Below are 52,414 nucleotides of genomic sequence, written 5' to 3'. Positions count from 1 at the left end.
ATTGGACCTCTCAAATTTACATTCTTGCAATCATACACAACAAACATCCTACAAAATTTTATTTATTGTCTTCTACTTAATGAATCTTATACTTGAGAATTCAATTGTTCCTTGTGAGTTCGAAATACGTCCTTAGGACAAATTATTACTTCTGACACGGTACATTTGTTGTAAAATAGTCATCATCACTATACAAGATACATTGTATACTAAACCTTTGCTCCTATCCAAGCAATTACCTTGCTTGCTAATTCTCAATAACTTCTTTTATTCAAGAAATCACATCTAACACATAAATTAAAAGATTTTCAATTAAATATATAATTAAAATTTCACATAAAATTTAATAAAAAATAATAACAATAGTAAATCACTCTTTCAAAAGCAAAAATCAAAATTGAAGTTTTTTAGCTTGAGAGAAAATGGATCTCGTCTTAGCGAAGATCTTGTCGCTTGAGCAAAAATGAACCCAAAAGCATCCCAAAATTTCACCTCATCTTCACTTGAGCGAGAACCCTCTCGCTTGAACGAAAATCCCTTAATTGAGCGAAAGATGCATAACAAAAAGTAATCAAAACTGATTTCTTTAAGATTTCACCAAAAAGTAATCAAAACTGATTTCTTTAAGATTTCACCAAAAATTTATATTCAAACTTCAATTTTTAAAAACCTATCATACCAAAATAATATCACTTTGCTTGAAGTTGTACATGTACTCTTATTTAACTCCTATGTCAACTTATATATATAAGTATTTATGATTTCTAAACCAAATTCATTCAGATTCAACATCTAGATTCAAACAACCAATATTCATCAATCTTTACATTCAAATTATTCATAATACAATTCAAAAATATTTAATGGCTTGTTCATATCACAATTAACATATAATTGACCAAATTCACAAAATATATACTTTCAAATTCAATCTAAAACACATGATAATTTACTTGAAACAATCATGTAATAAAAATTGAAATTGGTCACATCTTATAATTTAAGATTCAATTAAAAATAAAACTAACTTCCCATAGGAGAATGTTGTAATATTCATTAAAAAAAAAAAAAAAACCTTCGTGACCTCTCCTGCTGTCTCTAATATTATCTTTAATTAAACATACGTTTTGTGTTTGAAAGAATGAAATAAAAGTTCATGATCATAACAGTAAAAAGGTTGTTTGTTTTCAATCTGGTTCCAACATCATTTTCTCTCTCTAAAAACAACAAATTTAGAAAGAAATAAAGTTTGCAAGGGAAAGTTCGACAATAGATAAAAAGGTGACTCTTCTAATTATACATAGTATAATATTAACTTATAAAATGTACATTTGTATATTTCAGTTTTTTTTCTTTTGTCTGAATATATTGAATTTACAGACATTTTTTTTTCTGTGTTCATATTTTTTTAATCTTATTTTAATTAATTAGAATTTAATTTTTCTATTAATTTTAATTTGTATATTACTTAAATAAATTATATGTATTATCTTTTATACTTGATGTATATAATTTATAGTTTGAAAAAATAATATAAATTAATGATTTACGTGAAAAAAAATTACTACAATATAAACTAGTAAAAAAAAATAGTAATAAGTGCAAATTTGTTTTTAAAAGAAGAGTGGTTTATGTGTACAATTTTGTTATTGTTACATACTTAATAAAAATAATTATAAATATAGAATGTTGTAATTTTAAAATATAATTAAAAATAAAATAAAACACATAAAATGGGCACATGGTAAATAAAAATGATGAAAACACAAAATAATGATACAGTTTCATAGTTATTGCGGGTAGTTACAATCATTGGTAAGCTGTGGTTCAATGATATTCCAAAATAATAATTTATTTATTTTTGTGTCATAAAGGGTACTTTCCATGTCAACAAAATGGGAATTGGTGTTTTTTTTTTACTATTTTGGAATCACTAATAATGATATTTAGCTATTAACAAATAGAAATATTTTACTGATTATGTAAAACTACCAAAAATTTGTGTAAACACGTGTAAGCAATCACTTCAACGAATTCTTGGAAGATCTCGAAATCATCCTCTATAGTAAGAGTTGAATCCCTGTTTATCTTTCTCAACTGTATACCACTAGTAAGTTGCACGGGATTATTTAAAAAAAATATAAATTACAATATTAAAAAAAAGAATTATATTCATTACGATTTAGAAAATATTATATTCGTTAAACTGGTGAAGCTCACTCACACATCAATGATTGCAAAAGATAATTTTTTTTTCGATTAATAAAAATTAGAAATAGATACAATTAGAAAAAAAAAAGCTAATTTCAAAATGCGAATTATATAAATTATGCCGATGACATTAATATACAAATTATAGTAAAAATAAATAAACATTTAAAATTAAATTTTTTCTGCGTATTAAATAAATATCCTCCAAATATTATTATAAAAAAGTAATTTAAAAAACATTAAAATATTTATTGAAGTTCTAATGCAAATATAAATGTTGATCAAATATATAATATTGATTCATATAAATGTGGGTTTGAACCGAAACAACTATTTGGTGTTGAGCATATCAGATACTTTTGCAATAAATAATAAAATAATAAAAATATCATTCCTATTAAGGTGCTTAAAACGTAACGACAATTAAACAATATGAAAGTGCTAATAACTCATATAAATATGCACTAAAAAGGCATTTCGTATTTAGCATATAGAAAAAAAATGGCAATATCTTATTAATAAAGCAAGAAATGAATATAAACAAAAAGAAAAAAAAAAATCATGAATATGATGAGTACATTACGATATATTTAAAATTATCAACATACGAAGATGTGTACTTCTAAAATGCATCCCACAAAGTATGTGAAAAAACATGAACAATTTAAATGTTTGATAAGTAAGTTTTTTTTTTATGTAATTTTATGTACTGAAAGGTATACAGTATTGACCAAATAAAATTATGCCAGCACAATACCAAGAAGTAAGAAAATGAATGGAGAAAAGCATAACAAAAATATTATGCAGATAAAAAGCACACTATCAAAAAGATTTGGTTATGACTCTACAATCTAAAAAACATAAAAAGTAAATCAAAAATTTTAGTGACAATAAATAATTAGTTGCTATAGTGACTAAATTAGATACAATTTTATAGACTAAAAAATTTATGATTTTTAAATTAGTTTCTATTATTGTTAAATGGTTTTTAAATTGATATCTAATTAATAACTAAAGTTTTTGCTACCAAATTTAGGAACTAAATAATTGAAACCAATTTTTTTAATGTCTAAAATGGTCTCTAATTTAGTTATTATAACAACTAATCATTTTTTTTATCTAAAATTGGTTTCTATTTCATGTTTTTTATTAGAGTTAAGTGCTCCTTTTATATTACAAAATTACATTCAACGTTTCCGTGGTACTTACAAATCAAGTTATAATTCTTGGAAGTAATAAGAATAAGAATTAATAAAAAAAAAAAAATTTGTAAATATCCATTATGGAAATTACTATGATCTGTTTCGATTCAACCTTATAAAGTTCCTCATTGCACATGTTTATGAGTATATATATATAGATAGAGAGAGAATTTTTATATGTTTATCGATCCCTCTTCAAATTAGAAATAAATATTTAGCATTCCAAACTTGGTACACATGAGCAAGAGGTTTAATGTAGATATCTTGAGCTTGAAAAACAAAAGCTATAAGAAGAAGCTTGATAAGATTTTCATTTATTTTCTCTTGAATGATGTCAGTTTATCTCAATATGTCTAGTTATTTTGCAAAAGACTTGGTTGACAGTGATTTAAATGACAAATCAATTATCACACTACAAAAGAGTTTGTTGAAAAAAATCGTAAAAAAAATAAGTGAACTATTGTATTTCACATGTATTATAACAAGAACTCATTCAACTTGGAATGTATTTTTTGAATATAATTTATTATTTTTTAGAGTTTTAATATATTATAGAATGAACATAGATAAGAAAACCAATAAGAGATGTTATGTTGCTCTGAGAGGAGGAGATGTATGGGATCTTGATTAATTTATCCATGGAGGTGAAAATGAAATATGTGTAGAGATGAGGAAAGAGGAAAATTGGAGGGAAGGGAAAAGGAAGGTTAATTTTAGAGTTTTGTTGATCTAGCATAATGAATGGATTTAAAAGTTAAGGTGAACCCAAGTGTAATTCCATGTTTGCCTGCATAAGTTTGGACGAACATACATAAATATAGAAAGAGTGTGAGAGGATAGTGGACCCAGCACGAAAGCAAAGCATTTGTGGTGGTTGAGAAAATATTAACATGGCGAATGATGATGCACGCCACAACTTTACTTTATATCTATCCATCTTATATGTCTTATACTACTTCTCATCTCCCACTCCTATCGTGGCTAACCATCACCCATCATTCCATTTCCATAACACTCCAACCTCACTACAAAAATAATACCATATTTCCAAAGGACGCTAATGATGCGACGCTGAATATAATCATAAGAAGATCTTCACAAAATATTCAATGCAAGATTTTAGTTCTAGATTCCTAAGCATTTTAAAGGAGCATCCAATGTTTATATATATCATGCAAACTTCACTCCATTCTGCACATTTTCTTTTTCCCAAAAGGTTACCTTAAGCCTACCTACCTACCTACACTTCCACTGCACCTGCTCCTTCTGTTCTCTCTGCTTGCTTGCGTGCGTCCCTGCACTGTGCTTATCACTACCACATTCTTATTTCATTTTATTTATCTAATCAAAACTCCAATCCATCGCTTTTTTTTTTCTTTTACCAAAATTATAAACTTTATACACGTTATTACAAGTCATTCGTTTAGGACATGTTATAATACATTAATAAATATAAATTTTATCTTAAAAACCTTACAGAATAATACTATTTTTTAATATTAAAAACCCATACAGATTAGATGAATAACGAGGGTAAATTTGAAAATAATACCTGCTGATGTAGTTTTTCCTTTACATGATAATATTTACTATTCACAGGTATATCCTCTCCTTCTTTTTTCTCCAAAATCCTGAATCTAAACCATTAATGTCCTCTCACTTTTTTTCATTCTAAACCATAAAAACAAACAGAGTTTATCTTAATAAACAATTATTAATTTTATCAACTCATTCATTATCCAACCATCCATAAATATAATTTCAAATACAACTTTAAAGATCCATATAATTAATAAAATATTGAAATATGTAGAAGATTCCAAAATTGTAAGCAATAGGAGAAATTATTTTACCAAAAGATTGAAATGGTGATAGGAAAAACTCTGGTATAAGCAATAAAACTCACACCGACAGAGAGTGGAAGGTGAGTTGGAGAATGGGTTGAATCGAAAGTAAAAAATACAAGTGAGAAAAGATATAGTAGTTGTTTATGAGAAAAGTACAAAAGATAGAAGGAGTGAAAGATCTTAAATTTTGCAGAAGGATACAAGATAAGAGAAAGCGCATGGAATAGAATATAAAATAAAATGGATTTGATTTATGCAAGTTGAAGAAGAAGATGTTGCAAATTGCAGTGGGGAGGCTTTAATAGTTGACTATGGTCGGCCATGTTACTGATTTTTGTTCTTAAAATAAGAGCCCTTCATATCAGAAACCAGGTATGTATGTGTGAACCCAATTCCCACTTCATCTTTTCATCAAAAAAAGCTTCTTCCTCTGTTCCTTCTATACTTTTCTGCACTATTTTATGAATATGACATCCAATTTTACTGCTACCAACGAAGAGCCTTTAAGAAATTCTTACTCAGGGACAATCAAAAAATATATTTAAATTAGTGATGGAAGATGTTTTAACTGTCTTTTTCTTTATTATATTATTTGACCTCACTTCCCGAGTAAAATTGTCGATCAAAAAATCTGATTGGAAAAAATATTTTACTGAAAATTATTATTTATGATTTTTTTTTATAGAAATGACAGAGCATATTAGTTTTATCCCTTGTTAGATTTCTAAAGATGCGTCTCGTCAAGCTGTATCGTCACTTCAAAAATAGATTTAATATCTCGGCTCCTTTTCTTAACTAGAGAGACAAAGTTCGTGGGTCACCGAACACCATGTTAAAACAAAAAAACAAATCTCATTTTTCTTTTATAAAATTAATTTAAATAGATAAATTTGTGTTATGTTAGAATCTAGAAAATAACTCTAGATTAAAAATGGTATAATTTAAATGTTACTTAAATATTTTATTGTTAAAATAAAAAAATTATAAATACAAAATTCAGTTATTCAGTTTTCATTTTTAAAAAATTAATATTTTTCTAAAAACTTCTATTTTCTTTTTCTTTTTCTTTTCTCTAAGATTCAAACCTCCTCTTTCGTCAGTTTGACGATCAAAGTTCATTATTAGATTCATGACAGTAAATACTACAATACTGTTCGATTAGAATATTTGATAAAGTAAGTTTATGTTTGATCTTCTTTTTGAGTCAAATTCTAAAATTGTTAGGTTTGTAGCTATCTAGACTTTGCATGCGAATCTTTTAGCTTCGTGGTTAATCTCTGGTATCTCAAGGTTCTAGTGATATAGTTATATTTTTTATCAGGACTCTATGGTGTATGCAAGCTATCCTTGAGCTTTTGGATAGATTGGGAGCTCTTAGTTTTAAATTTCAGGTAAGGGAATGTAGTTTTAAATTTCCAATAGAACCCTAGCTAGAAGATCTAGATGTGGGAGTAACATGGTCACCAATCTCAAAATTTCCTTGCAGGACTGCTTGTTTTTTAGTGTATTAGAATTTGATTGAGATTAGAATGTGAAATTGTAGATATGGTAGATGTTATAAAATTATAATGTTTTTTATTTGAATGGGTAAATAGATGTATTTAACTAAATTGATGAATCACTTAAAGGATAATGTTGTTCAATATGGTTGTTTTGATGTTGATTTAGAGTAATTATCCAACTCTACCAGAGAATTTGTTACTTTGGTTGAGTATATTTGATAAAATAACAATTTGAATAAAAATATGAGGTACTCTCGGGTCCATTTTCACTCAAACGAGATGGGATCTCGTTCAAGCAAAAATGGGATAATTTTTTAGAAACTTTCTTGTCCATTTTTGCTTAAAAGAGATGGGATTTCATTTAAGCGAAAATGGGAAAATTCTAGGTGCACGCTGGTTCATTTTCGCTCAAACAATTTTATTTTTTTTGCTCAAGCCATTTTTTTAAAAGCCTAGTTTATTATTGCTTATTGTTGTTAAGTGAATTTTGAGATATATTTGGATTGTTTAGAAATTTTAAAATATAATGTGATTGAATGGTGTATTGATGTGTTAAATGAAGTATGCATTGAGGTGAAACTGTGATCAAGACAATATTTTCAGAAAAGGAAATACCGCGTTGAGATTTTATTAGGGTGTATTGATTTATGAGTATCTTGTGAATGAGACGATCTGACTCTACTGATATAATTAAATCATATAAATGAAGTTAATCAGTTGGTGAAAATCAAAGGAGGTTCATTTGATTGAGTTTGAGGTTTAAAATAATTGATCAAAGCAGATCATGTGAATTTACCTTGTCATATGAGATGATGAGATAATGAGATATTGAGAGGATTATGCGCATGACTGTGTGGATTCGTAATGAGTAGTATGGCAGGTGCAAGTATCTAGATGCTAATTTCAATACACGAGTCTTCCGAAAGTAAAGTCAAGTGTTTGAGTATGTGAGTTAGTAGAAATTTGGCAAGAGTAATGTGGAAGATGAATGTGATAGACACTTGATGATTTTGTGCAAATTATGAGAATTTGGTGGATTATGCTTGTTATTGAAAGTCAAATTTATATTAGACTTCTTAAAAATAGCTAGCTTACCTTATGTTTTGTTTTTGTATTTGTTTTCTTTAATATGTGATGATCGCGTTAATTTACACGGGATCAGAGGACGAGGTTTCAAGTGATAGGGCTTCTCAGTGAGCAACCAGAGGAACAAATGTTTTTGTTTAAATGTTTTGTTTTTAATCCGTTGTGTATATATTAAAATCCCTATGAAGAGGGATATATTTTGAGATATAATATGAAATAATTGTATATGTTTATATGTTAATTGTATATTGCTTGCATATTATTTATTAAATATGGATAAAAATAGGAATGTTACATGTTCAAAATTAAAATATACTAATAATTATATATTTGCACTTATCGTACTGTCTCAGTGTGAAATCCATACAACTATTCACATAGTAATCTCAATATCATATAATAGGTCAAGTTAGTTATCTTTCAAGGAACTGACCCATTCATATGAATCTCTTTCAACTATCACCAATTGAACGTAACTTTATTTATATGATTCCATTATTTCATTGGAGTCACGATACCTCCTTCTAGACGAATCCCTAGTCAATGCACATCCTAAACAATCTTAACACGAAAGATTTTCTTTCCTGAAAATACTATGTCTTAGATTAAGATTCATATTCCTTATCTCACAATATCCAAAATCACACTATTAAACCATACCAGAGCTTAGAATTTCAAAACACACAAAAATTCATCCAAGAATCACATAGAAATCTAATTAAAATATTTTTCAATTAAATATACAAAATTACATAAGTTATAATTAAAAACTATAATACCAAAATACCTTTTAAAAAAAATAAAAATAGTTTCTAGTCCGAAAGCACCAAAAAATTCACCCCATTTTCGCTTGAGCGAGATTCCCTATCGCTTGAGCAAAAATGGGTATGAAACCCATTGTCTCAGGCTATCTTGAGCGAGAATATTTTGTCCTAACAAAAATACCTCTTTTGAGCGAGATATGGAGATTAAAACTGCATAAAACTCTTAATTGAAGTTTTTCAACAAATTCTTTTCATATTGAAACATATTAAACTAAAAACAATGACAATTCACTGCTCAAAGTTGGATAATAATTCTAATATCAAAGTCATTCAGACTCAAAGAACTAATACTTACAAATTCTTACATTTCAATTATATCATAATACAATTAAACTCATTTAAAAACTTCCAATTGCAATCAAAACACATTCAATAACTTATCCATATCAAATTCAATATATACTATACAAAATTATCAAAATCAACCATTTCACGTTTGATTTCACTGAATACACTACTTTACTCAAAAGCAAACAGTTCTACAAGGAGATTTTGAAACTAGTGACCACGTCACCCCCACATTCAGATCTTCTAACATAAGGTTCTAATGAAAATTAAAATTAGATTTCCTTACCTGAGTTTGAGCAGGTGCTCACTAAGAGTTCCAAACCTACCAAAAGCTCAAGGGTAACTTAACCTGCACCACATAGTCTTGATAAAAAAAATTCCAACTACATCATTAGAACCTTGAGCTAACAAGGAATAATCCTGAAGCTAAAAACCTCACATGTAACAATATCTACGAGACAGACTTAACATTTCAAAAACTGACTCAAAGGAAAAAGGAACAAAAATAAACTTTCTCTGTCTAAAACTCTAATCGGAAAATCTTGTAGTATTCGATGTCAGAAATCCAATGGCGGACTTCAATCATTATAATGACAGAGATGTTAAAAAAGTTAGAGAGAAGGCAAATGAAAATAAAAAGGTTTAGAAAGATGATAATTCTTTTAAAATGAAATTTGAATGACTTATTTTTCTATTTATATACTCATTTTACTTTAATAAATTTAAAATATATTACTTAAAATCTAAATTTATTTTTTTGGGTCTCACAATTGTAGCATCCCTAATTTTTTTCCCATATTGGTTAATATATTATGCATGCAATATCTAATTAACATGTAAACATATATTAGGTTATCATATTTGTATCTCAAAAAGATATCCCTCTTCATAAGGAGTTAATATATACATCAAAAGTAAAAAAAAAACAAAGCATTCAAAGGTAAATCTATCCAATACTCCAGTTGCTCACTGAGGAGCTCTATTACCTGCAATCTCATCTGCTCCCGTGTAAAACACGATCATCACAGATAAAGAAACAAACACAAACAAATAACAGGGTAAGCTAGCTATATAAAAATTTCTATATAATTTCATGTCAAATTAATCAACATAATTCATCAAGTCTCATACAATTTCTCAAATCATCAAGTGTCTATTAAATTTCATAATTCATCTTTTCACATGTCAGACTTCTACTGACTCATAACACATAGACACTTGACTCTACTTCCGGAAGACTCGTGCGTTGACTTAGACTCAGAGATCTGCACCTGTCATACTACATCACTGTGAAATCCACACAGCTATGCGCATAATTAATCTCAATATCATCTCTCTCCTAGTATGACAGGGTTAATTCATATAACAGGTCAAGTTAATTATCTTTCAAACAACTTACCCATTCATATGAACCTCCTTCGACTCTCACCACCTAAATAACTTCATCTATATGATTCCATTATCTCAGGAGAGTCAGGATATCTCCTTCTAGACGAATCACTAGTCAATGCACATCCTAAACAATCTTAACACGGTATTTTCTTTCCTGAAAATACTATGTCTCGATTAGAATTCATATTTTGAACCTCATAATATCCACCATCAAACAATCAAATCATGCCAATGTTTAGAATATCCAAAATACACAACAATTCATTGACTAATCATATAAATGTCTAATTAAAGAGATTTTCAATTAACTATACATGAATACATACTTTATAAGAAAAATTATATAGGAATAAATAAATCAATCTTTTAAAAGCAAATAAAAATTAGTTTAATATTTTTATTGATTATTTTATTTTTATTTTACTTTAGCTTGAGCTAGAATTCGCTAGCTTGAGCTAAAATCCACCAGAGAGCACCCAGAAGTTTAGCTTGAGCTAAAATCCTCCAGAGAGCACCCAAATTTTTTAGCTTGGGCTAAAATTCGCTAGCTTGGGCTAAAATCTTCCAGAGAGCACCCAAAATTTTTAGCTTGAGCTAGCACTTGCTATCTTGAGCGAAATATGCAGAAAATTCTGCATAACTTAATATACCTATTAGATTATAAATCAATATCTCATTCAATTCATAAATTATAAATCTACACATTACATTGACAGCTGTTCAACATGATACAATCACTCTCATTGAATCATTGAGTTATTATGTCCATTTATACATATATATGATTTCTAATTCCAAAACCATTTAAATCAAACAACCAATTCTTAATCACAACACTTTCAATTTCAATCAAACTACAATCTACTCATAACAAGAAATCTTGTAACAAAATCTGAAATTGGTGACCCCGTCACACTCACATTCAAATCTTCTAACCTAGGGTTCTATTGAAGATTTTAAACTAGCTTCCCTTACCTTTACTTGAGCATATGCTCACGAAGAGCTCCAAACCTACCAAAATCTTCAAAAGTAGCTTAACCTGCACCACAGAGTCCTGATAAAAAATCTGAACTATATCTCTAAGACTCTGATCTACTGAAGACTAATCCTAAAACTAAAAGAGACACATGCATACACTTAGATTGAGATAGACCTACAAGTTCAAAATTTGACTCAGAGAAGGGTAAAAATTGAACTTACTCTATCAGAGATTCTGATCGGGCAATCTTATGACAGACTCTGATCGCCAAACTGATAAGCAAGGAGATCAAAATCTTAGAGAGAAGGGAGAGAAAAAGAAAAAGAGGAACAAAATTGAACTTACCCTCTGATCGGGCAGTCTTGTAGTCTTCGCTGCTAGGAGTCCAATGGCAAACTCCGATCGCCAAACTGATAAGCGAGGAGATCATAATCTTAGAGAGAAGGGAGAGAAAGGACAAAGGGAAACTTTTAGAGAGATGATGGTTCTTTTAAAATGAAACCTGAATAACTGAATAACTGTCATTTTCATTTTAATAATAAAATATTCAGATGTCATTTAAAATATATCACTTCTACTCTAAGGTTATTTTCTAGACCTTTACAACAATTACTCTTATATTTTCATAAGATTATTAATCAATAATAATTTTATTAAATAGTACATCATGCTACCAAAAAAAGTATTTTGTATTTACTTAATTTGTAAAGAGGATAAAAATAGATAATTTATGGTTATACAAAAAAAATATTTATTTTTTTAAAAATTATATATTATTTAGAAATTAATATATTTTAAAAATTTAAGTTAACGTGGAATAATATAAATAGTAACAAAGTTAAACATTTTATAGTTTAAATGAATAAAAATAATTATTATTCCGGTGTTTTGATATCTTTAAATAGTTTAAGGTTAAAAATAATTTAAATACAATTTTTTTTCTCTAATATATCTTTTAAAAACAAAATGAATCCCACAAAGTGGAGAATACCTAAATCCTCAACGACTTATGATGAGAATAAGAATTACGTTAAGAGATACTTAAATTACTATAATCCAATTAAAAAAATTGAAAAAATGTTTTTTATGTCATCACTCGATCAATCCTCCCTTTTGAACAAACTTCAAGCTGTTAAGATTTTATACTCTTCTTTTTTAAAATATATTATATAAATACTATGCTTATATGAGTGTGTGTGTTTATTTATTGTTGATTTGAAGATGTGTGTGTTTATCACACTGTTCTCACTTCCACGAATTTAAATGTTTGAGCCACTCACTCCACTACTACTAGTTCAAACAAAGAAGTAGGTATCCCAATAGAAAGTGAAATTAAATATAATGTTAAGTGCTATTGAAATAAATAATTTTATATTTAAAGCTTAAATTGAAGTTAAATAATAAACTATTTTTATAAAAAAAATAGAACAAAATACTACCTTAATAATAATAAACAGGGTTACTTATAAATAGTACATTTAAAACAGATATCATGGAGTTTAAGACCAACTTATATTTACACTATATAGCACATGTTGATGAAAATGTTTTAATTTCTGAAAAAGGATATTAATAAAAGTTGTAATGTAAAAATTAGTTAGAATTATAAATGCTAAGTGTTATGTCAAGTTACTCACTAAATTGAGAATATATTTAAGAGTTTTCAAATAAATTGTTGGATGTTTTAGTCTTTCTCTTTTTACTGTTTTGTTTTCTTTATTTACAATTGATTTTATTTCTTGACATTTATTGTACTACTGGGTAGATAGTAAAGAAGATCGACATGATCAAATGGTGATTAAGGTCATAATTAACTATAATTAAGTCAGTTTAGTTGTAAATGGTGATTAAGGCACGATTGGGTCTTCCTTTAAACTCACAAGCAGACTCATGACAACTGGGGCTCATCCAAAAGGTAAAAATACCAGAAGAGACCAGCACTGAGGTAATTCTTTCTCTCTCAACTCACCTCACATTGTACTCAGACTAACTTGATCGTCAGAGTGCCTTTGTAGGTCCCCCCCCAACATCAACAAGACCTTGGGAATGGCCTCTCAGCGAAGTCCCTTCGTGGAATCTATCTTGGAGGTGCTCTTGTGATGGCATTTTCATGAAGGTCTTCTTGAATCATGTAAGAAAGTGGTGCGGAAGCTATGAAGGTGTGTGTGCAAGATCCTCCTAAGAGTGGTGTTGATCTTGAAGGTGCATGATAGGTATGATTATAGGGAGGTTCGGCCAGCCCAAGGAGATGTGAAGGAAGTGAAGTTTAGAGCCTAGAATTCTAGGATAAGCAAAGCTTGGCACAAAATGACAGCATAACTTTACTCACAATAAACTTGAAAATACAAGGTGTGGGCTCCTCCTTTTATAGGCTAAGGAGGACCATAATGCAACCCTAATGCTAGCCAAATGAAATGTAAATGTGAAGCACATGGGTGCACATGGCACATGGGTGCACAAATGAGCACATGGGGAGGGGTGTGTCTAGTTTTTATGCTCACCCCCTCCATGGGCTTTCTAGACCGGCCTTGGTAAATTTAGAGATTTTTTTAGAAACTCTAAGTTTACCTAGGTTGGTGTTTTAGGTGCCAAAATTAATTCTAAGAAAATTACAAATAAAGTTCCTATGCTAATTTTGACAAGAAATTAAAGTCTACTCTACACTAGAGTTTATGGCATTTGAACATGTAAAAGAACGTCTTCTTGGATCCTCTTGGCCATAACTCTATGGTTGGCCCAAATCTACCCTTTGGTGGGCTTGCATGTGGGCTTGTGCTTGGGCCTCTTCCATCATCTTGCTGAGTACTTGGAAAAACCCAACGCTTGAAAAGTATGATGACACTATCGACCTGGTGATGACATTTTACGGCATGTGCACCGCGTTGTCAGAAGTAATAATGCCCATAGAAAATTCATTTATATCGATCCCTCGCATATAAAATCCTTAAGAATGTTTCCTAAATATCGATCCCTCACATATTTATAAAAACAACTTAGAATGACACTCAGACGTTAATGACAATTAACATTTCAAGTCTATCTCTAACACTCAAATATGTTAAGTATTGTTGTTTAGGTATGAAACCTAAAATTACCTCCTGGTCAGATTTAAGATTCTCAATTTGTCACGGAAAGTTAAAAGTAAAACAACTATACCAATAATCAATCAAGAACTGAATATTAATATATAAGATATCACCTTAATACATAAGAGTTTGAGCATATTATTTCCAATCCCAAATGGTAGAATTAGCCACACATACTTCTAGCACCTTCCATTCTCCTAATTGGGTTACAATTCACTCTATGGTGTTTTCCTCTCAATCTGGCACACTAGGGTTGAGCCTCTAGCCCCTTATTTAACCTAATTTTCTAGGGTTAGGTTGCTTCATGTGTCGCGCTAATGGGCTAAGTGATAAAACATAAAAAATGCATAATCTATCTAACGCATTCTCGCTTGAGCGAGAATATCACGCTTGAGCGAGAATATCACGCTTGAGCGAGAATATCACGCTTGAGCGAGAATATCACGCTTGAGCGAGAATGTTGTGTTGCAAAATTGGCTTTTTTGGCACTTTTCTCCATTATAGACTCTTTTTAGCTCAAATCATTCCTCTTTAATCCAAATCTCCAATCTTCCCTATAAATTTGCAATTAACACCAAATTTGGGAATAAAACACTCTTATTCAAATAAAGATCATAAAAAATGTAAAAAGGTATAAATTCATAAATTAGGGATTATTTTATATGTAAATTAACAATAAATCCTCATAAGTGCCTATATTTTAATATGAAATATTATTTAAATTAGACATTTATCACCCGAATGAACATGTGGACGCATACATAACGCAAGTCAATTTGTACACTATGGAGGATGCATTGTTGTGCCGAGTATTCCTCACATCTCTCAGAGGAGCAGCTTTAAGTTGGTTTACTCGCCTACCAACACACTTTATTGATTGTTTTGACACATTGGTGACAAAGTTTGGAGCTTAGTTTGCTACAAGACCTCCACACCATCTCACATCCATCACTTTGGTAAACATTCGGCAAGAGAAAACAAAATCCTTACGGACCTTTATGGAAAGCTTTGGCAAAGTGGCTCTGAATATACGCAACCCAAGTCCTGAGGTAGCCATGCATCACATGGTAGCTACGCTCAAGCCTGGTTCTTTGTCGGACAGTCTATGCAAGAAACCAACAATGAATTTAGATGAGCTGCGTCAGAGAGCTGCCAAATTCATGCAGCTGGAAGAGTTGAAAGAATTTCGTGCCAAAACTCGGGCACCTGAAGAGGTCGAGAGGAAGGTATACAAGGGCAGACATGTGTAGTTCGGAAGGCCGAGAGATTTTCCTAAGCCACCACAATTCAATTGTTATACCTCTCTGACTGCCGACAGGTTGAGAATCTCCGAGGAGGCCCTTTACGACGACCTCATGACGGCACCAAAGGGAATGGTCACTCTGCCAAATGTGGATTAGACGAAGCACTATCGCTATCACCACAATTTTTACCATACAACAAAGGACTGTTGGTTCTTAAAAAATAGATCGAGGAGTTGGTGCAAGTTGGCCACCTTCGTCGCTTTGTTTAAAGTAGTCAAGAGGAGGACAGAAAGCCGAGAATCGATGAAGGGAGAACACGGGACCACACTTAGGAGAGGAGTAGAAGGGATGGCCGAGAGAAAAGGGAAGGATTTTAATTCCGAGATGCCGGATCTATGCGTGGCTGATAAGTGCCTAATTTCAGTAATATTTCATATTAAAATATAGGCAATTATGGGGATTTATTGCTAATTTACATATAAAATAATCCCTAATTTATGAATTTATACCTTTATATATTTTTTATGATCTTTATTTGAATAAGAGTATTTTATTCCCAAATTTGGTGTTAATTGCAGATTTCTAAGGAAGATTGGAAATTTGGATTTAAGAGGAATGATTTGAGCTAAAAAGATAACGATAGAAGGTCCTAGAATGGAAAAAGATGAAAAGAAAGATTGGACCTTTTTATGTTTTATCATTTAGCCCATTAGCGCGACATAGGAAGCAACCTAACCCTAGAAAACTAGGATAAATAGAGGGCTAGAGGCTCAATTGTAGTGTGCCAGATTGAGAGGAAAACACCATAGAGTGAATTGTAACCCAATTGGGAGAATGGAAGGTGATAGAAGTATGCGTGGCTAATTCTACCATTTGGGATTAGGAGTAATCTGCTCAAACTCTTATGTATTGAGGTGATATCTTATATATTAATATTCAGTTCTTGATTGATTATTGGTATTGTTGTTTTACTTTTAATTTTCCGTGACAAATTGAGAATCTTAAATCTGACCGGGAGGTATTTTTAGGGTTTGGACCTAAACACCAATACTTAACATATTTGAGTGCTAGGAATAGACTTGAAATGTTAATTGCTATTAACGTCTGAGCTTCATTCTAAGTTGTTCTTATAATTATGCGAGGGATCGATAGTTAGGGAACATTCTTAAGGATTTTATATGCGAGGAATCGATATAAATGATTTTTATACGGGCATCAATTGCAATTAAAGAACTTAATATTGACATGCTAATCAAAATACATGAGAGTGAGAGAGATGAAACCTAATCCCTATTTTTCCAATTGAAACAACTAATTTTTTGTCTGTTTTCTTATTGATCATCGCCAACCCAACCACTTTCAATACACTTTTAATTGTTTTATTTTATATTTAGCGATTATTGTACTTGATAATTCATTGTTCCTTGTGGGATCGATATTCGTCCTTAGGGACAATTATTACTTCTGACACACGCGGTGCACTTGCCGTAAAAGGTCATCAGTGGCGTGATAAACACCATCACAGGTGGCTTTACCGGAGGAGAGATGACTTCCTCATCTCGGAAGAGACATCTTCGAGCTATCAGCTCGGTATACTCCATTCATAGTAGGGAAAGAAGAAGTATGCCGCCTATCACCTTCACTGATGCCAACTTTAGAAGTATCGATCCAAAGCATGATGATCTGATGGTGGTAACCATTGAAGTGTCCAATTTTGTGGTCATGAAAACACTGATGGATAAAGGAAGCTTTATCGACATTCTTTACTGGAAAACATTCAGGAAAATGGGTTTATCTCAAGACATTCGAGGATACATTGACTTTGACATTAAGTTTGGCGAGGGAAATGAATGTTGTAAAAAATCAAGATCAGATACCTGCTGATGGATGAGGAGACATCAGACAACATCCTTCTAGGGAGGCCATCTCTCAACAAGCTGGGAGCCACAGTCTCGAATCCTCATCTTACCGTGAAATTCCCCGCCCAAAGCAGAAGTCGAGGCAGGGGTGTCGTGACCCTTCATGTGGATCAGAAGAGTACGACGGAATGTTATGTTGCAAGTTTGAGAATTCCCCCGCCAACACCAAGTCGAAGGCCTGAAGTTCACCAGGTTACAATTATGAATGATCTGGACTCAAGGTCGAATGATGAGCCTCGCGTATCTCATGACAAATAAGCCAACCAGGACAAAGTACTTGTCTAGGTTCGACCTTGAAGGACAAAGAGAAGGATGTAACCACCACCATATTGCTAAAAACTCTGATATGTTTGCTTGGATGACAGTCGATATGCCAGGTATAGATCCTCGAATTATTTCCCACAAACTCTCAGTCTGCAAGGAGGCAAAACTGATAGCCTAAAAGAAGAGAAGAATAACGAAAGAGAAGAGATTGATCGCGGAGGTACATTACACTACCGAATAGCCGAGAAGGTGGACATGGTTGAATGGCCGTGAGGATTGAATGGTGATTAAGAACACAATTAACCATAATTAAGCCAGTTTAATTGTAAATGGTGATTAAGGCACACTTGGATCTTCCTTTAGATCCACGAGCAGACCATGACAACTAAGGCCCATCCAAAAGGTATAAATACTACAGGAGACCTAATGCCAGAGGTAATTTTTTCTATCTCAACTCACCTGCACATTGTACTCGGACTAATTTGATCGTCGGAGTGCCTTTATAGGCCCTCCTGTAAAATCAAAAGCATACAGTAATAATGCACGTCATCATCTTAATACAAACTATGATTCTCACACATAATATTCAATTATAATAGAGATAGACACTTACCTTGACAAAACCCTATTTTTATTCTTTCCCAATCTCCATCTGTATCAACCAGTCCTCGGGCGTCGTTGACCACTAGTGGTGTTGTGGCCACGTAAGTGGGGTCTCACGAGCAGTGTGGGTCAGCGTCTCGCGAGGCACGTGCGCTAAGGAACCGAAGAGTGTTCAGACATCGATCACCAGGATGTACCGACGTGCCACTGAGCAGTGTGGAGAGGTCGGACATCGGGATTCAAACAACAGAGCTTGGCCACGAAAGGTGGATCCCAGACTACATACCAGTTATCAGTAAGGGAAAAGCCTAGGTCACGAGAGTCCATGCATGTAGAGTGGATGACGCATTCAAGCGTAACACAAGTATAGAGCCACTGGAAAGATACGACCTGTGAGGGTCAGGTTTCAGGGGTGAGCTGCATGCATGACACGTGAACAATCAGGACGCTCCCAAGGCGGGTGACCCCAGAGATCATGATGGCATTCTCAAGGAGCTCTTCTTGGATGTATGGTTAAAAATGGTGCGGAAGCTTATGTATGTAATGGGCAAGGTCCTCCTAGGAGTTGTGGTGACCTTGAAGGTGCATGAAGAGTATGGAAGAAGGGAGGTTCGACCAGCCCTTTGATAGATGGTGAAGGAAGATTAAAACCTAGAAACTAGGTAAGGAGCAAGTATGGCACAAAATGGGAAGCATAACATTACTCAATTTAATCTTGAAAATACAAGTGATGAGCTTCTCCTTTTATAGGCTAAGGAGGCCGTAAATGTTAAGCTAAGAGAAGATGAAATGCTAGCCAAATGAAATGTATATGTGAGGCACATGGGCACATGGAGCACATGGGTGCACATGGCTTCACAAAACCATCTCTAGATTAGTGAAGGCTTATAGAAACCTTTAGCTAATCAAGGTTAACTCCTCCTTAATTCTAATGTGCATAAAAATAAACATTTGTCCACATGGCTATGCTATTTACACCCCAATTAAAGCTACACTACACTTGATGGGCCTTCACGGAATATGTGCTAGTATGGCTTTGATCCAAGTCTTCTTGTCCTAGACGCTCCTAGCTTGTCCTAGACGCTCCTAGCTTGGCTTTCTTGTCCTAGACGCTCCTAGCTTGGTCTTAGACGCTCCTAGCTTGATCTTAGACGCTCTTGACTTGGCTCTTGCCTTTCATGAAAGGTTGTGCTTGGCCCTCTTCCATCAGATCAGGTGCACAAGGAGGCGTCCAGGTGGTCATCCCATCAGAAGTTGCACTCCAGTGAGGGAACCCCACACGCTAGGTTATCCTAAGAGTGGGTAACGGCAACGCTGGGCCCACTCCCTCAGAAAGCCTATTTCGGGTAAAGTGGAAACCCTAGGCTATATAAAGGGAAGTAACAAACTCAGTAAGGTACGCTATTCATTTGCGTCGCTTACACACACAATCTTACACTAAACCGTTTTGGTGTTTCCTAGCCCTAAGATTGATTTGAGCGTTGGAGTGCAAACAGTCTCAAGGGCGCCCTTTGTCTTTGTGTTTTCAGGCATTCAAACAGAGGGAAAGCACGTGCAAGTGCAGGGATTCTGGACGAGAGGGTGACGTAGACGCACGAACACGTTTTTGGTCAACCGGTAGGAACACCATCAAATTAACTTTTCATTAGGTATCATAATAAATATATATATATATATATATATATATATATATATATATATATAACTTCTCACGTTAATCAATGACCCTTTTATTTTATTATTATTAAATCACATTCAGGTGCAAAACCCAAAATTTATTTCATGAGTCACATTATAGAAATTAATTTACATAATTTCTAACACCCACCCTCATCTCGATGAAAGAAATAGCCAATTAGAGACCACCGCGTCTAAAGACCGTGAAGACCACTATAAGAAGAACCCAACCTTGTAAGAACACTTGTTATATAAAATTTTAATCTCTTTTGTAGGTGTTATTATACTACGTTACTCTTAAAACTTTTTTTACAACTCTTACTTCAATATAAATAGCAGTAATACTTTAGAAAAAAAATCTTATTAAGAAATGGTGTTGAATAAGTAATCCTATAAAATTTATATTTTTGTCAAATAAATAATCCTAAAGAATTTAGATTTTCGTTAAGGACAATAAGAGCTTGAGGTTATGTAACTATTACTTGATTAATATTAAAGTTAACATGAGATTACAAGACTAATTAAAATGAACTTAACATATAATCTTTAGTGTAGCACAAACAAAAATAGTAATATGATATATTATACAACCCTTAAGTATCATAAAACCAGATTGAGTAATTAACATGTAGTTATGTAAATAAGTGAACCTTACAAGTACAAATGCTAAAGAGGAAAACGATGTTGCTAAGTGTGAAGAAAGAAGAACTCTCACCACCTAACCTCGTACCTTTTGTTTTATGTTTTGTCCTTTCTTTTTTTTGTTAATTTCAACAAATAAATATTAAGTCTCAATTTGGGTCACTTTAAGATTGGAGCCCAAGAGAGACTAAAAAGAGTAAATTTAACTAGTTAGGGCCAATGGCCCAGTTCCACTGTTCAGAAAGTACACAAGCCAAATTCCCAAACTTCGTAACAAAACAGAACACCCATTCAGCTTTGTGGGAGTTACCTCTTCAGTTTTTTTCATCAAATTAATTAAACCTGTGACCATATTTTAATCGTGTCATTATAATTAAAATCGAATTCCTGCATTTAAAACGTTTTGAAAAAATCTTCAACAAAGTTGTGTATAAACCATTCCATTACGTAGTTAAGGGGACTCCAATTTGACATTTCAGGATAGGAAAACTATCTCTGAAAACTATTTTTACTATTTTACTTTGATATTAAAATGTTATACTTATGTTAGTTAGTAAACAAGCAAATCAATACAAAAGTTATTTAAAATTTAAATTAGTTATATTACGATTATATAAGATAAATGAGATATATAAGATTGTAAAAATATCGGAACTCGAACTTCAAAGTTCAACATGTAAAAATCAATAACTAATTATCTTGTTATACTTTAAAAAAATAGAAAAAAATTTAAACAAAGATTTGAAGGCAGCGTTATAAATACTTTTTTTTAAAGTTTATAGTACGTTATGTATTAGTTAGAAACAAATTGTCACAAATTACTGCTTTGGACAGATTATATTTTAAAAAATGTTTAAATGTTCCAGCTAATTGTTCAGGCGCTTTTGATAATTCATTTAAATGTTTTTTAATTTATATTTCTCCAATTTAAAAACATTTGTCCAACTAAGCTCTATATAAACACAATTCCATTAGGTTATAAGAATATTCTTCACTGGTACTTTTAATGAAATTCTTAACTTAAAAGAAACTAATTTTTGAAAAGGATTATCACTATAGAAATGCAATCTGACATACCAAAAATAATTCTAAAAAATGTTTAACTATTTGCATTCAGGATTTTATGTGGAATAGATTTAGAGGAGATACTTGTTAACAATAAATATTCCCTTTCCTTATTTTTGAATATACTTTCATTTATTTTATTTTTTATTTTTCATTATTACAAATTTTTTTAATATTAAAAATAGTATTTTTTATTTATATAAGATTGAATTTATTTTCTAATTTTCTAATATATATTTAATATTTTAAAAATTTATTTATATTTTTTATTTAATTAATTGTTGTGTTTATATTAATATATTTTTATATATAATTATTATGCTTATGATTTATTTAATTATATATTTTTTTGAAATTCTTTTTTATTGTTAATTACGTTATATTCTTTTGTATTATTTTTTAGTTTTCATTATTACAAGATTTTTAATATTAAAAAATAATATTTTTATTTATTTATATAATATCTGATTTATTTTTAAATTTTATAATAATGTTTAACATTTTAAGAAATTATGTGAAGTTCTATTTTTATATAATTTATTTAATACATATTTATTTAATTATAATTTTTAAATTATATCTATTTATATTTAATATATATTTATATATTAATTATAATTTTTAAATTTATGAATATGTCAAAATTATTTATTTTTTAAAAAATTCATTTTATTATTAAACTTTTTTAATAAATAAAAATAAATTTATAAAGTAACGTTTTACGTCTCTTAAAAAAAAAATTAAAATTTCCTTACAATCATTACATAAATCATAAACTTTCGTAAACTTTTTTCAAACTTTCTTTTTAACATACCTTAACCAAATCTCATCACTTTCTTAGTATTTTCCTCTTAAATATTGTACATGAACTTTCTCATACCTCCGCAGATTTGCTTATTAATCCAAACACAAGCTTAACCAATGAGTACAAAGAGATCCACATCAATTAATTTAATTGGATAAATCAAAACATGACAAATGTTGATTGAGTATTTGTAGTTTATCAAATAAATTTTACCTTCTGGCAAGAAGGGAAGAACAGCAGGGAGCATTCATTACTCTCTGCATTGCTAAGAAACGTGATGCTCTGATTCATTGGAAAGCACAAAAGCAGGGGCATGCCAGTAAAATCCATCATGTCCAGCACTGCTCCGTTTCTCACGTCGCGCCACGTGGCAGTCATCGGTGCCGGCGCTACCGGTCTTGTGGCGGCGCGTGAACTCCGACGTGAGGGGCATCGGGTGGTGGTTTTCGAGCGAGGAGACCAAGTGGGCGGCACGTGGGTGTACACTCCGGAGGTGGAATCGGATCCGGTAGGTTTGGACCCCAACCGGAGCGTTGTCCACTCGAGCCTCTACGATTCGCTCCGAACCAATCTGCCTCGGGAGAGCATGGGTTTCCGAGATTACCCTTTCAGGAAGAGGGAGGAGAAAGGGAGGGATTCCAGAAGGTTCCCGGGTCACAGAGAGGTTTTGATGTATTTGCAAGATTTCGCAGCTCATTTTGAAATCGATGAATTGGTGCGGTTTGGGACGGAAGTGGTCTTCGCAGGATTGGTTGAAGGTGGAAAGTGGAGGGTGACGTCAGCATTGCGGAATAGTGATCCTGTGGACGAGATTTACGACGCCGTTATCGTTTGCAACGGACATTATGTTCGCCCACGTCTTCCTCATATCCCTGGTTCTTTTTCTTCCCTTTATTACTATTATAATTTATTTTTTCAGCTTCACCTTATTAAAAAAATTAGTTGTTTACTTAGTTTTCGTGTATTATCCAATGATAAAATTTTCCACATCTTTTGAAAATCATTTACTAAGCTGAATATTATGCATAGCATATTTATACTTTCATAGTTCCTGTTTTGCTTAATTTTACACAGGCATTAATGCATGGCCAGGGAAGCAGCTCCATAGCCATAATTATAGAACACCTGAGCCCTATCAAAATAAAGTATGTACTATATTAACCCTTTCTTCAATTCTACGCCTCTATGTGTTATGCATTGCTCAAACAGTTTTTTGTTCATACTTTTTTTTAATTAATACTGCTAGCTCCATTAAAATTTTGTCTTTTTATATTTCATTTATGTGTGTTCAAATAGTTAAAAAAATACTTTGGTTTGATGGAAATAACATATTATTGTTTTTCATTCTTTAAATCTATGGATGTGATTTTTTATGTGCCAAGAAATGTAAATAAAAGTTGTGGATCTACATCAGAATATGAAATTTGCACTGAAAGACCGATATCTCATGCTTTCGTCAATTTGACCCTTTTCATCCTTTATTTTGATATGAACTCAACAAATTATTATTATTAGTGTAGTTTAGAAATTTAATTTTACAATTTATTTAAGAACAAGTCAAATAAGGTACTAAATTTATGTTTGCAAGCATTATTATAGGTTCTGGATTGTAGCACATTAATGAAATTATAGGAAGTTAGTAAAGATAAAAATAATTTATTTGAATTTAGATATGTTGCAAAACAAAGTATTGAAATTTATTTTTTAAAAACATTAATTTTATTTCTACTTAGATTTAATGTAGAGTTTTATTTTTATTTTAGTTTAAAATTTATTTCACTTTAATTTAGATTTTTTAAAATTAATTTTACATAATTTTATTTTACAATATTGAAGACTCTTCTAAATGTCAAAGAATCCAAAACTATTTTTTAAAGATATAGCCCACTCATAAGAGAAAAATCTTTTAAAAAGAAACATGTTATAAGTATTTAAATATTGTCATTTTTCACCCTTAATCAAAAGAAAGTGTAGAAAAATTGAGAATATAACAAACTAAGCAATTGAGAATCATGATTTTCAGCTATATTTTGATGTGATATTACTAAGTTGGTCTGTTTCCACTTTGGACAGGTTATAGTTCTAATTGGTGGCTCCTCGAGTGCGGTTGATATCTGTCGAGATATCGCAACAGTTGCTAAAGAAGTCCACATTGCAGTTAGGTCTCTCGAAGAAGATAAGCAAGGAAAGGTGCCTGGTCATGAAAACATGTGGCTTCATTCTATGGTGAGAATTGGATGATTTTCATGAGAATCTATAAACTTCTCCGACAACTGCTTCTTGTAATGGTTTATCTGAAACTAGTATTTCTTGATCAATGCAGATTGACACTGTTCATGAAGATGGTACAGTGGTTTTTCAAGATGGAAATGCAGTTGGTGCTAACTTCATCATACATTGCACAGGGTATCATGAGCATTCTCCATAAATCTTTTGGTTTCTAAAGTACTACTCTCCTAAATAATCTTTAAAGTGATAAAGTTATAGAAATAGTTTTTAAAATATTAGAAATCATACTACAATGTCTACTAACCACCGGAAAAATCATTCAAATTTATTTTATATCTACTAAAAAACTAAAGTGATGAATTTTTAGTATTATAGATATACCACTTATATAATTTCACTATCTTGCAGATATAATTATGATTTCCCTTTCCTTGAAACCAACGGAGAGGTGACTGTTGATGACAACTGTGTAGGACCACTCTATAAGCATGTTTTTCCACCGGCCTTGGCTCCATGGCTTTCATTTGTTGGGTTGCCTTGGAAGGTCATACGTCCTTGCCTTCAAAGAAAAATCTCAAACCTGTTTATATTTTCATAAATTGCTTTAATACTAACGCATGAATGATAGCAGATTGTTCCCTTTCCCATGTTCGAGTTGCAGAGCAAGTGGATAGCTGGAATTTTGTCCAATCGCATTGCACTTCCTTCGAAAGAGGAGATGGTTGAAGACATTGAAGTTTTTTACTCATCCCTTGAAGCCACTGGCACACCTAAGCGTTACACTCATAACATGGCCCTTCTTCAGGTGGCTTCTAAACCTTTTCAGCCAGTACCTTCTATCTTACATATCTGTTTTAGCCAAGAGTTTAAGGAAACTATCGGGTTAGAGAGTTTTCCATTTATGGTTATTAGGAATTAAAAACGAATAAAAAATTTTCGAGATTGATTTATAGATTTGTCTCGGTACAGAAAGTATCAGAGGGTGGTCGACAAAATACTTACGAACATGCGCGAGTGAAAAGTCTACGAGTGTAGTCGACAAAATCTGTGTCTACACTATATTTAAAGCCAAAAACTCACATGTGTTTGGGATTGTGTATTACAGTGGGACTACAATAATTGGATTGCGGATCAATGTGGATTGCCTTATTTTGAAGAATGGAGAAAGCAAATGTACATGGCCACATCTAAGAACAGGGCCTTGCGACCCGAGTCATACCGTGACGAGTGGGAGGATGATGATTTGGTTCTGCAAGCTCAACAGGATTTTGCCGATTATCTTATCTGATGTTTGTGACATGTCTTTAGCCAAGTAAACAATGCGCTCTGCTCCAGCATGAAAATGATTTGAAATGTTAATTACGAATAAATGCGAATAAACTTTCATTGAATAAATGTTATAGATGATAGACTCCCAACTTTCAACTATAAATCGGGCACCAAACTTGGAACAGCTTCTTTTTCTCTTTTCTTTTGTCTAAATTAACCTATCCAAACAAATATCTATTATATAACATAGAACAGCTTTTCACGTCCATAGTGCAGACATAAGTTTGGTTCCGTTTCCCCGCGAACTTCTATCTTTGATAGGCCTTCCACACATGGGGCTCCCTATACTTTGAACATGGTGGAACTTGGCCTATTACACCATATCATACCATCAAGTCATCAGAAAATAGTACACATAATGTGTAATATCCAGATGGGCATCTTTTTGTTCTGGCCGCGACAGAATTAGCAGAATAGCATCATTAAAAAAACCAAACAGCTTCTTTAGAAAATCCAACGGGCAAAGCAGGTATTACTAAAAACATTTCTTCTGAAACGAGTTTATACGTAGGAGTGCAGCTGAACCCTGAAATTTTGGTCTAGCACTACTTTAACCTTAACCGAACAATTTTATCGATGTGAAATAATAACATGAGACTACCTGACTTCTACTTTTCCTCAGACAAGGAATTTCTAGATTGTCTTTGATCTGAGGTAAGATGCATATGTTTCTTTGACTCAAATGACTTCCTTCTATGTGTTTTAGTTGGTCCTTCCTCTGTGAAGAGATGGCTATATTTTGCCAGTACCTTCTCTTTCTCTTTAAGTAAGCCTAACATCTCGTATGCATTTGCCACTTTCTGAATGATAGTTTTATCCCGCGGTTTTCGATCAAAAGCTTCCAGCCCCTTGAAAAGCTTTTCATAAGCAAAGGAAAATAAAGAGAAGGTTAACCGTTAGTTAATTTAACTATAAGTTGTATGTAACTGTTACACAAAAAGTAAGGATGCTGGATGCAAACCTAAAAATACCCCTGTTGTTACTACAATATACAAGCAGACAACCACAGTCCACCACAACTAATATAAGCATGTTACTTGATTTTTTACCTCAAAAGAAATGACTGGGTAAAGTAATCTTTTCTGTTCCTCTAATCTATATTCAAATAATAAGAATTATTATTTATTAATGATAAACAATTTTTTGTATTGTCCTCCGTGAGGACTATACAACTTTTCAAACCATTTCATAAATTCAGTCCAGATTTTACTGCTTAAAATGTTCAAGAAAAAAAATGGAAGTACAGCATAATGCAACAAATAAAACTTCAAATAAAGGTTACCAGTCACTAAAATTGAGTGGATACTGCAAATGATAATTCTGTATTATTTAAGCTCTCGTCAGTTATAGCTTATAACCCTTTTCAATGAATGAAGATCATTTATGTCTCCCTTGCTACTCTGAGATTTATCCCATAAAAAAAATCAAGTATAAAACAAAATCGCGGACATTTTAGAAGGGAACATATTGCACGTTAATCAACGCCATTGGAATGAAATCTATCAAAAAACAAAATTTCCCAATTCCACTCTGAGGGAAGAATGTTAAGAAGTATCAAACTGCCAAGAGAAGAAACACATTGAAAATTTATACAAGTGATATATCACTTATCGGAAACATAAGAAATGTCATAAATAACGAAATCTTACCTTAACAAGATCTTCCAGCATGTTGTTTCGGTAATATACAGATATCATGAGATGACATAATTGCCAAGGAACTGAATGCAGATCAGAACCAATTTTCATTTCCCAGAATTTTTGTGCTTCTTCCACTCTATGGTCCATATCTAAAGCTCGTATCAATTGACCATACGTTCCCATTGTCGTCCCTTGCCCTTTGCTCAGCATCCATTTAATTACCTTGGATAGGATATTAAACAACCCGAGTAATTTACTAACAGTACTACCGAGGTAAACTAAAATTCAACCCTGGCACCTTTCCTTTTCTCCCAAATGTTAAAAGTACTCCCAGACATATTTATTGACTCAAAATTCACAACAAATCCTTAACTAACATGCTTACAGATCATACTAAAATCAAATATAAACTACATAAAATTATAACTTTATCAATAAAAGAAAGAAAGCAACATGGATAAATTGAATACTAAAAGAATCCGACTACAGAAATCTTCTACAAACACAAAGAAATTGCTGGTCATATAATATTTAAGTGAACTTTACAAAATTGATAAACTTCATAGCATGCTATGCTTTTTTTACCAAATAACCAACAAAACCACAAGAAAAGAACGGCACATAGGTCTTGTTTGGACAAAACTTCTCAATAAAGACTTATAGAAGAAATAAAATAAAATGGTAAATGAATTACAGTTTTCTCATACGTTAAAATGACTGTTTCACACAGATTAATTAATCTGATATCAAAGTGCAACTTGAACTACTATTAGTCATGGTTCATATTGACAAAGATAATGCATGAAGAAGAAGAGAAAGTAGATAGCAGTGCTACCTGCACAACCCTATGCCACTGCTGTTCTTTTTCAAGAGAATTCAATATTGTTTTCAATGAGGCAATTGGGAAGTTTTGCTCCCACGCAATCCACGCATCAAGAGCACCATAAACAGCCTCCTTACTGTCGTTGAGTTCAAGAAGCTGCATTATTATTATTATTAAACAAAACAAATTCAGTGTCACTCACCAGGTTTAAACCTTCAAAATACTAATATATATTTATGGACCAAGCCACACAACTATTATCATCAGTATACTTACTGTAGAGTAAAGATATTTGGTCTTATCTTTTCTGGAGACGTTTTCCCCAATATAAGTCCTCGGAACTATGGTGTCAGGAGGATCATATTTTGTCTGCGAGGGAGGGAAGTTAATAGGATTCATATAACGGTAACTAACAATGAACGATGAACAGATACAAACCTGTTGCAAACTCGATCGAGGAGGCGAGACTTGAGTTTGACAGCAACGATGGTGTTGAACCTTCACATCAGTTATTTCAATTTGACTCAATCTACCAACCTGACGAACCAAATCACACTAAGGAAATTGGAGGCGATTCCGAAAAGCGAAGAGATAAAGAGAGAAAGAGAGACTCACGAGATAAGAGATTCGAGGTGACCTTAACCTCCACATGCTAGTTCGCGGTGGTGACGACTCAACCAACCAAACGCGCCTTTCTCTCCTTTCTTCCTCCGCGCACTCTGGCCCTAGTTCATTTCGCCCATTCCCTATTTTTGGTTAACCAAAAATTCGTAAAAAAGATAAAAAAAGGTCATTGCACTTAGTTTAGGCTTTATTTGGATTAGAGATTAATGGAGAGTGGAAAGTTAAGTGTGAGGGAGTAAAAGTGTGAAAAAAGTTGAGGTTGTTTGGATTAGAATATGTTAGAGTAGATATGTGAAGAAAGTTTATTGAAATTTGTGATTGATGTAATGATCGTAAGAATATTATAAATTATTTTGAATAGTAAAATTTGTAAGATTACAAATTTACCTTTGTATATAAAAGAAGAATAAATAATGATGAATCATTTTTCATATTTTAGTTAATTAAAATAATTTTAAGTTTTATTTATAAATAAAAAGATGTAAAATTAAAATAAATTATGAATTATAATTTTAAATTTAAGTATAATTTGATTATTTAACATTTTATTTATTTTATTTTATTTTTTACTTAACTGAATTTATTTACATAATTATAATATTACATAAAAAAATTTAAATTATGTTATGTTATATATATAGAAATATATATAAAATTAATTTTAATAATGATTTTCATTATTATGAATAACAAAATGAATATATTAAAAAAAAAGATATTTAGAATATAACATGAATATTAAGTAGTTGTCAAAATATATAATATAAAGTCATTACATTTAATCCGGAAAGAGATATAAAGACGTGTTAATTTGTTTGTAATTTTGAAATTATGTCAAAATAAAGAACATAATGTTAATTAGAAAAAGAAAAGACATCCCCAGTAATAACATTTTAATCCCTCTTGTGGAAACCTTCAAACGGTTTTCTAGAAGACATATTTTATTCTGTTATATGATAATAATTGCATCTTTTTCATCGGCAACATCTTCAATGCACCATTTGAAAAAATTATAGCCTAGAACCATGTCACTTCTAATCTGTTTTCAAGAAAACAATAAAATTGAACAATGAATAAGTTTAAAATAACATTCTTAAGTTTGTATCAAACCTAATTGAATAAATTTTACCTTGTAGTTGGGACAACCCCAAAAAAAATTTCCAGCATTTTTTTCTTTGTCGCTATTATCAAAACAGCAAATTGTCCACAATCACAAATAGGAGCAACGAAGGCACCTGTGCTCCTAGTAGCATGGGTAAAAGTACCACGTTTTTTTCACTACAACCAGTACAACTAGATGACGACGTGTTCTGATACGCAGACATTGAATGGCACTTAACCAATGTTGTCGAAGTTCCGTATTTGGGTTTAAGGACACAAATATGATTTATGCATAATAGAAATAAAATGGTAAAAAAGTTGCATTAAAAACAATATGATTATGTAAATAAGTAGCATGAAAAGTAGCATAAAACCTTAATATTAAATAACAAATTGACAATGGTCAATGTCAAATATAACAATAACAATTCATTAATGTTCACCTTCAACATCTTCACGAATTATGGACGATAATGCTAGTGCTCGATCAAAATTCAGTTCCTCAGGGATCGTCCCAGGGGTTAACTTAAGACCGTCATACTGTAGATGAGCAATGGTCATCCAATCCATTTCTTTAATGTGTATCATTCTTCTGCAAATCTCAATGGCAAGGTGACCAACAAGTGTGATTTTTACATTTGTATAAAATACTCTTACCAAATCTTCATAATACGGAAGATTAATTCCAAGGAAAGGTTGTAAACCTTGCCAATTCAGAAGATTTTGGAATTCAATTCCTAGAGCAACAAAAAATGGAGTATGCATCACTTTTGGTGGTAATACTGGTCTTGCGTGAAACTTCTTTTCAAACACCACCATTTGACACCTGGTACTATAGTATCTTGAATAATCAAGAACTTGTTCAATCCTCATTGTTGGCTGAGGAGGAATGACAACATCTTCTGCTGGAGATTTACCCTTATGGGTTCTGTTATGTTTCTGGGATGGTGATACCATGTATAATGCAATTACTACAATAAATAACTAAACAAAAGTTAATATAATATCATAAACATAATGGTAGATCTTTTCAAACACAATAGTGCAAGTTCACAAAGGAAAATATTACATGGCCAATGAAAGTAGAAGTTCATAAAGCAAAATATTACATGTCCAATAATAAACAAACACAGTCAAATATTACATGTCCAATAATTAAAGGTAACGCAGAGATATGAAATCAATGCCTAGTCATAAATCCAAACAATTTTGTCATGCGACGCTCATATGGCATCCCAAATAGTTGCTTAACTCTTCCGGGATGGTCACATAAAAACTCGTAGCATTGATCCATGAGCTGTTCATCCTGAATGTTAAGCTCCACGAGCATTGCCCAAATATCAGACTCTGAGTACTGGTATGAGGCATGACATCGATGGTGGTGTACATGATCAACATATAAGTCGTTTCTTCGTCTAATTTCGACAACTATATCTTGAGTTGTCGTTGCCTGTGCACGAGCAATATTCACCAACTGAGAGGCATTTTCATTTCCATCCTTCATTGATGACACACATTGTTGAAGATTAGTATTCAACATTGCAAAATGTTCATCAATGTCGTCCATAGTAGGGCCTTTTCTCTTTGATCCTCGAAATGAGGATGTGCCCGCAAAGCCAGCAGACAGCATAGAAGGAGTGTTTGACGGTGTGTCTGAAGGAGTGTCACTAGATTGGAATTGAGGAGCAGGTGATCATGGGACGTAGTCATCTGCCTCCTCATAGTTCGGTTGCTCGGGGATATAATCCATATTATTCTCCCCAAGGTTGACACTGAAATTGCTCATGTCAGGAGGTGAATTGGTGTCACGGGCTGTCTTGACCCGACTTCCCGTGGCTCTATCATTACACCATAACTCCTCCATGAGGTCATAATGGCGAATGGGATTCACACGCCATTTCGCCGCAAATGGTTTGGCCTACATAGATGTCACATATTAGTATTTTATGCCAAATGTGAAGTCAAATGTATTTGTTAAATAAAAAAATACTTATCATCGTACCTTAATCAATTCACTCCAAACTTCGTCCTCGACTTCAAAAAGTTTGGTGGTCTGGTTCCATGCGAAACCACTCAATCTACCAAACAAATCATGGACTTCCCTCCACCTGTCCTTGAGGCTTTTTTGGCGGCTCTTGACATGATTTTTCTTAATACCCGATAAGCTAGCCTCATTTAAAGCCATAACTATGTTAGTGTATCCTTGAGTGGTCCAACTACCATCAATTCTACACCCTTTTCGTACCTCGTCAATCATTGCATTAAGCAAAATTAGGTCCATCTCCGCCGTCCACTTCGTCAACTCTCGATAAGAACTTGATGAATTTGAAGCAACATTTTTCCCGCGATCCATCTAATTAACTTAAATAAAGTTAGGATTACAAACATTGAAAAATAGGACAAAATATATTAGTTCATGAAATTAATTGTTTACATAATCTTGCCACATTTCGTTTGCTATAGTGTCCCTAATATGACACCCTAGCCCATAGTCATGTTCACGAGCATGGGTGGTGCTTGGTTGGACGTCTTCTTGTAACAATTCATTATCTATTTCTTCAAGCAGAGACTCATCATTGTCGACCCTGCGTAGAAAGTTATGCAGAATACAACAAGCTAAAACAATTTTTGTCATAGTATCCACATCATAATGTGGCTCAGTCCCATTGGCTATAATTGGAAAACATTTTTTGAGCACCCCAAAAGTTCTCTCAATTACATTTCTAAGTGATGAATGTCGATGATTAAAAAACTCTTTTGCATTTTGTGGTCCTCTTCGCAAATATTCTTTCAAATGGTATCTCACCCCACGATAAGGTGTTATTATATTTCATTTTAACATAAAACCTGCATCACCAAGATAGTATTTTCCTACAAAGATTGTGGAAAGTTGGGTTAGTATATACTACTTCAACCTTTTAATTCTTCTGCACACCCAATACCCTATAACTAACCTTCTGGAATAACCAAAGGATCGTCTTGTACCAAAGCATCTTTCAATATCCTTGAATCGGAGGCAGTTCCTTCCCAACCAGCTAGGACATATGTGAACTTCATGTCAAAGTCACAAGCTGCAAATATGTTTTGGGTTGGTCAATCTTTTCTCCCTCGAAAACGAGGTGCATCAGCACGTGCAACCTTAACACGTACATGACTCTCATCTATGGCCCCTAAACAATCCTAATGTAAACAAAATTTCTTAACTTTAATTGAACACAAAATAAAAAATACATTAGACATAATTTTAAGTAATGTTATCACCAACAAACCTTAAAGAAGGGGAAAAATCGACTGTTGTTAAGGATGTGTGGTTGTACAACCGTTCCATTTGGTTGAATTAAGAATTCTCCCTCCAACCTTAAAATTGCAGTCAAAACATTATAAAAGTGACGGGAAACTGTTTCTCCAGACCGATGGAAAAAGAATGACACACTTCGATTCTTCACATTATGCCCAATAATGTGCAGAAATTTAACAATTCCAGTTGCCCTTATTCGTTCACATAATTTAATAAAAGCTTTCGGTCCCATGCGAATAATATCACGAGATTGTTCAGTGTGAACCAAGTACTCCATCAATTCTTGTCTGCGGCGCTCTTTTTGTGGTTGAGACTCACTCATATAGTTACTTCTAGTAGGCATCGTGTGTAACAAATTCAATCCAAAAGCAATCATACAAAGATCATGACTGATGCACCATTATTATTTTTTATTTGTTCTTCGATTTGTGAAATTAAATTCATGTTCGCCGCAACAAGATCGTCATAAATTGCAAATGTTTCCTCAAAGTGTACCATCTCTGCCTCGTCAAAATGTCTTTCCGAATTCATACCGAACGTGGTTACCATTTCGATGTAAAAGTACACCAATCCAGTGACCCTAAAATGTATTTTTAATTAATTTTAATAAATATTTTATTATAAATTACTATATCATTTAATTTCTCTAATATAACAAAAGTTATATAAATATATACATAAATTAAAATTTTCAATCACATAATTTAATCAAACAACATGTAAATATAAACAAACAAAATAAACAATAACATAAAATTAATAACATAAAATTAATGAACTATCATAACAAATAAAACTATACAAAATATTCAAATTTCAGATATTAATCTCAAATGTATAAAAAAAAACCTAAAAATTTATAAATTCTATTTCATTTATGTCTAAATTTTTACTATTTATTTTAATTACTATATCATTTTATAATATTTTTAATTATAACATTAACAATTTATGTCAAATAAAATAAAAAAACCCTAAACATTAGAAATTATTTTTTCCATTCTATCATAATTTTATTTATAAATAAGAAATTCATTTTTTTTAAAATAATTCAAATTTAAATAAATAAAAGTAAAAATCATATTTCTACTCTAAACTTTTACTGTTTTTTTAATTACTACAATATTTTTATAATGTTTTTAATGAAAACCCTAAACATTATAAATTTTGAATTTCAATTGTCAAAAGTTTCTACATTTATTATTAAAACAATCTAAACAAATTATACTGCAAAACAATAATCATCCAAACATAAATATAAAACAAAAATTAAAAACAAAAACTTAACATCAAAAAATAAAAAACTTGAAGAACAACACACTAGGAAGCACAATGGGGATGAAGAACGGACCAGGAGAGTGCCTGAAAATTAAGAAAATTAAAAGCAACCTAGAAAATTTCACAAAGCTCACCAAAAAATTAGAACATAATCGATTATCCCATCAGTTACAAAGAAAGGATAATCGATTATCCAAAAATATCAACCATAATCGATTATTCAACAAGGCAAAAAAGAAGCATAATCGATTATCACCATTTATTAACGCTTAGGATAATTGATTATGTCTTGAATTTTTAACACATAATCAATTATGTGGCCAGTGCTTTTTCACCTATAATCGATTATGCACCATTGAAGCAAAGCCATATGCTCACCTGAGATCAACCAAGCACCTGAGATGAACCAAGCATAACGTTAGTGAACCCCTACCACACACTCTGATGCCTTACTAATCTCTCCAACCCCAATACAACTCAATACTTATCAGGACAAGCTTCGGTTTCGGTTTCTTTGATTTCTGAAAGTGCCATGCATGGTTTTATATACTCAACAACCAACTTAATGCACACCTACTCCACCCACTACATTCACAGCCTTCACAGAGGCCTTCAATGGTTAAACGATTCCTGAGCCAAGTTAGGAATCTCACTGTTTCATGTGGCATGCATGCGGGTCAGTGGTTTGTCCTGGAATGGAGAGCAGAAAAGCAAGGACACAAAGGTAACTTCCTAGGTTTGACGTGGCACTCCCTTCCATGACCTCTACTTTCTCTTCATCTTGGAGAAGAGCCCAAATTCACTCAACTTTCTCCGCCATTCCTCCCTCACCCGCATTGAACGCTGGAAGCAAACGGGGTGGTACTGAGACTTTCGTCGTCGACAACAGTACCACCCCAAGAAGCAAACAGGGCCTTAAAGAGCAACATTTCTTTATGCACTAAACAATATTCAACGAATGTGTTTTTTCGTACTGAAATATAACTTTTACTTTTTCAAATATTATTTTTAATATATATATATATATAAATATTAGTAACATAGAAAGTGTCATTTTTTTTAAAGTATCAAATATATTAAAATTACAATTTTATTATTATATATATATATATATATATAATGTTCTAGCCACTAGGTGCCTCCCAATCTAGTACAACATAAAGTTTAACCACAAACAGTGATTTTCGATTCGAATAGTCCGTCTTCTACTGTCGACCTCTCCTTTCCTTTATACTAAGTTTTCTATGTATTTAGTCTTCTTATTTTCACATTATTCTTTATCCCGCGTATCCATCCAATTACCTATATTAATGTCCTCCCCTCTTTAAAATGACATCCTTCCATTAATTGTCTAGATCGATCTCTGAGCCGTTTCGTCCTATTAGCGGGATTGGCTCATGATCTCACAGCCTCTCAACCTCAGGCGTAAGTCCATGTGGCTCAAGAACCTTCACAACCAGCTACCTTGCCAACCAGATCGGCCTCACAGACCCTTTGCCTCATGCGTAAGCTAATGAGGCTAAAAAGCCTTCACAACCAGCAACCTTGCCAACCAGATTGGCATATGACCTCACAGTCTCTCAACCTCAGGCGTAAGCCAATGTTCTAGTCAAGAGGGATGTCTCTCAACTAGAGCATGTAGTCAATGTCAGTTAAACTTCGAGATGGTCACCAAATCGTATTCTTGCACGCTTCATAAATTGGCTCCAAGGAAATGAGGTATCTGTAGAAGATACTCCGACACTCAAGTCAATAAAAACATAAAATATAGTGAATATAGTGTAAAATATGAGTAGGAATTACTCACTGTGAAGTTGTTATTTTGTGAGTTGTTCCTCTTGTTTGAGTCATTCTTTATCAGGTCATCTTCTTTCCCTTATACAGAATAGTGCTCTCCCCCCCTTCTCCTTGTATCTGGTCTTGTTTTGAGCTATATTCCCAAATTAATTACAATCTCGCATATACAGTCAATCTCCATAATCAACCCATGAACTCACAATCCTCTAGCCTCAAGCGTAAGCCAATGAGTCTAATAAATTCATAACCGTTAAAATTAGAGATCGGTATCAAATCCGCTTTCGCCCCATTATTGGGTTCGACCCATGACCTCACAGCCCCACAGCCTCAGACATAAGCCATACAGGATAATAAGTTCATAAACTTCCATAGGTCGACATTTCCTTCACCTATTATGATATAATTTAAAACTTACAAACTGGACCGAGTGAGATCGACATTTCCTCCACCAACTGGACCGAGTGAGGTCGAAATTTCCTTCACCTATTACGCATGAAATTTAAAATTGTTATGAATATAATTCAAAACTTAAATGGACCGAGTGAAATCAACATTTCCTTCACAAACTAGACCGAGCGAGGTCGCCATTTCCTTCCCATGGTAGATTAACATTTCCTTCCCATGGTAGATTGACATTTCCTTTACGTGTAATGCATGTAAGAGGTCGGTATTGCTTTCAGAAGTTGGACTAAGCAAGGTCGGTAAGTCTTTCACCTGCAATGAATATGTTAATTTAAAAACTTAAATTGGACCTTGCAAGGTCAACACCACACCAAGTTAAGACTTGTGCATGGGTTTTCTTTACGTCAAGTTAAGACTTGTATGAGATCTTCATTGAATTAAATTGAACGAGGTCGACACCAAACCAAGTTAGAACTTGTGCATGGTTTTTCTTCATGTTAGGTTAAGACCTATACGCGGTCTTCATGGCATAGGAAACAAGGTCGGCACCCACTTAGTTAAGACTGGTGTGTGGTTTTTTCTTAATGTTAGGTTAAGACTTGTACATGAACTTTAATGTTTTGGACCGAACGAGGTCGGCATCCCCAGTTAAGAGTGGTGTGTGGTTTTCTCCTCATGTTGGGTTAAGACCTATACATGGTCTTTATTGCTTTGGACCGACGAGGTCAACACCACATCAAGTTAAGACTTGTGTGGTTTTTTCTTCATGTTAGGTTAAGACTTATACATGGTCTTCATTGCTTTAGACCGAACGAGGTCGGCACCCCACCCAGTTAACATTGGTGTGTGGTTTCAGAGGTTTCGTCTCCGCCTCAGGAAGGCTCGGAAGAAAGCTCTTCCAACTCTACGGAAGCTCCTCCCCCTCCGGAAGATCTTTCCTCTCCAAATGTGACTCTTGCTCGCGGCTTCTCTCCCAGATCCCTCATCCCCGATCTATTCTCGCAATATTTCCCTCCTCCACGCAGGCTATCGGCTTTTGATCCACTGCCAAATTTCTTATTGCGCTTGGGTCCATTTTTGAATCATCCTAAACTTTTAATCCCCACACAACCGCGACATGGGCATCGCAGGCCTCACGCACCCCACCTTCCCACTCCCCCTGGTTCCTTTTCCACTCCCAACACAGCCTGGGCATTGCACGCCTCAAGCATCCCGCCTTCCCACTTCCCCCGGTTCCTTTTCCACTTCACCCGGTTCCTCTTCCACTTCCAATGCTGCCTGGGCACTGCATGCCTCAAGCATCCCACCCTCCCACTCCCCCCGGTTCCTCTTCCACTCCCTTCGGTTCCTTTTCCATTCCCAACTTCACCTGGGCATCGCACACCTCAAACCCTGCCTTCCCACTCCCCCTGGTTCCTCTTCCAATCCACCCAAGGTTCTATTCCCAAACCTCACAGCATCTTTCCTTTCATTTTTATGTTCGCGGCTATTGTGCCTGTACATTTCATCAGCCGATTCTTTTTCAGATTCTGAATATGATTCTTCTTCAGTCTGAATAAATTAATATTTATATGTTTTAGTAAGAAATTGTGATAAATAGCCACAATGGGCGCCAAATGTTCTAGCCAAGAGGGATGTCTCTCAACTAAAGCATGTAGTTGAGGTCAGTTAACTTCGAGAAGGTCACCGAATCATATCCTTGCAAGCTTCATAAATTGGCTCAAAGGAAATGAGGGTGCTCCACCTGTAGAAGATACTCTGACGGTCAAGTCAATAAGAATATAAAATATAGTGACTATAGTGTAAAATATGAGTTGGAATTAATTCTTGTGAAGTTGTTATGTGAGTTGTTCCCCTTGTTTGAGTCATTCTTTATCAGATCATCTTCTTTCCCCTTATACAAGGTAGTGCTCTGCCCTTTCTCCTTGTATATGGTCTTGTTTTGAGCTATATTACCAAATTAATTACAATCCCGCATATACAGTCAATCTTCATAATTAACGCCCTTTAAGACCGTTTCACCACCTAATTGGGCTCAGTCCATGACCTCACAACCCCATAGCCTCAGGCATAAGCCAATGAGGCTAATAAGTTCATAACTATTAAATTTAGATATCGATATCAAATTCGCTTTCACCCTATTATTGGGTTCGACCCATGACCTCACAACTCTATAACCTCAGGCGTAAGCCATAAAGGCTAATAAATTCATAAACTTCCATAGGTCAACATTTCCTTCACCTGTTATGATATAATTTAAAACTTACAAACTGGACCAAGTGAGATCAACATTCCTCCACCAACTGGACTGAGCGAGGTCAACATTTCCTTCATCTGTTAGCATTTAATTTAAAATTGCTATGAATATAATTTAAAACTTACAACTAGAACGAGAGAAATCGACATTTCCTTCACAAACTAATCCGAGCGAGGTCAACATTTCCTTTACCATGTAAGAGGTCAGTATTGCTTTCAGAATTTAGACTAAGCGAGGTTAGCAAGTCTTTCACCTGCAATGAATATGTTAATTTAACAACTTAAACTGGATTGAACGAGGCGACACCATACCAAGTTAAGACTTGTGCATGGGTTTTCTTCATGTCAAGTTAAGCTTGTACGCGATCTTCATTTAATTGAATCGAACGAGGTCGACACCACACCATGTTAGGACTTGTGCATGGTTGTTCTTCACGCTAGGTTAAGACCTATATGTGGTCTTCATGGCTTTGCACCGAACAAGGGCGACACCCCACCCAGTTAAGACTGGTGTGTGGTTTTTTTCTTCATTTTAGGTTAAGACCTGTACATGACCTTCATTGTTTTGGACCGAACAAGATCGACACCCCACCCAGTTAAGACTGGTGTGCGATTTTTTCTTCATTTTGGGTAAGACCTATACATGGTCTTCATTGCTTTGGATCGACGAGGTCAGCACCAGATCAAGTTAAGACTTGTGTAGTTTTTTCTTCATGTCAAGTTCAGACCTATACATGGTCTTCATTGCTTTGGACCGAACGAGGTGGGCACCCCATCCAGTTGAGACTGATGTGTGGTTTTTTTCTTCTTGTTAAGTTAAGAACTATACATGGCCTTCATAGTTTTAGATCAAACGAGGTCAGCACCCCACCCAGTTAAGATTGTGTGTGGTTATTTTCTTCATGTCAGGTTAAAACCTATACATCGTCTTAATGGCTTTGGATCGAACGATGTCGACACCCCATCCAGTTAAGACTGATGTGTGGTTTCAGAGGATTCGTCTCCGCCTCAGGAAGGCTCGGAGGATTTGTCTATGCCTAGGAAGGCTCAGAGGAAAGCTCTTTTAGCTCTACTGAAGTTCCTTCCCCTCTAGAAGTTCCTTCCCCTCTAGAAGCTCCTTTCCCTCCGGAAGATCCTTCCTCTCCGGATAAGACTCCTCCTCGCGGTTTCTCTCCCAAATCCCCATGTTTCGATCTATTCTCGCAGTATTTCACTCCTCAACGCAAGCTATCAGTTTTTGATCTGTTTCCAATTTTCTTTCCACGCATGGGTCCATTTTTGAATAATCCCGAACTTTTAATCCCCATACTTTTGCCGCCTGGGCTCCGCACGCCTCAAGCACCCTACCCTCCCACTCCCCCGGTTCCTCTTCCACTCCCCCTATCGCCTGGGCACTGCACGCCTCAAGCACCTCGCCCTCCCACCCCCCTCCGGTTCCTCTAACACCTCGCCCTCCCACTCCCCCTGCTTCCTCTTTCATTCCAACGTTGTATGGGTGCCACACGCCTCAAGCACCTCGCCCTCCCACTCCCCCCGGTTCCTTTTCCACGCCCCCAATTCCTCTTCCACTCTGCCAAGGGTTCTATTCCCAAACCTCACATCATCTTTCCTTTCATTCTTATGTTCACGGCTGTCGCGCCTGTACAATTCATCAATCGATTCTTCTTCAGATTTAAGAATAGAATTTTAGAAATTTAAGAATGGAATTGAAAAATCAATATTCTAGAAGAAAAAGAGTTTTAAAATATAAAAAATACATTCTGAAAAAAAAATCAAATATAAAGAAATGTTCTAAAATTTCAAATCCAAAATCATATTTTAAAAAGAGAATTCCATAATGTATTTATTAGAAAAAATCAGAACTAATTTTTTCTGTTTGGTGTTGATACAAAATGGATACTCAATAAACAGATAATAGAAAAATAGAGCAAAAGAGAATAATGACACAAAGAATTTTGTAACGTGGGAAAACCTTCTCAACTTGAGAAAGAAAAACTCATGGCACCTAGTACATAGAAAGTCTCCACTATGAAGGTAGGATTACAATATTTGTTTCTCTCACTCTGAGGATAACACTCAATCTCACCCAATAATGATGGAATACAATGTCTATATAACCTTTCACTCTCACTCTGAGCATAACACTCAATGTCACCCAACAATGATGGAATACAATGTCTCTCTAACCTCTCACTAGGATTTCTAATCTCACACTATGGTGAATATCTATTCTCTCATCTCTCTATGTTTCTCCCTTGCTTGCCTTTCTCTTCTTCACAAGTTCCCTTTATATAGAGAATGAGAGGAAGACTTATTTATAAAGAGATAATGGATAATAATACTTATCACATTTTCAAGATACCTTGAAAATACTATCTTTAACTTCAAAGGTTGGACTTCATAGTTTTCAAGAGAGATATAATTCTAAGAATTTTGAGATATATTCAATAGATCAATTATCAAGATTTGTTGACCATAGTTCCATTAAATCAAGGAGAGATTCTCAACAGTTTTTCATCTTACCCCTCTTATTTAAAAACATTTTTATCATCACACCCTTGTAAGATATGTTTCCTTCAATTTTTTTCTGTCAGAAACTTATGCTTTTCAAAACAAGTTAATTTTCACTTTTTTTTTCACCAAAGTTCTCATGTAGCTCTAAAAATATTTAAGACCAAGACCGCTGATACGTTGATACTTAAAAAAAAACACTCAAATTTCACAACTCAATATATTATTATTTCAACTATATTTCTTTTACATTTTAATATAAAACAAAATATATATTATTATGTTGTTAGAATAATATATTATCGTATAGAAATAGGTTCACCCTCATATAAGAGAAAATATTTTACCTTAGAACCTATTATAATAATATATATTAAAATATAAAGTAAATATAATTTAAAGAATAATATATCGGGTGGTAAAAAGGAAGTATTTTTTTTTAATAGTGTGAACATATTCATTCCAAAAATAGAAATAATGTTTTGATATTTCATCAACTACTTGAAAATCCACTTTTAAAAATAATATGATCATTGAAAAAATAAAATTTTGTATTTCTAAATTAATAGAAGAAGATACGGATAAAATAGTACATGTGAGGTATATAAAAAGTTATTGGGTGTAAAAATATCATTATCCATTAATGTTCAGATTTAAAGACATGAAAGAAGGAAAACAAAAACCTTATACTTATAGTGCAAGTTCAAATTAGATATGCATGAAGGAGAATATGAAGAAAAAAACATGTTTAAACGTTTTTCAAAACATTTACTTTTAAAGCACTGAAGTTAAGGGTTAAAAATACTATAAATTTTTAAATTTTATGTTATTGACTTACTTATATGATCTCATTTTTTTAATTAAGATTTTCAGTATTTATTTTGAAAATTATTATTATTATACAAATCTATTTATTATAAAAATACATATATCGCCATGTATTTATATAAAATAGCGAGTCTTCCCAATGAATTTGTAGTACAACCACAATCAATTTAAGTTTTCATGTCTTACTATGTGTTTGTTATTCACTAGCTTTCTAACATTCTGAACTTTTGATCATTAATAAAGGGACTGCGTATAAATTCCATAACTCATAAGGAAGTCAAAAACAGAGAGACCAAATAATAAAAAAATATCTCTGGCTAGATTTGATTAAAAAAAAATTTGTTGGAGGATGTGTTGTTAGTACAGTGGAGATCGATGAGGAACACCTTTTCGCCGGTTTATCATGGTGTACCAAATCTCTGGCACCGTGTCAACATTGACACGTTTCTTTTTGAGTGACTCATTCACACTCTCTGCCACACCACCCTCACCGTTGCTACTTGTTGACCCAGAAACAGTGGGTGAGTCTAGGACTGAATCTGTTGTGATTTGGCTATCTTCAATTTGTTGTGTGTTCTCGCTGCTTCGTTCTTTATCTAGCAGCACAGAGAATTCATACTTGTTGCAAGTGCCTTTCGCGGTTGTGCTTTTGGTAACTAGTAGAAGATGTTGATGCACCTGCTACAATGATTGTGTCCAAATCAAGGCCACCAATTAGCATCAAAATATGAAAACTTAAAAGTTGCTAGGAATTTGTGATTTGAATAACACGAAAATTGAACCTTGCAAGACAGAGAGCAGAAGATGTATGGGTCTTGGAGGTTACGATCACACGTGATGCAAAGGTTGGTAGAGCCTTTGTGAGAACGAGTGCGTGGCCTTTGTTTCAAAAACACAACCTTGGTTTTGTTTGTTGTGTAAGGCTGTTTATTCATCAATTCAGAAAGAGTTAGATCTATACACTTTTTGTTTTTGTTTTAACATTCATGTTTTTGCTTACTTGAACAAGGGAACAATTCAACACTGTTTTAGCATCACCAAGCCGTAACACATCATTGTACATATATCTTCGTATCTGACACAGGAAACATAATCCAGAACTTGGGTTAAGGAAATCATTGGCTTCTCCTTTTCAAGTGTAATAAAAAATTGTTTTGCACCTGCAAAAGGACGTGAGAGCGGTGAAAGGGCAAACAGTGGAGGCAAATACTCGTGCAGCAATCTAAACAAAAAATGTTCTTCTCATTCTTCTTTAGAGAGCCATGACTCAAACAGCGAGTGAAAAACTTTTCTTCCTTGAGAATGAGAAGCCAATTAGGAACTGAGTTGAACCCAACCTGAGCACCAAACAACAAACAACACTACATAACATTTTAAATATCAGAAAAATCATTAGAAACTATACACAAGAAAGAAAAAAAGATTTACCATGTTAAGTTGTTGAGGAAACAATAGAATGAATGTCAAGCATGATGAATCATAGGAACCTGAGAAGAGTGAAGGATAGCTATAAAATGATGAAACGAAGGAGAGAGCAATGGGGAAAGAGGGGCATGGCTTTCACATACATATAAGGAGTGACACCGATTTTTTGGGGTAAAAGGTTTAGATTGAAACAGGTTAAGGTTGTTGTTATTTTTGTGGACTTGGGGATAGGGAAATAACATGGGCAACTTTCCGCAATTTTAGACCATAGTCCACTTCCGTGTTGAACGTTGCATGCACAATGCCTGTGCCAACGCGCTGATATTCTGTAGGGTTTGGATAGCTATGCCGTTTCTGAGAGTGACAAAGAGACATAAGGCAAAAATCACGCTTCCTTTATCTTCATTCTCAATTCATGCTATCGAAAAAGGGTCGACTGAGAAAGTTTAGGTTTAATACCAAGAAAATTCGGCTACGGAGCTCTGCAGCTAATACACTTGTATAGTATAAATTAATTAGGATCGAAACGATTCAATGATGTAACATATAATTTGACTTTGTTTATTCTATACACTTTTTCTATAATTGTTCATGAACTATAATCAAGTATTGTGTGTATTACACAGATATTTATAAATAAACATAGAAATCCAAAACTTCAAACCTATATTCTGTAATTTATATGTGTGGAGGAACAGTACAGAAACACGTTTCAATTTTCGTCTGGTGATATGTTAGGAAAATTTACACGTCCTTCTTTCTAACAATTTTTATCTTGTAGATATGAAATCGTGCTGTAATAAAAACAATTACTCATACCTGTAATAACAAAAGTAAATTATACCATTAATGTAAATTTCCCAATATGTTATTAGGTTCATAGTAGATTCAAATACCAATCTTCTCATTGTAGTGTATTCGAGTTACTAAAGTTCTACTTGATGCAAACTTTTAATCATGACGTGTTATATAGCTATCTTACCTTTCTATTAGTTCACAAGTACTTTTATTTAAATGTTAGTGTTTTTCCATCTAGAAAATATGTATATGAATGGGACGATGAATAAATAAATACAACAGTGGACGGAGAAGGAGAAACATATCATGATAACTTTAGTGTAGTTACAATAGAATTTAATTTCAATATCATGTCAAATGCTTTATATCAATCCATTAAAAAATTATTGTAATTTTTTTTTTTAAGATAATTATTATAGTTACTGTAATACCCAAAATAAGTCGGGTGTCATATCAATTTAACTTAATCTTTACTGGTTAGTTACCGAGCTATTAGTATTATAATCGAACATATAATTAATTGATGAACATAATGACTCGATAGTTGATTAATCGTCAATAATGACTATACTAAAGTTTTTTCAATAGTTACAGGGAGTAAGATTCATTCTATTATTCATACTACTCACTATTACACTTAAATGCTCTTACTTAAACTTCAGAAAGTCACTCATTAACGATTAACAACTCAGAAAAACTCGATCCATAAAAAATCTACCTATTTCTCCAACTCAAAACTCTCTTAGTTCTCTTCGATAAGAACAATAATCTATTATATGATATATGATACTATTTATACAGGTGTAATAACCTGTGTGAGTTTTTTAACAAAATCCCACCGCATTATTATTAAAATAAATTATATTAATTAGAGTAATTTTTGTTTTTAAACTATCTCACTTGTGTCATCCTTTTCTTGTTAGTGTCACTCTCTCTTATCATTGTCACTTATTCAATGATGAAAATATTTTAAATTTTAGCAATCCATAAGCTAAAATCAACTTATAAATTTTGCAAAATCTTATCTTTTTTCACGCAAAAAAAATATTTTAATATTACACAATCTGAAAGTAATAAATAAATAAATTAAATTACACTGAAAAGTATTTTTTCATAATCTAAAAGAATAAAGTAGAAATTTTTATATTCATAGGATGCATAGAAAAATCATGGGGGTGAAAAAAGAAATCCCCTCGAAAATTGATGAGCCCGTAGAATACGACCCAGTCTTTTTGTTCTCTAATTAATATACGAACAGGAACAGTCCATGAATTCCACAGTAAAAGCATTATATAGAAGTTTAAAATCAAAGTTGTCCGTTAATCTTCATAAAAAAATTATTATTACAATTTTAGATTGGTTCAACTTGAATTAATAAGAAAATAATTTAACTCAACCTGATTATAACGAGGTTTATGTTGACTTGCATATTATAATTTAGTCGATATAATATATATTATGGGAAATTTCCAATAAATTAACAAAAAAGTGAAAAATAATCTAACATTCTATTAATGTTCTTTTTAGTAAAACTATGTGAAATTCATATTTCATTCGGTATTGTTTGTCGTTAATATCTTTAATTATATTGTTTTAAACATATATATGCTATTTATTGTTACTTATCTCTATAATGTATGGTTATTAGAGATGGGTATGCGGTTTAGTTCATCCATTCCGAGTTTCAATTATGAAAGATTGCATCTGTCATGTAATATTCACAGGTTATGCAAAAGTTAAAAAAAAAACAGATTATGAGATTAATTCCATACAATTGTTTTTTTCTTTTTTATCTGTTTAAGCTTTTATATAATATTTTAGGAAAACAATTATTATAAGAGATATAGTTTAATTTTTTAGCAGTGTTTTTGGTCTATTTCTCCATCATCTACCTACATATGAAAATCAATGATTATATACTATAAGAAGAAAGTGTAGTTGTCAACTTATTAAAACTTTTACATATAATATTGACATTCCCTATCTGTTTTATGATTTGAGAAAATCAAAGAACAATTAGACTCCACTCATCTATCTACCTATTGTCTGAAGCATGTCTTTGACTAAATGATTTAATTAATTTCCTCTGTTTTTATTTTAATAAATTATGCATAAATTTATTAAAATACATTTTGTGAAAATTATAAAAAATCTTGTTTCCTCGACGTTGGTTTGATGTTATATATTTACCAATAATTTGTAGTAATTTGATTAATATACTAATACCTAAAGCTTTTTTAATAATTGAAAACCATGGATAGTTACATGATTCAAATTATTAGCCTTTATAATAATGTTTTAAAAATCACATTTAGGACAAAATTTAATTAATTAATAATATAAGAAATTATATTAGTAATACATTAACAGTTCAAACTTTGTAGATATATAAAATATGATTAAAGTGAGGAATATATTAGGTTAAAAATAATTGGAAGAAATAAATTACTAATCTTGAATTTTTCCCCTGCTCTTGTTTAAGTATTTTTTTTAGCATGCATACTTGGTGCCCATGCTGGGAAGTATAATTTCCGAACAGAAAGACAAGTATACAATTTGAATAAACAAAGAATTGGAAGATAGAATTCGTGGTGATTCATTGCATCAAAGATATATGAAATGATGCTATAATATATAAACATCTTTATATAATCAAATAATGCTATATTATTACTGTCAATCATCTAATCACTAGACGAACATAATAATTTTAGTCAGACTTAAAGCTTTAATTATATCTTCTTTATATCTAATTTTTTAACTGCAATAATCATAATAATTTTTTTAAATATGATTCATGTAATTGAGTTTATTTATATCTTAATTGTTGTTTTGCTAAAAAATGGATTTTTAACCTGAATAGATTGTTTAATCTCTCTTATAAATAGTATAGTGGCTACATAGAACAAACGCTCCAACAACTCATCTGAACATACTTGAATAAGCACATCAATAACATAAGTTTAATAAAAATGAAAGTATAGAAAAAGTCTATTGTGAAATCTTAGGTTAGACCTTTTGATACAGGTAAATGCTACATTGATGCACAAATATGAAGGAAGCATATTGCTGCAAGTGGACATAATAAATCAAAGTTCAAGTTTTTTTTTAAACCAAAATGAAAAACAAAATCTGAGTAAAATAATTAGAAAATAAAATCTACAATATTTAAGAAATATATATTGAAAGCAAATAATATGAAAAAATAAGAAGAAATAGAATCTACAACCAAATGGAAACAAAATTCGAAAATTCTAAAAAGATGGAAACTGAGAATTTGTGAACAATATTGGAACTACAATCTAATTTCGAGATCCAAGGAGCAAAGAAACCTATGAAAAGACACAAGCTTCAATGAGAAGAATCAAAACCCCACTAACACGTTCATAGAACAAAACATTAGAGTTTTCTCAATTTTCTTATTTTCTTTTATGTAATTCTTCCGTTTTGTCTCCACATGGAAGATTAAACCCTTTTGTGTTGATTTTCTTGTGATTTCAAAATGAATTCTGATGTTTTGTGCAATTAAGGTTTTGTGTTTCAATATCTACAAGAGACTGTGCTAGACGGTCTAGTATTTTTTTTTAATTATAATTTAGGTTATTGGAATTGTTTTTGAAAACATGTTGAGAATTCAATTATGTGTTTTAGTTGGAACTATTGTTTAGTGTGCATTATTTTTAACAATCTCTTGTTTTCTTAATTTAAGAGGAGGAATACTTAAAATTTGATGACTAAATGCATGAAGATAAGTAATATTTTGAATGAATTAGTTGACACATGTTTCATTAATTAGGTTTTACATTGGATTGATTGACACATGTTTGGAGATTATTAGACAGTTAGTCTGTTAGTTGTTATTCTCTCCCTCTCTACTCTCCATGCTTTGTATATAGGTTTCTCTTGTAACCTCTCACAGATATGAATAACATTCTTTTTCATTCTATTTATGATTCTAATATGGTATCCTGAGCCAAAAGTTTTTTTCCCTCTCTTTCCTCTCATGACCTCTACCTCTTCTTCTACCTTTGCACTCTGCATGGCTACCTTATCCAACGTTCACCATTTCAATACACCTATCTCTCTCAAATTCAATGACAAAAATTTCCTTGTATGGAAACAACAGGTGCTGGCTACCCTACGAGGTCTTGGGTTAATGCACTACTTGGATGGAAATAACATGCCTTCTGAGTTTTTACAGAGTCAAAATAATCAAAGTTTGGAAAATCCTGCATATAGCAATTATCACAAACAAGATCAGCTTCTTGTGGCATGGCTTCTTGCATCCATGTCTTTTTCTCTCTTGACCAAAATGGTTGGTCTTTAATCTTCCGCTAAAATCTAGCATCGTCTCTCACCTACTATGCTTCCCACACTCACGCAATGGTAAAAAAGTTTCGACTTCTTCTAAAGACTCAAAAGAATGACAATTCCATCTCCACTTATGTTAATGACATCAAGAAAATTGTTGATTCATTGGCTGCAGTTGGTTCTCCAATATCGTCTGTTGATCATGTTGATGCAATCTTAGATGGTTTATCTGCAGATTTCGATGGTTTCATCACATTCATTCTCTCCCGCAGTGACCCATACACCGTATATGATTTTGAAGCTCTTCTTCTAGCGTAAGAAGAAAGGTTTTGGCAAACACAAGCTGACTCAAGACTCTATTCTTCAAGTTAACACTGTATCTACTCCATGGCATTTCAAACCTCAAAACAAAGAAATTCACCAATTACACTCCTTGTGGAGGATGCTCAAACAATCAATTCGGTCCGTTTCTTCATTCTCCTCGGTTTCCTAGTTCTCATCCTAACGTCCGCACCTCGTCCCAAATAGCTTATCCTTGGCAATCTGTCAAACAATTTTACTAGATTTGTCACAAACCTGATCATATAGCAAAAACGTGTTGGCATCATTGCGATCCTCCTGTCACCACCTCCTTTAATGTAAACATATCACAATATGCTTCTACCTTTGATCAAGATTCTATACCTTCCATTCTTAGTGCTTTTTCCACCATAGAAGACCCTCTGTGGTACCCCGATACTGCTGCAAGAGATCATGTAACCAAACACTCCAAAATTTTCACACAAAAACAACTCTACCATAGTAATGACGATTTCAAACTATTTAATGGTTAAGGTATGCAAATTTTACACACTGGTTCTGCTTTCTATACTACTCTACACACACATACTGTATTTAAACTTCACAATTTGCTGCATGTCCCAGCTATTACCAAGAATCTCATAAGTGTTGCTCACTTTGTCAAAGATAATAATGTTTATTTATAGTTGTTTCATAACTTCTGCTACGTTAAAAATCAAGCAATTAAAATGCGGTTGATCCCCAAGTTCTTCCACCATTGAATTCTTCACAAGTTCTCTAAAGATTTTTCCTTTCTTAATCCTCTAACAGAGCTCAACCAAATTGAACATGCGCCAATCTAATTGAACTGAACAGTAAAACATGCGTCTACTACTTTAATCAATACCTACTTTGTTCCATGCGTATACTCCATAAGAATGCTCATCTCCTCTCTCTTGAATAATGCGCCCAAAAAATTAATTAGAACAATGTGAACTAACTAAGAAACTAAAGTTTAAGATAAGGAAGACTTTTAACCATGCGTTCAAGTATAACCTCTCACAAAAACCAGTTTTCCAGGTGATTAGAATATTAAAACAACTGCTGTAGAGAATTAAAAAAATGAAACTTTTATTAACCCAAACCTCATAACTCAATGGAAAATTACAAAGGATTCAACAAAAAAAGTTTATCCTTCCATGCAGAGGCAAAACAAAATAATTACAAAGAATAAAAGAAACTAAGAAAACCTTATGAAGCGTTATCCCTTTCTCCTTGAGGCTTGTGTCTTTTTATAGTTTTTTCTGCTACAAGGATCTTGGGAATATATTGTACTTTAGATTTTGTTAATAGTTTCCAAGTTTCCAGAATTCTTGTATTTTGCAGACGATTTGCTTCTAATTCTGTTTCTGAGATGTTGTAGATTTTATTTTCTCTATTTTCTCCTCAGAATTTGTTTTTTGTTTTAATTCAAAGAAGCAACTTAGACTTTTGCATATTTGACCCATTCACAAAGGTAGACATTTCCTTAAGACCATTTACTCTAAAAACACAAAATTAAAACAAATAATAGTTAAGACCCAAATAAACCCAATTACATGAATATTAATTAAAACAAAGAATTTATTTATAATTATAATCCAATAATCTATGATTAAAACTATTAAGTAAATATATGCTCATTAACAGTTATGACATAATAGATTTGGTCATTGTAATTTCTCTATTGTTCAATGCATTTTGAATGCTTGCAATAATTCTTATACATCTCACAAACGTTTTTGTGATCCATGTATACGTGGAAAGTTTCATTAGCTTCCATTTCATGACTCTGTTACCTAATACATTGAACCTTTGCAATTAGTTTTCATTGATATTTGGGGTCCTGCTCCTGTATGTGCACCAAACGACGCTAGATACTATATTTCTTTTTTAGATGCTCACACTAAATACACATGGTTGTTTCTTCTGCATAATAAATCATAAGCGTTAAACTCGCTTCTTCGATTCAAAAAGTTTGCAGAAAATAAAACAGGATTTAAACTTCGTGTTATTCAAACAAATAATGCAAATGAGTTCATATGCTTTAAACATTTTACTCAAACGTTTGGAACTCTTCATTTCTTTACTTATCCTCACATACATGAGCAAAATGGCTATATCGAACGTAAGCATAGACACATTTCTGGTATGGGATTAACTCTTCTTGCTTTTACGTCTTTACCCATTAAATTTTGGGGTGAAGCCTTTACCACTGCCATGCATATCATTAATATCTTGCCATCCCCTGTTATCCACAAAAAATATCCGCATGTATTACTATTTTAAAAAAGAACCTGTCTATACAACCTTAAAAACCTTTGATTGTGCCTGTTATCCTTTACTTCGACCTTAAAATAAACACAAACTTGATTTCAAATATGCATGGTGTCTTTTTCTTAGCTACAACTTACACAACAAGAGTTACATTTGTCTGTCACCCATTGGTAATGTTTTTCTCTCAAAGATCTAGGCCTTCTCCATTACTTTCTTGGAGTAGATGTTAATCATCTTCCTCTTGGTGTTCTGCATTTATCTCAACACAAATACATCAATGATCTCCTTCACCACACCAACATGCAAGGTGCTAAACCCCTACCCAACCTATGCAAACTAACCTTCATTTACAAAAAGATGTTTCTCTTGCCATGCATGACCCCATTATGTTTCGCTCAGTTGTGGGAGCCCTTCAATATGTTGAGCAAGATGCTTTGATGCCTCCAAATCTATGTGGAAAGATTGAAGACCCTGTTGATGTGTGTGTGTGTGTGTTGTCTAGTAGTTTTTAACTTGTTAGTTCACTTCTTGAA

General features: G+C 32.8%; 4 protein-coding genes across 5 annotated transcripts; 1 reads left to right on the top strand and 3 right to left on the bottom strand.

Annotated features, from left to right (window-relative positions):
• The first annotated feature begins 22,626 nt into the window (after positions 1–22,626).
• On the top strand, positions 22,627–26,318 carry LOC137810529 (flavin-containing monooxygenase FMO GS-OX-like 4). Its single transcript, XM_068611863.1, has 7 exons — positions 22,627–23,511; positions 23,711–23,781; positions 24,710–24,862; positions 24,960–25,042; positions 25,274–25,409; positions 25,497–25,670; positions 25,971–26,318. The coding sequence occupies exons 1-7, from the start codon at positions 22,950–22,952 to the stop codon at positions 26,151–26,153; spliced, it is 1,362 nt and encodes a 453-aa protein (XP_068467964.1). The 5' UTR covers positions 22,627–22,949; the 3' UTR covers positions 26,154–26,318.
• A 319-nt stretch (positions 26,319–26,637) lies between these two features.
• Positions 26,638–29,474, bottom strand: LOC137810530 (PPR containing-like protein). 2 transcript variants are annotated; one of them, XM_090298200.1, is made up of 7 exons: positions 29,273–29,438; positions 29,096–29,194; positions 28,934–29,026; positions 28,670–28,813; positions 27,844–28,056; positions 26,796–27,051; positions 26,638–26,720 (listed from the first exon to the last, which is right to left on the bottom strand). In XM_090298200.1, exons 1-6 carry the CDS (start codon positions 29,306–29,308, stop codon positions 26,803–26,805), a joined length of 834 nt encoding a protein of 277 aa, XP_090154326.1. In that variant the 5' UTR covers positions 29,309–29,438; the 3' UTR covers positions 26,638–26,720; positions 26,796–26,802. The 2 variants fall into 2 exon arrangements, with proteins under 2 accessions (XP_090154326.1, XP_068467965.1); XM_068611864.2 differs by having other exon boundaries at positions 26,638–27,051; positions 29,273–29,474.
• A 2,601-nt stretch (positions 29,475–32,075) lies between these two features.
• On the bottom strand, positions 32,076–34,023 carry LOC137808980 (uncharacterized). The gene is made up of 6 exons (XM_068610125.1): positions 33,652–34,023; positions 33,499–33,562; positions 33,337–33,417; positions 32,817–33,052; positions 32,385–32,735; positions 32,076–32,300 (listed from the first exon to the last, which is right to left on the bottom strand). Exons 1-6 carry the CDS (start codon positions 34,021–34,023, stop codon positions 32,076–32,078), a joined length of 1,329 nt encoding a protein of 442 aa, XP_068466226.1.
• An 8,946-nt stretch (positions 34,024–42,969) lies between these two features.
• Positions 42,970–44,309, bottom strand: LOC137810528 (protein RGF1 INDUCIBLE TRANSCRIPTION FACTOR 1). The gene is made up of 5 exons (XM_068611861.2): positions 44,181–44,309; positions 43,913–44,089; positions 43,753–43,827; positions 43,535–43,675; positions 42,970–43,433 (listed from the first exon to the last, which is right to left on the bottom strand). Exons 1-5 carry the CDS (start codon positions 44,181–44,183, stop codon positions 43,110–43,112), a joined length of 720 nt encoding a protein of 239 aa, XP_068467962.1. The 5' UTR covers positions 44,184–44,309; the 3' UTR covers positions 42,970–43,109.
• Between the last annotated feature and the right edge of the window lie 8,105 nt (positions 44,310–52,414).

The sequence above is a fragment of the Phaseolus vulgaris genome, chromosome 2 (assembly GCF_051622355.1).
Source record: "Phaseolus vulgaris cultivar YP4 chromosome 2, ASM5162235v1, whole genome shotgun sequence".
Classification (NCBI taxonomy): domain Eukaryota; kingdom Viridiplantae; phylum Streptophyta; class Magnoliopsida; order Fabales; family Fabaceae; genus Phaseolus; species Phaseolus vulgaris.
Note: the sequence above shows the minus strand (reverse complement) of the source record. Positions and strands in the feature narration are given on the sequence as shown.

What these genes read in the sequence shown, in the direction of transcription:
- LOC137810529 (XM_068611863.1), top strand. Translation starts at nt 22,950, where the DNA reads ATGCCAGTAAAATCCATCATGTCCAGCACTGCTCCGTTTCTCACGTCG. An exon ending in ACATGTGGCTTCATTCTATG is followed by an intron (nt 24,863 to 24,959) that starts GTGAGAATTGGA and finishes TGATCAATGCAG; the next exon opens with ATTGACACTGTTCATGAAGA. An exon ending in TTGTTGGGTTGCCTTGGAAG is followed by an intron (nt 25,410 to 25,496) that starts GTCATACGTCCT and finishes GAATGATAGCAG; the next exon opens with ATTGTTCCCTTTCCCATGTT.
- LOC137810530 (XM_068611864.2), bottom strand. Translation starts at nt 29,308, where the DNA reads ATGTGGAGGTTAAGGTCACCTCGAATCTCTTATCTC. An exon ending in CACCTCGAATCTCTTATCTC is followed by an intron (nt 29,195 to 29,272) that starts GTGAGTCTCTCT and finishes TTGGTTCGTCAG; the next exon opens with GTTGGTAGATTGAGTCAAAT. An exon ending in CTCGATCGAGTTTGCAACAG is followed by an intron (nt 29,027 to 29,095) that starts GTTTGTATCTGT and finishes CCTCCCTCGCAG; the next exon opens with ACAAAATATGATCCTCCTGA.
- LOC137808980 (XM_068610125.1), bottom strand. Translation starts at nt 34,023, where the DNA reads ATGCCTACTAGAAGTAACTATATGAGTGAGTCTCAACCACAAAAAGAG. An exon ending in TGCACGTGCTGATGCACCTC is followed by an intron (nt 33,418 to 33,498) that starts GTTTTCGAGGGA and finishes CATATGTCCTAG; the next exon opens with CTGGTTGGGAAGGAACTGCC. An exon ending in ACGAAATGTGGCAAGATTAT is followed by an intron (nt 32,736 to 32,816) that starts GTAAACAATTAA and finishes TAAGTTAATTAG; the next exon opens with ATGGATCGCGGGAAAAATGT.
- LOC137810528 (XM_068611861.2), bottom strand. An exon ending in TGAATTGTTCCCTTGTTCAA is followed by an intron (nt 43,676 to 43,752) that starts GTAAGCAAAAAC and finishes ATGAATAAACAG; the next exon opens with CCTTACACAACAAACAAAAC. An exon ending in TCTGCTCTCTGTCTTGCAAG is followed by an intron (nt 43,434 to 43,534) that starts GTTCAATTTTCG and finishes CAATCATTGTAG; the next exon opens with CAGGTGCATCAACATCTTCT.